Raw genomic sequence first — 72,089 nt, 5'->3', positions numbered from 1 at the left:
ATAATCTTACAGAGAACCGGGTCGCCGACTCGAAAGCTTCGCTTCTTTACTCTGGCATTGTAGTACCGAGCTACTTGCTGCTGGTAGGCCACTGTCCAGATGTGCGCGAGGTTTCTTACCTCGTCTAGTAGGTCGAGGTTGGTACGCAACTTGTCTCCATTTGTTTGATCGTCATATGCTTCTAGTCGCAGTGTAGGTATTTCGATTTTCGCTGGGATTACCGCTTCAGTGGCGTTGGTGAGGTCAAAGGGGGTCTCTCCCATGGCGGTTTTTTTCTGTAGTCCGGTGAGCCCATAAAACACTTGGTAGTTCGTCCACCCACAATCCCTTAGCTCGGTCTAGTCGTGCTTTTAGTCCGCGCAGGATGACTCTGTTCATTACTTCTATCTGAACGTTTGCCTGCGGGTGTGCGACCGATGTGAAGTTCTGACGAATTCCCATATTCTGACACCATTCTTGGAACTTGATATCCTCGAACTGTTTGTCGTTGTCGGAGATCAGTACCCGAGGTAGCCCAAATCAACATACTATGTTTTTCCAAAAAGAAGTTCTATATGTTTTATGCTGTAACTGTTGCTAGAGGTTCAACTTCTATCCATTTTGTGAACTAATATACTGCCACCACTAGGAACTTTCTCCCACCTGTTGCTGGCGGGAATGGCGCCACGAGGTCGATGCCCCATTGTGCGAAGGGCTATGGACCGGTGAGGTATTTGAGGTCGGAAGCAGGCTGATGGTGGATGTTGGCATGCTTCTGACACTTGTCACATTTTCTGATGAGCTCGACAGCTTCTGTCTTCATCGTTGGCCAGTAGTATCCTTGTCGAAGTGCCTTTTGGGTGAGGGCTCTGCCCCCCAGGTGTCCGCCGCACAGACCTTCATGAGTATCGCGGAGTACGAGCTCGGCTTCGGCAGGTCACAGGCAACGCAAGTAGGGGAGCGTGTAGGACCGTCAGTACAACCGTTCGTCTATCATGACGTATTTGGCTGCCTGGCGCTGCACCCTCTTGGCTGCATTGCGGTCCACAGGGAGGGTTCCATCTAGCAAGAAGCTCCCGAGTGGGTCGATCCAACTCGGCTCTGCTTCAAGGACGGGAGCGACCTCCTCTGCCCCACCGAGAATGCTAGGTCGGGGTAAGTCCTCTATGTACACTGTTCTCATGGTGTTCTGACTCATGCTGGCTAACCGGGACAGGGCGTCAGCCTCAGTGTTCTCTGACTTCGGGATTTGCCTGATGAAGTGTGACTGGAAGTTGAGCAGAGCTACTTTTACCTTCGCCAACTATGTGATCATAGAGAGCTCGCATGCTTCGTACTCGCCCGTAACCTGGTTGACCACGAGTTGAGAATCACTGCAGATGACTATGTGCTTTGCTCTTACCTTTTGCGCTAGGTTCAGCCCGGCTATCAGTGCCTCGTACTCTGCCTCGTTGTTGGATGCCGTGAACTCAAAGCGTAGTGTGTATTCCAATTTTGTGCCACCCGGGCCGCATAGGACTATTCCAGCCCTGCTGCCCTATTGGTTTGAGGAGCCATCTACGTGAAGGATCTAGGGCTCCTCATCCCAGTTCGTGCTTGGCCTAACCAGGAGAGATGCCACACTGGCTGCTACTTCACGGGGTTCAGACTCTATTGGCTTGGGAGCTCCAGGTTCATTCGAATTGGGGATCTCGGGCTCAACCGGCCCAGGGGCTTCGAGGCTGAATGTGCACTTGGCGATAAAATTGGCTAAGGCTTGGGCCTTAATGGCAGTCCGTGGCTTGTACTGGAGGTCGTACTCGCTAAGCTCGATGGCCCACTTCGTCAGCCGACCTGAAACCTCGGGCTTGAGTAAGACTTGTCTCAGAGGTTTGTCAGTCAAGATGATGACGGTGTGAGCCTGGAAATATGGGCGGAGTTTCTGAGCTGCAATTACTAGTGCGTACGCTAGCTTTTCTATATGCGGGTATCTTGCCTCTGCTCCCTACAGAATTTTACTAACATAATAGACGGGCCACTGGACCCGATCTACTTCTTTTATTAGTACTGAACTGACCACCTCGTCGCTCGCCGAGAGGTACAGTTCTAAGACCTTGCCCTCCTCGGTCCTGGCTAAGGTTGGCACAGTAGCGAGGTAGGTCTTTAGCTCGTCGAATGCGAGCTGGCAATCTTGGGTCCATTCGAACCCTTTGCCTTTGATTGCCTTAAAGAAAGGCAGACAGCGGTCTGCCGATTTGGACATGAAACGGCTCAGAGCAGCTATGTGACCGTTTAGCATATGAACCTCTTTTACTTTTCGGGGTGGTCTCATATCTAGGATGGCCTTTATCTTGTCTGGGTTGGCCTCAATACCGTGCCGGTTGACAATGTACTGTAGGAACTTACCCGAGGTGACACCGAAGACACACTTGTTTAAGTTTAGTCTCATGCTATATTGACGCAGAATTTGGAAGACAGAATCTAAGTCTTTTATTAATTCCTGCGAGAACTACATTTTGACGACCGTGTCGTCTACATAACATTCTATTTTCATGCCATATAAGGGCCGAAAAAGCTTATTTACAAGTCTTTGGAAGGTCACCCCAGCATTTTTTAGTCCGAATGGCATGACCTTGTAATAGTACAGGCCGAACTTGGTTATGAAGCTTGTTTTTTCCTCATCGGACTGGTCCATCTTGATTTGATTGTAGCCTGAGTAGGCATCCAAGAAGCTTAGCAGCTCATGTCCCGAGGTAGCGTCCATTAGGCAGACAATTCGGGGCAGGGGGAAGCAGTCTTTTGGGCTAGCTTGGTTCAAGTTGGTGTAGTCGATGCACATGCGCCACTTGCCGTTTTCTTTTTTCACCAGCACTAGGTTGGCTACCCAACTCGGGTAATGAACTTCCCTTATGAAGTCCGCTGCAAGGAGCTTTTCGACCTCTTCGTCGATCGCCCTCCAGCGCTCCAGGGCTAAGTTGCGTTTGTTCTGTTTAATGGGTCTGACTACAGGGTCAGTGTTAAGTTTGTGAGTTATAAGGCCAGGGTCAATACCGGGCATATCCGCCACGGACCATGCAAAAATATCTAAATTTTGAAGTAAGAAACTCATCAGTTCAGTTTGTAGAGGCTCTTTGACGGAAGCACCGATCTGTAGCGTTTGAGCCGGATCCGTAGTCGAGGTCGGGATCATGACCGTTTTCTCTGTGGACGAAGCTCGTTCCTCGCCCTGCTTCGTAGGTCACTCCAGTTTGAGGTCATCGACTGCCTTGGTTTTTCCCTTCAGGGCGGCAACATAACACTTGTGGGACTCAAGCTGGTTGCCCCGCGCTACCCCCACACCGAAGTCCGTGGGGAACTTCATTGCCAGATAGTAGATGGAGACCACTTCCCGTAGAATATGCGTAATTGGCCGCCCTATTATGGCATTGTATAGGGAGGGGGTCGCGACCACCAGGAATTCGTTGTTGAGTCTGACCGCGCAAGACCATGTCCCGACTTTCACAGGTACTGTTATCTTCCCGAGGGGCCTGACTTCGTCTCCACTGAAGCCCAACAGAGGAGTGTTTGCGGGCTTCAACTCGCTTCTCTGCAACTGTAGCTGGTTAAACGCCGATTTGAAGAGGATGTCCGCCGAACTACCTGAGTCCACAAGTACGTGTCGGACTTCGAAGTCGCTGGTCCTTAGTTTTATGACGAGCACGTCATCGTGGGGATAGTGGACACCTTGCGCGTCGTCTTCCGTGAAAAAGATCGATTCTTCCATTTTTGGCCTCTTTGGAGGGTTCTATTCTTCTCGGGCTGCCTTGCGAACTGACGTTCGTGCTGCTGCCGAAGTGCAACCTACTACCACCGAACCACCCACTATCACATGGATGGTTCCCTAAATTGGCATCTCTTTTGGAGGAGGTCGCTGCAAGGCTTCAGCCGGTCTGCTGCTGGACTAGGGGCGTCTTTTCCGTGCTCCCCTTGCCGACATGCCTTATTATTATCATTATGTTGTACAAAATTTCTCAAGCATCCGCGATGGATGAGTCCCTCTATCTCATCCCGGAGATTATTGCACTGTTCGGTACTGTGACCGTGATCCCTATGAAAACTACAATATAGATTTTTGTTTCTCTCGTTTGGATTACTCTTTAGGCGAGGTGGCCATTTTACGTATGGGGCATTCTTGATCGTCATCAAGATCTCGGTCCACCTTGTGTTTAATGGCGTGTAATTCGTCCGAACTACTAAGGGAGCTCGGGACGGCTAGCTTGGCTTTTCCTCCCGGGCCTGGTTTCTTCTGTCGCTTGGGTTGGAGGGCTCACCTTCTCTTTTTGTTTTCTCGACCCCGCCTTTGGTTCTTTGGTTGATTCCTTCCTCGGTTCTCATGAACTTTTCCGCGAGCTTGAGGAAATCGGCCACGGTTGCGGGCTGGCTGGCTACCATGTGCCATTTGAACTCCTGGTGCATTACCCCTCTCTTGGCCGTCGCGAGCTGTACTGCGGTGTCTAATCGCGGTATCTGCAAGCATGCTTCATTGAACCGCTTGATGTAGCCCCGGATGGATTCTCCTTCCCTCTGGACTACTCCAAAGATGATTTCCTTGGTCATGGGGCACCGCTTGCTAGTAACAAAGTGTGCAGTGAAGACCTGCACGAACTGGGTCCAACTTCTTATTGACCCGGGGGCTAGGTTTCGGTACCAGGTGAGGGCCACCCCCTGAAGGTGGTGGTGAAGGCCACGCACATGCATGACTCACTGGTCCTAGCGAGGTGCATTTGTGACTGGAAAGCGTCAACGTGGTTGTTGGGGTCAAAGGACCCATCATACTTGTCCAAAGATGGAAGCTTGAAGTCTCTAGGCATGGGGACTGCCAGAAATTCTGATGTGAGGGGGGAAGGAACTGAGAGGATCGGGGCAGCTTTTACCTCATTCGAGCTCGTCTCTTCCTTTCCTCTGAGCTCGGGCAGGACACGGGTGGCAGTTCGGCGACTTCGTCAGCGCCTTCTTTGAGCGGGCCTGTGCTGGCGTTGCTGGCCTCCGTGTTGCCGAGCTCGATGGGCCCAGAATGTTGGTCTGCTGCTAGGGCACTGAACCGGTTCTCCATGTGTGGAAACTCAGGTTTGGAGCATCGAGGTGCTGACTTTGTGGGTGAGGTTCCCAACCCACCTGCGAGCTGCGAGGCGGGGGTAATTTTTCTTTGCTTTCGGCCTGGGGATGAGGCCTAGCTATTAGGGGGGGTTTGGAGTTGGGAAGCTTCTCCTCGGTGAGGGCATCCACCTTGAGGGGAGGCCTTAACCAGCCTCGGAACAGGGTGCCGGGGGGAAGCAGTGACTGGTTTAGGGGTAACTGAGGGAACTGCTACTGATAATGGTGTTGGGAGAAGTGGTGTAGTACCTGGTGCTACTGGAGTTGATGCTGTAGGAATTGTTGCATTTGAGCTTGCATTGCCCTCATGCATTGCATTAGGTCGTCCAACTGGTTCTGACGGGTTGCCAGTCGGACAACAGTTGGTTCAGCGAAGGTTGCTTCGATAGGGAGTGGAAGAAGGACGTTCAAGGCAGGAAGGTTCAGGGGCGCCACTGAACCTTCAAGAAGAGGATATCTCAGCACCACTGAACCTTCACAAACAAAGGAGCAATCCATCAAGAAGGGTTCAAGAAAGGTTCAAGAATTCAAGAAACTTCAAGAAGAGGAGATCTCAGCACCATGGGCGAATTCAAGAGTTCTTTTTTCCTCTTTGTTTGTTTTAATTCTTCCATCATGAACTGATTTGTTTCTTGCTAGGGCTATGGAAAGCCTAACCATGTTAATGAATTATTGTGCTTAATGCTATTAAGAGCTTGGCCACCTCTTAATTGATTTGGGTTATGTGAATGAATTGAGAGAGGAATTCACATAATTGACAAAATAATTCATAATGATTCAGTGATCAAGTGATGCCCTTAGCTGGTCCGCCCCCTCCTTTATATAGATTGAAGGGGAGGGGGGTGGTCTCCTACTTCCTCTTGAGGTTTATCTTATAAGAATAGAAAGTCCTATCCTAATTCTAACCTTATCTCTTTATCTCTTGAACTCAATCCCTTTTTCACTCTAAAATTACATCAAGAATTTAGATCTAGAAGGATTCTTCTTAGTTTCTTGTTCTTGGATTCGTAATAGACCTCCTTTGCGAATTGGGCTTCAGCCAGGCTTTTCTACGAAATTGCCCTGACTTTGGGCCCAGATTAGACTTCGATGCAGGCCGAATCTGCGAAAGCCCAAAACATGAAAGTTGTGGGTTTTCTCTTATCTTTCCAGTGGATCTTGAATCAGCCCATTTGGAGTTCGGAGATGCGAGTTAGGCCCAGATCACTGAACAATGTCAAAACTATGAAAAATCATCTGATTTGTCTTTCTTTGCTCTTGATGCCTTGTTTCATACCCTGGACCAAAATACAAGAGATATGAGTCTAGTTAGATGCTAATTTAGTATAAAAGACAGAATAGTTGGGGATAAAAATATGATAAATTCTACTTTCATCATGAAGTGCGGCTGTCAAGCGTAAGATCCCAAGTCAGTCAGGTGCGCCGCCCCTAGATACGAACTTCCTCGGTGTCAGGCATGGTACGGTTTGTTCAGTTTGGCATCCTGGAGGTGAAGTGCTAGAGTGGTGAGCGAGGTGAAGTCTTGAGTTCGGAGGTATGTCCCAAACTGCCATAGGGCAGGCCAGTTCGGTGAGGTGTGCCCAGAACTATAAGGCAGGCCAGTTCAGAGGTGTGTTCCGAACTGGCATAGGGCAGGCAGTTCGGGTTTGGCTTGGGTCCTAAGGGAGTTCGGGTTCCCTGTAGTGAGTTCGGACTGCTGGTAGGTAGTTTGGACCGCTGGTTCCTTCACGCCTTAGGTGCGCTGTTGTGCCGAGCTGTTGCTTTTGCCACGTGTTGCATAATTACGAGGTCGAGCCAAATCTTCCTTCATCACAACCCATATTGAATGGGTATTAAATAGTGTTATTACCAAAAGTTAATAAATACCGTTATTAATTAACTCATCATGATTTTTTAAAGTATTTTGGGTAAATACTGTTATATTCATGTTAATTAACAACATTTTATAGAAATTGAAAACTCTTTTAAATAATTTCTATAAATTTAAAATTAGATTTAATAATTATCAAAAAGTATAAAATTTTAGTTATTGCTATTATTATAGTTAACAACCGAATGTAGATGGGGGAATAAAACATTATAATGTTGGAAAATAAAATTATTAATTAATTCATATTGGAAAATAAAAGATAAATTAGTCTAATTTTGTTAGAAAAATACTTAATAAAAATAAATATTTAATATAAATTTAAAATAAATTTCAATAAATCTCCATAATTACACAAATGTAATAAAATTTTCAAAATTTTTCATAAAACTACATTTTCGTAAAATAAAATTTTGGAAATTAAAAGATATAATATTATACTATTGGAAATTTTTTGAAAGTTTATTTAAAATGTATTAAATAGTTATTGAAAATTATTAGAATATTTTGAAAATTTTAGGAAAATTTATTACATTTGATTGATTTTGGAAAGCTATTGAAAAATTATGCATTTTTCATTGTAAAGTATTGAAAATTATTAAAGATAATTGAGTATGGGAAAGGGAAAATTGTAATTTGAACTAATAATTAAACAAATTATTAAGATAAATTAGTATAATAATGGAAAAAGGGAATTATTAATTAGTTTATATACGATAAACTAGTGTAACTCTACAAGTGAACCATTTAAAAAGAAATAAATTATTTGATAACAATTTAAAAATAAATTTAAATAAATTTTCAAAATTTCACAAATATAATAAATTTTCATAAAATTATACTTTTGAGAATTAAAGATAATTTAGTGTACTTTTAGAAATTTACCATGTGACTAATACTCAATATACCCTTTTGATTAATTTTGTCATCAAATTAAACATTGGATTGACGGGGACTGGATGGCTTGCCTTGAACTTGCCCAACACTAGGATGGGGTGGAAAAACTTCGAGGATTCCCAATCCTTGATGAGGAGTGAATGCCTTGCACTGAATACATCCGACACTAAGGACGAGGCAGGAAAATTCAAGGATTCCCCTTCCCTAACGAGGAGTGGGTGCCTTGCCCTGAACCTACCTAACACTAGGGACACAGTGGGGATGGAGTAGAGTGTCTTGACTACGGGGTGGGGATAGGGATGGGGTGCCCTGCCTCAAACCCGCCCCATTGTCATTCTTATATAATGGTTAATTATTAGTGAAATTAATAAAATTGTTAGATTTTGTAATTATTTTTATTTATTTAAAGTTAATCAAAATTTCATTTAAAAATATGAAAATAATAACAATTATTAAAAGTACTACAAATGATTAATAAAATTAAATTTATTAAAAAATATTTGTCCATATTAAATTAACAATAATTATTTTATACAAATCAACATTAAATGAAAATTACAATTATTAACATTTTAAATATTAACAATAAATTTGAAATTGTTAGTTAATTAACAACATATTTTGATTATTAATTTATCAATTAATTAATAGTAAATAAAATTAGTCAATCTTTTAGATTTCCTGTGCATCACACAGGTCCCCGCTAGTTAAAGATAAAATAAAAACAAAAATGTGAATTAATATCCATTTTCTCATGAAATTAGTTTTAATTATTGTAGATTTTATGAAACATAATATCAAACTCACTTAGAGTCTAAAAACTTAGAGGGTGTTCGTGAATGTTTTTGTTTTAATTTGTTTTTGAAATAATCACACCAGCAAAAGAGAAAACAAAAACACGTTTTTGAACTATGTCTTTGTTATGAGAAGCAAAAACAAGTTGGCTTTATTTTAACTAAAAAACAATTCATGTTTTTTGCCAAAAGAAATCATGTTTTTAAAACCATCAAAGTGATTGTTTTTAAAACAAAAACAAATGTTATAGCACAGATATTGTATGATTTATGAAAGACTATGAAATATATTGTATGATTTTAAAACAAACAAAAAAAAAAACATGTTTTCAAACCAGAAGTTCAAGAATACTTTTTTGGTAATCAGTTCTATTAAAAAAACCACATTTACAACCCAAAACAAGTTTTTTCCATGTTTTTGTTTTAAGGAATAATTTGTGTTTAGAACTCACAACAAGAAAAATAATTCAAATTAAAGAAACCCCTCTAAAAACTTAAAAACATTTTTCTGGTTCCTAAAAATAGAAAAACACCACACAACAAAAACTGTTTTCCCAGTGATTTTGTTTAAAGACAATTATGTTTTTAAAACCAACCATAGCCCAATTATCTTGAAATCACAACAAAGAAAATAACTCAGGTCGGAGAACAACCCCAAGATATTCAAAATTTTTACTTATGCTAAGGTACTAAAACATGGCTCTCAGTCGTGGTAGGGTTTAATAATGTGCAATCAGGTTGATTAGCTCTGTCATTTAAATTGGGCCTCCATGCGCTCAACCCATCCCACTTTTACTTGTTAGGTGGGGATGGGCCACGGGGAATAGTTTGTTCAATATTAAAAGGATATTATAGAAAAAAAAAATCAAGTCCAAATTGCAGAAGCACAGATTCTCTGGACCTTGAGAGCATATTGGTCATCCCACGGAGAGTAACACATATCTCAATTATTAAATAAGGTTATGGAAGGATTATACATAGTTGCTGAATTATTAAAATACCCAAATTATCAAAAAAATTATTAAAACGCCCTTCTTGTCTATATAGTTGTAAAATTAATTTATTTTAAGATATATCTCCTCCTTTGACCCAATGATAATGATTAGAGAGTAGTTACACCGGTTTAATAGAAAAGGAAACGAAAAATATTACAGGGTTTGGTATTTGGTCCATAGCTGAGCTTGGATTTTTATTTATGTTTTGGGTGGGGTGGAATTTAGTTCTGCTATTGTCCAATACATCAAAATTCAAATGAAAACCCTCTTTGGAATTTTAACTAGAAGAGATACGTGTGATGCACGGGCTGAAATTTTAACTAGAAGAGATACGTTTTGTTTACAGTTAAAAATGGAATTGGAATCAAAATCTTTTAGAATCTGAATTTGAATGATTTATTCTCATAGTTTATTTGTTTCAATCAGGAATTGGGATGGAGATTGGAATCAGTTGAAATGGGATTTCATTCTTAAGGGAGGGGGAGGAAATGTCCATTCCCTCAAACGGGGGAGTGCCATTTCACCAAAAATGGGAATGGAATTCTGATTATGCCCAACCAAACAGTTGGAACCGGAATAGACCATTCTGATTCTGATTCCAAACCCTTATTCCCGCGAACCAAGCAGGACCTCAGTTTCTTGATTGAATTGGTTATGGATAAACTTAATTAAAAAAAAAATAAAAAAAAGGGTTTGACTAGTTACTATGATCAACCAGTATCATAAAAGAGGTGATCAATCAGGTGATTCATCAAAATTCATGTGGGTGTTTTTATTGATCAAAGCTCTTCTGGTACCATGTATTCCTGGTATCATAGATTTTTCGATTATAAAACCACAAAGTTCTAAAGAGTTTGGGAAGAAATTTGAAGAATCTAATATGAATAACTGCATTTTAGGATATAGTATGAATACTTGGTGGAATTTACACTACTGATGCTCAGTTCACTTGGTTTAAGTTGTCTTATTTGACTTAAATGGCTGGGTATGGAAATATGTAGTTTTGGGTGTGTAAATGATTCATGAATCCTTCTTATGGTACCCTTGTTGGGACATAAGCCCTTTTTATGTGTGTTCTATTAAATTGAAATTTGAAACCCAGATAATTAAGACAAAAAGATAGTAATGGGGCCGATTGATAACAGCTGAATAAGCTGAACAGAAAAACTTATTCTTTTGTTCTTTAGTCAATAACATAATTCAAGGGTATAGAGATCCATCCAACCTCCTTAAAATCTTAATGACTAAAAGACAAAAAGCAATAAACTTCTCAGTTCAGCATATTCAGCTGTTATCTATCTGCCCCATTATATCTTCTTGTTTTTATATTTTGGGTGGGAGAAGGAGTGATAAGAGCAGAGAAAAATCACATGGCCAAGGCCTTAGTACAAGGAAGGATAAATGTTGATGCAGACTAGGGATTTGGGAGTGAAGAAATGGTCCTTCTCAAAGAGTCCCCCGTTGATGGAGGACTTCAGTTAGCCACATCAATCCTCCACTGTTGCATACGTGAGTGGGCCCTTCCTTTGGAAGGAGTCCAATGGGACCAATTGGGTTGGGTACTCTTTTTCAAAAAGGAAGCCTAAAGAGTTAAGGCTGGTCAATCGTCCACAGTATCTGGATTCATTAATATCCACCAACAAAATCTCCTTTTCGAGATGGTCTGGTCTGGACTTGGATTAGAAGTGGGCTTTGATTTTTTGGGTCACATTCAACTGCACGTTGGAAGCAATGGAGCATCCTTGTACTGGCCCACACTTCACATGGGCAAGCCATCGCAACTCGTAATCTCTCACATCTCACGTTACCCATCATGGGCCCACCTTATCTTAGGAAAGCATCTGTATTATATGGATATTCTTCAATAAAATACAGCCGTAATCATCATTAAGCAGCAATAATCATGTTTACATTCAAACCTAATTTTTCTTTTCATGGACCAGGACCGAACCTACCGCACCACCCATTGGTGGCAGCGAAGAGGATAATGAATACAAATTTGGCCATTAATTTCCCAGCCACCACTGACATTTGATCCGATTTGATCCGAGAGCAGCTCCAATGTAACTTGCCACCTGGCAATCATAGTCCATTGCCATATGTCCTCGGGTGGGCTCAACTCTCAAGTGGAAATTGCTTGGTTCATTTCCCTCTTTCAAGTTACCTCTCCGAGGTGGTCGTTGTGTCTATCTGGTATCTCTGTTTTGGACAACGATCAATGCTTTGATTCGAAAGATTTCGGAGCAGCTGAGTTGTGGAGACACGTGAGAAGCGACGGAATATTGATAGGGATGAAGTGATCACATCTTCGTGGACGACGCCGGTCTGTTCTCTTTGGACTGTTCGATTGCACAAGAGAGTTGAATCAGTCCGGAAGGGCATGAGCATGCCAACACAGAAGCATAGAGAGGCAGCGTCCGATGATGTAGAACCGGGTCTTCTGCTGCTTCGCCATCGCCAAACACTGCTTCCGAAAGCCGGCTCTCCGGCGCCTCTTCCGGCGAGATCGCGATACTGGAGCTAGATAAGAAACGCGCACGGCCATGTGTAGAGCTGCTGGGAGGGTAGATAAGCTGTTGAAGGCCTGAGCCTGGTTATATTTATAGGCTGGAGGTGCTTCGAAGAGGTGGTCCACTCGTGACTCGACAACTGATGTCACGTTTACGAAAACGACTGGTCATGAAATGACAAAATTACCCTTTTTCTTGCAATAAAAGAAAAGAGTAATAACTATTTGAAAATTATAAAGGCTATTTTGGTCATTACCAAAGAAACTTGTTTCTTATTGGGTCATTTACCATTTACTAAACACTCTTATAGTTTGAAGCATTTACTTAAAACCTATCCTCCAGTTTGTAATTGATTTACTTAATCAACCTTACCATTAGATGATAGTATAAAATAATAGTTTTGGCTCTAATATTTATTTGAATAAATTGCTAATTACGGTGAATTATTAATTTTCGAAAGCAAAGTAACTTCAATAAATTACTTTTCATAATGCTGGTAATTTAATGATTATAATTTTGGTAATTTAGGTAAATCTAATAATTAATGAATACAACATAGGAAATTCACTCTCATTACAACTTATTTGCAATTCAATCATTTAGACAAAATCTTGCTTCTCGTACTCTTGATAAGCAAAATTTGGGTAAAGAGAGTTTCATTTGATTAAAACTACTATTATTATTACTTTTGAAAATGACAAGAGACCTAGCATATCATCCATTTGGAATGTCATATGCATAGTTACTTCAATTTTTATTGACAATTCCTTGTGCATCACACATGACGCTAAGTTTCCGTGAGGTTATAAGAGGTGTTATAAGGGTTGTTTTAGTAAAACGAAAAATCGAGGGTAAGTTTCCGTGAGATTATAAGAGGTGTTATAGTAAGTGACATTTTTTTATATATCAACGATTACGTCATTTTGACTTCAATCTTTGTGACAAAGATGAGGAAGAGCCGTGTGCGGAAGGGAAACGAATACTAGATTCCGTTCTCTTTCCTCAACAGCGCCACGTGGCTATCTTATTTTACTATTCCACGTTTTAATTCACGCCCACACTCTGAGTCTCTGACTGATCGCGCCGTGAAATTTCTCGCCAAAAAGAGCTGAGGGTCGAGAGAGAGAGAGACGGTGAAACACAGCCAAATCTGTGCTGGCGTGGATGGCGGAATCGTGTGGATGGACTCGTCTCGCGAGGAGGTACTGCCGACTGTATCGCCCATTCACACTGGCAGTAGCATCCAATCATCTTATCTCGAAGATCGCTTTCCCCCTAATCGAAATCTGTCAATATCACTCAAACCTTGTCCAATCCAAGAAATTCTTTTAAAAGGGATATCGTCCTTGAACAGGACACCGCTGTCGTCTAACTCGAACCGAACCGGATGGTTGGACCATACGATCCAAAAACCGCAGCCAAAACGTTATTGTACCGTATAGTATATACCATTCCAGGTTTTGAGAGTTAATATGAAAACCCTTTACATTTTTATTTTTCAAATATTTTATTTGAAACAGTTGAGCAGTTTAACCGGATGACCGGACCGTTCAACCCATGATCCAGTGGCCAAGACGGTTTTACATCCGGTTCAAGACACGCCGCGCAAAGCAATAATTCTTTATCTTTCTCAGCTTCTGTTTCATTTTGCTTCTAGATGTTGCCCAAAGTCTTGTCTTCTAGTTTTCTTACTCATAATAGAAAATGACAGAATCGCCCCTCAAATAATTTGTAAATTTTGAAAAAAAAAAACCTATAGTCCACGTTTTACAGCTCATCACGACCTTTATAAAAGTGTAAATGATACTGCTTATAATCTCACCAAGCTTATATAAAAATAAAGAAGCTATACATCTAAAAATAAGAATTATAAAAACTAATTATATATTAAAATTTTAAATTGAATCGAACTTTTCACAAGTCGAACGCAAATAGATACTGAGAAACTCAATTTGTAATCCACTCCTACTACTGCCCACACAAATATTAATATCGCTTGTATTTAGTCAAAAAGGAAAAGAAAAAAAAGGAAATAATCGTCAATTACCTTAACTAATCTTATATATTTTATCTATTTTAATTGGTTGGCCATTTATAAAACAAACCGGGCCGATTCCATTTGTGGGCCGTCACTGTACATTCGAGCTTTGAGGCGATTTTTTCAAGGCCCAAGCAAGACATGAGATGAAAGATTATGGCCCACACGGGCGTTTGCCCGTGAAGGCATCTCTACCGTGTTTCATGCCGAAGCGCTTATACGCAAGAGTTGCTTATCGTGTGATTGGTTAGGCTGCGCACGCGTGACGCGACGCCTTGTGTGAGAATTTTTAATATATCAGATGATAATTTTAATTCTCTTTAATGGTTGATTACGTGGCGTGTTTGGCTTAAAAAGACGTTTTAACGCAAAACTTCCAAAATTCTTGACAAAAGATTAAATTCTAAATTGTTTCCATTCTGAGTCTGACTCGGTGCTTAACAGAAATTCTAATTAATTAAGTAATAAATTATGATCAGATTCCGATATTGGGGGGCCCAACTTCCCAAGTACGACGAATTGAAAGGAATCCTAATTAAAGCGTGATTAGGTCATCCGCTAGCTTCTTAGGTTTAGGTTTAGGGTTTATTAATCGGAGCTCTGCACTGAATCGCAAACCTTTATCTGTTTTGCCGCTGGGATCGATTCCAGTAGCCTGTAGCCATGCCAACTCCACACAGATATTCCCTGATTGTGGAACAAATGAAAAGAGAAAGGGAAGAAGGAATGAGGCAAATGGAAGAACGAACAGCCGAGAGTGACCAACTATTTGAGAATCTTAATGAACGGATGGCTCGACTCAAGGAACGAGTTGCCAGGCTCGAAGAAGCGATAGCTGCCTTGTATGGACCAATAATTTCTGGCAGACAACAGGCTGAGCTTCTACCTAATGGTGTGAATGAGGGCCGTGAAGCCAATCAAAAGTAAAGAGCAGGTAAATGAGTTCTCAAAATAAATGGGGATCACTTGGTAGATACATTGTTTCATTTATGATAGTTCCAGACTTCATCAGCAGTTTCATGGATATCTTTTTGATTTCATGGTTTTGATTGATTTGAAGTTTGGAGATTGGATTTGTTAATCATGCAATGATTCTATTTGTTTTTAATAATAACACTAGGATTTTGTTTAACACATGGTATTCAAAAACAAGAATTCGGCTGGTTCTAGTTCTTGTTTGTTTTGAAGTTTGAACTGATTATTTTATCTGAGATAATTTTATTTGATTAAAAGCGCATAATTTATTAACATATAAATAATTTATTATTTAATGTCATTTTTTATAGGATTATATTATAAAAAACCAAGTTTTAGGTTGTTATTTATTTAAATATTTATAGCTGTTAATAGTATTGGGTTTGAACCGATTATTCCTGATTATTAATTGGGATGGTTCTGGGTTTATGATTTTGCCCCGACAAACAATTGGGATGGGAGTGGTACAAGCTGTCTCTAACCAGACCCGGTACATCGATAGCCCTAATTTTGTGGGGGTATAATCAACTTCGCTTGTCTTTGTGCAATTATGGGTTAAGATTGATATTTGAATTCCTCATAGTATGGTCCAATCATTAAATTAGACACATATGACCAATATTGATTTTTAAATTTGTTAATATATTGGATATAAAGAATTAGCGACTGCTAGTAACTTTAAATAATAACAATATATATATATATATATATATATTAATGATTAAAAAGTGTTTGATACTGAACTTTTCAGTATTGAGTTGTTGTTGATACTTTGAACCATAGACCCAACTGGTATTTTGGCCAAAATTTGTTGCGGAGTTACGACAGTTGGAGATGGATCAAGTGCCCTTTGATGAATTGGATTTAGGCTTTGAAGTTTTGATCTCAGTCTTTGTTTTCAAGGGAATCACACTGTGCTCGTGGTTAATTCAGTTTTGTTCAGCAAGTTTAGACTAATATCTGATGTTTATTTTCTCTTCTCTTGTTGATAGTATGTTTTGGCTTGAAATATGACTGAATTTCACCTTTCAAGCTTCAATATACATATAACCTCTTTAATTACTACCCCTACATGTCAACATTCTGCTAATGGATTCATTTCAGGTTTTTTTTTTTCAATTAAGCTCTAGAAAAATCAACACCTAAAAAGAAGAAAGAAACGCAAGATTCGTTGATTCTTGGCTTCGTTAATGATTTAATATCCCAATCAAAGTGTGAATTGTTAAATAAAATAAGGTTGAAATGATGAAGAAAAGAACAGGGTCAAAAGTATTAGGTGAATTCTTTTATTTATTGGCATATCAAAAGAAGTCTTTTTATTTAATTAATTTTCTTTTCGTCACCAACCATGTAGATTATTGTATCCCCCAAACATTTTCACTCACAGAAACCTAAATTGTCTTAGAAATTTTACTCAACCTTTACCAAATCTTCCCCCTCCCCCCAAAAGGAAAGGGAAAGGGGAGAATAATTGATGAAAGCGAATTCAATTGTTGCTTATTATCATATGGAGATTACATCACATGTCAGCATGCATCAAGAACATCTTCCATATTTGTCATCGGAAGATCGGAAGATATTCTTAATACACAGTTGAGATGTGTATTTTATATATTTTATACAATAGATTATAAACAGTTTTCACTAATTAATTAGTAGTCAGTGAGACAGTAACCAAACTTGTCAAGAATTATATTGCTTTTTAAGTTTTCTTTTTCACCGTATAGCTGATTTGTAGTGATAAATTCATTCATCTTTATCTGTAGCTTCTCATTTCCTGTTTTTTTCTTAGCAATTCTATGTTTTGTTTTTCTATTTTTATTTTCATATTTGAATATCTTTGACACAAGCAAGTAGAGGTGTAAGCTGTACTGGGCTCGTGCAAAGTGTAATGTGCAAAGTGTGGATGGAGTCAGGATGTGTTTCTATCCCTTGAGACATATTGGGGAGTTGGTTTGGCACGGCATGATATGAGTCGGGCTGGTCTGCGGGCTGAGCATTGCACTAGGTTGGGCTGCAAACCGACGAGTCGCTTTTTAAAATTTTTGAAAAAATAATAAAAATATATACAAAAATAAAAATAAAAAATTTTAAAATTTTAACTTTTTATGAATTTTGATGTATATAATTGTTTATATATATATATATATATGTATACAATAATAAAATAAAATAATATAATAAAATTGAAAATAACCATGTTATGGGCTGGGCCGCACGACCTGTTCGGTCTTTCTGGATAACTTAAGTAACCTATAAGCTCAATGTCATGCCATGTTCATCATTCTTTTCTTAATTTGATTTGATGACTAATTAGCTTATTCACTTATTAATGTAGAAGTGATTATACTATCTCCCCGCCCCAACCCCAGTTGCAAATTCTATCCCACACTTGTTAAAATTAGGGTTCAACTACGCTGCCAGAAAGACATGATACCGAAAAAATTTATAACCCATCAACCATTGGTCAAAATCTATTCGGTATCATAGTCTTTTTGGCATTATATATTTTTCCTCAAACTAGGTTAATAGAAAAAAGGCTAAAAAAAAAACCTCTTCAATTTCTTGACAATCATAAAAACCTTCCTTATAGTTTCAATTTAGCAAATTTCTCCCCTAGATTTTTAAAGAATGCAACATAAACCTCCTTTTTGTTAATGATCAAGACTGAAAATGGTAAAGCGATGAATCAATTTTTTTCCCAATTACCTATTTTACCCTTTAGAAAAATAATTTACATCTATTTTCACTGAAATACCCCTATTGACATCTTATCCTCTCTCCCGCCGACCTCTCTACCCTCTTTTCCCATCCCAGTTTATCGAGTTTGAAGAGGAGGAACTCAACATGCAATCTCTCATCCATACTCTATTGATTCAAGGAGGGACACAACATGCACCTCTTAATCTCCACAACTGTCACTAGACCTCTGTCGACAACGACCAAAAGAATTTAAATTGAACCAGCAACTAAGACACTCACTCCTGTAACAAGAATGGTCGATCATGGAGTGACTACAAGCATCTTAGGTCTGTCAACCACCTCAGAAGGACATTCCCTCTGATGCAAACACGAAACACAATGATATAATTTCCCATGCAAACTTCGTCCCCTATTTTTTCGTAGCACTTGCTTGAAATTCAGCTCTCTTCCTTTGCATAGGCTGCAACATTGCCAGCCGTCCTGCCTCGCTGTGAAGAAGTTCTCCTCCCCAAAGAGATATCTTCCCTTTCCTATGCTAAACTCACCCAGACCTTCTTTTGTTTAATATGAATCTCCAAAACTTTGAGAAAAAAAACTTGTCTGAAGCCCCTCAACACTAACAATCTCACTGCATCCAACCTCTTCCAACTCAGATAGTCCTCATCAACAACCACAAAATCCCCCAACGCATCATTGTAATCTCTGTGAAACCCAGCTGAAACAACTTCCTCCTCTCATGCTTTCTTCGTTATTATTCATGGAGCAAGATTTTAGAATTATTAACCCATGCTTCATGCATGGTGCATTATCAAGCTTCAGAGGAAAAAAAACATGCCTTAGCTAAGCAGCAAAATACTTTTCTGGAAATTCCGATATAAAAAAGAGTTCTTCTATTGGCATGCATCAATGAATCCAGAAGAAATTAGGTGGTAGACATGATCAAGATAGTATAGAGCTAATCTATCATGGGAAGTTAACACATGGCATGTTCGACAAGTCCCCTTGTTTGATATATAGATTGACCATATCGATCACCTCTTTGAATCAAACAAGACAGACAACCACACATCGTATAGGATAACCCTTTGGGTTACGTTTCTGGATTAAATCTATAGATGACAACATAGGGTATCCATGAAAACTGCCCTTTTCATTCTTAAACCTGATTAAGCATTCTAAATCTCAAACCATTGCACCGGTTGATACTTCTCAAGCGACGTTGGAGACAAAGGCAACTCCGGTTAAGAGAGCACTAGGTTCTTCCAAACATAGATTTTTAACTGAATTGGTTTGTTGAGATTGACCGAAATGACTTGTACCAAAAATAACTGTTGTAGGACTAGCCGACTAGAAAAAAGCATTGGACAAGATGGAATAGCAAAGAACCCAGCCCACTTTTTTTGTTCTTTCGCATCACTTAGGTGGGAAGCGGGAGAAGAATAGAATAGAAGGAACTTTTTTTTTCTCTTTGAAGGAAAAAAGAAGGAAGAAGGTTGAAAGAAAGAGGGACAATGCCACATCGGGAAAGGGATGTTTTTGTCGCTCAATTAGGATAAAATCATTAAATGACGCTTGGGGGTAATTTTTAACTATTGACATTTTTTGTTTTGATTTTTGACAGAAGGGAGGTTTGGAGGCTTTTAGTAAAGTGAAACTATAAGGGACATTTTTCGTTTTGATTATTGACGGAAGGGAGGTTTTTATCGCATTCTTTAAAAATCTAGGGGAGGCTTTTAGTAAAGTGAAACTATAAGAGACATTTTTCGCATTGATTATTGATGGAAGGGAGGTTTTTATCACATTCTTTAAAAATCTAGGGGAGGCTTTTAGTAAAGTGAAACTATAAGGGAAGTTTTTATGATTGTTAAAAACTTTAAGGGAGAATTTTGTATTTTACCCCTAAAAAAATTGGATATTTAAATTTTACAGCGTGGGCATCAATTGGGTTCTCCCTACATGATCCTTTTGTGACTTAACAGTATCAATGCTGAATGCATTAGCGGGCAAACTAACATGGTACGCACTACGCAGGGAGAGCCCAGGTGACAGCCCAGGCTTTCAAAGATAGTCAGGTTTCAGGATTGATTAAGCCATATGAGCAACTTACAATATAGTTTTCTGGATTGAAAAAGCTCTACAATGTTTGTTATTTAGTTGTTTATCTTATACTTCTAACAACTGGTTTGGTTTTATCTATGCAACTCATAATTAGGCCTTCTTTGGTTTCAAGGAAAAGGTAGGGAAAAGAAGGAAAAGGTAAGGAAATTTTTATAAAACTTATATAAGTTTTCCTATCTTTTTCTACTTTTTCCCTCAAATCAAACATAGCCTAAGAAATGATAATTTGACTCATCCCCATGAGGATTTGTCCTGCCCTATATGGGCAGGTTTATTTGATCATTGACTTGGGTGGGTCTTGGGAAAATCTGAAACTTTGGGGACTGGGAGATGAATCTTGGTTTTAAATTTACCCCAATTATATTTAACTGTTAATGTATTATATTACACGGTATTGCATTATCTAATATAAAGGTAAATTACAAAGATGGGGTCAGTGAGAAAATCCCCTCCTGTACTTTTTTTTTTGTGACAGACGACCTGAAATTTAGTCGCTAGACAAAGACCCCTTAGCCGTTAAGCCAGATAAGAAAAAATGTTAAATTATCAAAATACCCCACTAAACATTTTTTATTTTCTTTTTCTTGCCCTTTTTCTCTCTCTTAATTCCCGTTTTGACCGCTTCCTCGGCCTTCAATCACCGAGCCATCGGCAATTGAATCTTTTCTCTCAACAACGCCGTGAAGTAGTCGGGAAGGGTAAGCCCGATGTCGAGCTCTTTCATGTAGAGGACCCCCCTGTCCTTCCTCATCAAGATGTAGTCGTGGCTAAGCGCAAGCATGAACCTAACAGCAGCGGCGTGCCCCGATACCGCTGCTATAGTGGGCATAGAGAGGGAGAGCAAGTCAACCATGATGGCCTTTAAGCCGTCGCCCATGTGCTGAAGCCGGTGGAGGAAGACGCTGGACCCGGCGGACTCGGCCCAAGCGAGATCGAAGCCATTGGAGAAGAACTTACCCAGTTCAGTGGTGACTATGACTGAACCATGCTTGGCCTGGGCACGGACTTGGCTTAGAGATGACTGAATCTCGCCAATGAGGTTGGGGTTCAACCGGTGCTCATCGTCGCCGACTAGAGTTAGAAGGCCCAGGCCTATGCCGTTTCCCACTCTCTCCGCCAAACTATTTATGGGTGGAAGTCGGAAAAGCTATGCTTTTTTCCTGTGGATTTCTCAATGATTGTAATTTAGATTTTGCGTTTTGAACAGAGAGAAAAATGATTCCGACCAACACAGTGAGGGAGTCCAGAAAGCCTATGATCAAATGATCAATCCTACGGCCTCTCAGTTCCTTAGAGTCGGCTCTAGTTCTCGTAAACGCTCCCCTCCCCTCTTTTGCTTTGCTTACTGAATTGAGCTCAGGTAATCCAAAGCCTCACACCTGTGACCTTCACAGAATTTAACCAGCACAACACATGTAGGTTCAACCCGTTGCAAACCCAAAAGATCGGATTGGGGATCCTTCCCGCTCTGTCCATCTCGCATGACAGCACAACACACCGCAGCAAAGAGATATTTGACACCCAACGTAAATTTATTATTTGCTTCCAAATAATATGGCAGGTAAATCAAGCAGCAATTACGCATATTCTAACGGTGAACACGATATTCACGTAGAGTAGACGATTAAGTGATGCACAACGAAACTTAAACTGATTCTAAGCAAATAACAGATCAATTTAATTGTAACTAACAAGAATCGGGAAATTTGAAACATGGGAAAGTGCATTTGGAGCAACAAAGCCTATAGTTCAAATGGCAAACAAACACATCGTGTGATCACTGGATTCGTTGCTGACAATGATTTTATAGAGGTCGGCTCAGCAGAGCTTCATCGCCGTCTCTATGGCTGATATCGAATGTTGTTCAGCAGGGGATGAGAAGAATACAAATAAGGTCGCGTTTGATAAATTTGAAAATTAATATCTAAAAAGTTAAAAAGATATTAAAAGTGTTGAAACCTAAAACGAGGCATAAATCATAAATTTGTTTGTGTTAGATCAACTTTTTACTATTCGAAATTACTGATTTTACTATTTTACTCTTAGAACATATTATTTATAAATGTTGAGTTCAATTTGCATTATCTCATAAAAAATAATTTTCAAGCTCAAAATAAAATTGAAACAATACAAATAAAAAATAATAAATTAATAATTACTAATTATTAAATGAAACGATTAAAATTAAAAAAATAATTATAAATATAAAAGTATTAAAATAATTAATAATTTACACAAATAAAAATAAAATAATTTTACACAAATAAAAATAAAATAATTTTTAAAAATTAATGAAATAATTAAAATTTATTATTTAATAAAAATAATTAATATTAGTAAATTTTAATAAATAATAATTATTAGATATTAATAATTAATACAAAATAAAAAATAATTAATGTTTAGTAATTAATAATTAATAAAACTAATTTATAATTAATAATAATATTATTATTTCTACTCACCGAAGCTGCAAGTTGCAATGGCGGTGGGGTGGCGAGAAGATAGGAGAGAGAGAGAGAGAGAGAGAGAGAGAGAAAGCAATGGAACTATCACCGCTACAAGTGGAAGTGGAGAGGAGAGAGAGAGAGAGAGAAAGTGAGAGAGTGGGAGTGAGTGAGAGCGAGAGAGAGCGGCGGGACTGCCAATGCTGCAACTTGTAGTGAGAGCGAGAGAGAAAGAACCGCTGTTGTAGTGACGGTGGCGGAAATACAGGAGAGAGAGAGTGTAGCGGCAGTGGTGGCGGACATGCGGTGGAGCTTCTTAAGTCACAGTGAAGGTTCAATTCAAGTTAAGTGAAGAACAAAAACATGTAATATTAAATTTTTTGAGGGCATTTATGTCTTTTATGGACCTCTCAATTACGTCTGAATGCATAAGTGCTAGGCTATTAACTTAAAATTTCATATCTGAAAAAAGATTCCAGATCGATTTTTAAACGCAATACCAAACGAGTTTGGTGTCTGAAAAACACCAAACCTCTGAAAAGTGTTATCAAACGAGGCCTAGTAAATAAACTAAAAAGGGGAAATCATAGAGGAGAAGAGATGTACTTGAAAAATGATGCTACAAGCATGGTTTTCAAAACTGGACTGAACTGGAAAAATCGGGAACCAATCAGGTGACCGGTTCCATTTTCCCCAAAAACTGGATTTCCCCCCAAAATCGTTGATTTTGGTCAGTGAACTACTGAATCGGGCGGTTAACTGTTTGAACGGTTTTGACTGTTTTTTCTTTTGTTTTTTGATTTTTTTGTTAGAAGGGGCCGAGCGTTTGGTTCGAACGGTTGGACCATTCGACTCGTTAACCGGACCCTTGATCGGTTCGGTCACCGGGTCAGTTTTAAAAACCATGGCTGCAAGAGACTTTTAATCCGATCCGGCCTGAGATTTTTAGTACTCTACTTGTTTCAACCATTAGGACACTCTGATCCAATCATGGCCCACCACCAATCCATCCATATTAGGGCCTATCAGTCACTTCCAGAGAACACCAGATGGGTCGCACAGGTCTTTGCCAGAATGGGACTGCTGAAGACTGCTATATTCTTTGGGAGTGAACTGAGAGGTCCAAAATGGCACAGGTGTTTGATGTTAGTTTTGAGGTTCAATGGAGAAGACAATGAACAGTATAAAAAGGGTAGTTTGGATATTTAAAAAATTTTAAACAGTTGGATAATTTTTTTTAAGTTGACTGACAGAACGTTAACGAAAGGGGGTCTTTGTCTAACGGCTAAAGTTCAGGGGACTCTATTGCAAAAAGAAATGTATAAGGAGATTTGTCACTGACCCCATAGTATAGGGGGTCTTTGTAATTTACCCCTAATATAATATATTTTTAGATAGCTTTAAAAAGCAAAAATAAATTTTCAAATAGGTATGACCAAAGTGTGATTGGACAAATTTTGAGATCTCCATTCCTTGCAAAGATGGAGTTGGTATTTCTAGCGCTGATGAGGTTTAAGTTGAAAATGGGGTGGGGTATTTGAGTTTGGGGTCGGGACAGGGCATATAAAACCCGGCCTCGCACCTTTTCAGTTATGATCTAGTGAGCTTTAATTGGGTTTTGGATTGTGTTTAGGTGTGTCAATTGGACTGGATTTGGTCCAATCCAATCCAGTCCAATGTGAGACCATTATAAATGGATCAGGTCCAATCCAATCCAATGAATGTTTAGGACCAATTTGGACCGATCCAATCTAATGTTTGGACCGTCCAATCTGTTCAAATTTATTTTGATTTAAATTGATTTCAACCCGAATTCGATCCATTGACACATATATTCTTATCTTATATCAGTGGATCAGATATTGGCTTAATCCAACCCAATCCAATGTAAATTTGTTATGGACGGACCAGGTCCAATCCAATCTAATAAATATTTTGGACCGGATTGGTCTAATCCAATATGTCTTGTTGGTCCATCCAATCCATCCAGATTGATTTTGGACTGGACGGGGTCCAATCCAAAACCGGTCCATTGAGACCCTTGGTTGTTTCAGATTGAAACCAACCTGTGGAAAACCTGACCTGTTGACATATGCTATTTGTGGTATGAGTCGGGTTGGGTTCAATTTCCGTATTATTTTATTCGGGTTGGGTTGTGATCTAAGGGGATGTTTGGAACCGTGGCCGTTTCTTAAAAAAATGGTGCCACGTTGGATCCACATAGGCGTTTCAACAAACGTCCTTGTATCTCATTGTTTGGTTTAGCCGGTTATTAAAAATCGGGACCCCACTGATGCATGAAACGCCAAATTTTTTGGTTCAACCGGTTATTAAAAATTTGGCATTTTATGCATCGGTGAACCATTTTCCCCAACGGTTCTGATATATATCCTATGTGGTGTTTACTTGTCAGCACATGAAAAACGGTGATGAAAATCACCTTACCAAACACCATAGAATTGCTCAGTGCCTACGTGGCATAAGCTTTTTCTTTTTTTTTTTGTGAAAAATGAGTCTTGGAAGCATAGGTGTTTTTTCTTGAAAATTGGTCCCAAAAAGCGCCCACACTTCCAAACTGATATATGATAAGAATGCCAAGAAGGAATGGGATCATGTGGGGAGCAAATTTCTTCTTTGTTATGCTTTGTCTAACGTCACTACTTCGCTTAACATTCTGTCTTTTATTCTCCCAAATTTTCATGGAATCTTAAGCCTATTGGCCTTTGTCACACTGTACATTTGATGTGGATAACAACATTAGTCAATGACCTTATCAAATTACAAACTAGTTGGTTGGGGTTGGGCCATGGTTTAAGGACTTGTTTGGGAGGGTAGAGCTGAAGCTTCAGCTAAGCTGGTTCAACTGCTCCAAATAAGCTATTTGAAGAGGTTTAGGTGTGATTCGGCAAGTCCTCTTAGAAAGATCATCCAACAGCCCAGATGAATGTGAGAGTTGAGATCAGTGATCATGACTTTAGCATTGTTTTATGTGTGAACTCCGACCATGGATTGTGGGTCTCATCTCATTCTATTTCTGTAATAATTGTAGTAATAAATTAATAATAAAAAGGGTAAAATATAAAAATTTCCCTGAGGTTTCTGACAATCATAAAAACCTCCCTTCAAGTTTCACTTTAATAAAGACCTCCCCTACAAGAAAAGATGAAGCACTCAACCACTATAGCTGGAAAGCAAATGAAACTTGGACGTTCATTGCTGCCTGCAAGGCACTTACAACAACTATTTTTACTAGGGAAAATCTATATTGTGGAAAAGATATGGTATTGAAATAGTTTTGACCAATCAAAATCCACCCATGAATTTTGATAAATAACACCTAATTGACCAACATGTTTATGATTCCAATTGACTAGTTAGGGGTTTTTCCGATATAATTTCTTTTCCATATCATAGTCGAACCCTTTTTACTATCGTGAACTCAGAAATGAAACCTGGATAACAAAAAGATCTTCTCACAACTGTGTTTATGTTATGCCGTTAATAAGAATCTAACTAACAAAAAGTAGATTGTGCCATAGTACTGAAGAAGTTCAACTTTTTTTACCCCCAAGGAATTGAAGTTCTAATCAAATTTAATAATCGATTCATACAAATTTTTTGAAAATTTCATTATCAAAATTTGGAAGTGAAGCGATTAGATTACCCCCAACCCAAGGAAAAAAATGTGAAAAAGAAAAACATCCAAAGAGAAAGAGAATGAAAATTAGTTAAAAGAGTTTGTTCTAAGGAATGCCATATACTAGAAGTAAATAGCAAACACTACATTTCGCTGAAAGTCACTTCGAAATGAACCAAAGAAAAAATAAGGCTACTTCAACTGAAGTTCAGAAGGGAAGAAGACTAACTTGCTACAATAAAACCTCTGTTCAACTCCATTCATGATAACTTTGGCAGTTTTAGAGTGAGCCTCGAAAACTTTGTGCATCTTGTGGTAGTCCTTTTAGGAAATGAGATCCATTTCACCATGAACTTGGGAAAAGGGAATATGAGAATTCAAATTCATCATGCGAGATCTTTTTGTGGGTATAGCTGACCTCATTTTGCATAGAAACGAATATTATTTGGAAGATTCACTATTCTGTGCATCATTGTGGTCAGGCGGCTCCTCTTCTCTGAATAATGCTTTCAGAGTAACCACACAAGAAGGAGAAGCCTCTATTTCAGCTTTAGTCCTACTTCCCAAAAGACCAACCAATTTGGTTGTCAGGAAGTGGCTTCTTGGTGGCTGCAAAGAAACCCAATTCCATGAATCTCTGGTTCTTGATGGCTGCTTGACTCTTCTAAGCTAGAATGGTGCTTTCATAAGTATAGGGGGTTCAAGTCCCAATACTTTTCTGCTTCTTGCAAGAGTGTCAAGGTCACTGCAATTTCCCTTATTCTTGATGGCCGCACTACTTTACAGTGGCTGAATGCTTCATTTTTTTTTATACGATGGAGTTTCTGGGGTAGGAGATGGAAAGACCGAAAGAGGAGAAGAGAGAAATGAGTTATTCAAGTTAAAATTTCTTTTTAGTAAAGTTCTATATGAAATGTGAAATCATATAAAAGGGTAAAATAGATACTTTGAAAAAATAATACATTACTCAAACGATTTCGGTTTAAGTCAGTGACTGAAGGGTAGGGGTGGCAACAAGCTGAGCTTTTCACGAGCTACTCGAGCCCAATTCAGTGGCTCGACCTACTAGAGCTCGGTTCGTGAGGCTTGCGAGCCAGGTCGATATATATATATATATAATAAAATTATACAAAATAATATATATTAAAAATATTTTAATTATTAATTTTTTAAATATAAAATAAAAAAATTATATATAATTTTTATTTTGTAAAATATTTTTTCTCAAAATTGAGCTATTGCTTGTAATTGCTTATTTTTGAATTTACCAATGAACCTAATGTTTGCTTAACACTCTAAGGCTCTAATTAACTTGTCTCTGTTAGTGATGTTTGCAAAGATGATCTCCTTTCAGCTTTGCTTCAACCACTTTATTACATATTATACATTACAAGGGGATTAAGGGGTGGGGACAGAGTAGGATACACATAAGGTCCACTGACCTTACCACAGAGAGACTGCAGTTATGAGGATTTGATCTCACTTGAGCGGCGCCGAGTGACCATCTCAGCTACTGGGTCATCTGAACTAAAACTACCTAGAATCTTGCAATGAAAACCAAATTACAGAGCACAGAACAGAAAAATATTATAACTACACCATTTAACAGCAAATTGCCATAACCTTATCAAACTATTAGGATCTGTATTGCTCGATACCATGAATTATCAAATATGCTCATCCTCTCTTGCCAATTGATGTAGAATTACTATTGTTGACATTAAGCATATAGTAAAGTCAGCATTGGCTACCAGTACGAAGTGCCATCCTCATGCCAATTTTTTATTTATCTAATTCTCCATTGGATGTATGATTTATTCAAATGGTAACTTAACTCCACGTGCTGTTATATACAGAAGAAACTACAAAAAGATTGGAAGAATTTGATCTTGGAATCACACGTTCAGTTCTTCAACTTCAGGGTCCAATGGCTCAAACAGAGCATCCACTTCCCTTGTAACCACATCCTCCAATCTTGATGGATTCCACTTTGGGTTCTGTGAAAACATTTGAAGGAAATCATTCTCATTTGGTAGATTTAGGAAATGAAGGAGAAATTTAATGAGACAGACAACACCAATGCAAGAAAGATGGAAAACATAGAAGAAAAATGAAAAATTGCAGCTTCTCGTTAATATATGGAAGCCTTCAATCAATGTCATAGGATGTCCATCTCGGATCAAGTTCATAATTCTATGATCATTGTACGGATCTTCTGTTCATAAAAATTAACAAACCAGAAGAAAAATGGTCATGGATGCATGGACCAATATAAACTAGAGGTTGTAACTTTTTGTATCTTCTTTACATGTTGTAGGTCTTTGGTTAATGGCCTAATGCTACCCTTACCCTCCCCCACCCCAATATCCCACATTAAACCTGAACAAAAAATAGTCTACTCGCTGGTATTTTTATACTACCATGGATTGAACTCTTTCATATTTTTATACTCCTTTACCTGTTGCTGATAAAGTCAGATATATATATATATAGAGAGAGAGAGAGAGAGAGAGAGAGAGAGAGAGAGATGCAAAAATGAATCCAATCCATGATTAATTGATTACTATAACATCTTGATGAAAAATTGAACATCAGACATGAAAGGGACTAGAGACAGGATTATTGAACAAGGATAGGTCCCTCAGTCCGGTATTTAAAAAAAAAAGGGAAAGAACCGCATGTCAGAAACCAAGGACCTGGAAATAACATGGACAGATAAAAAAAATGTATAAAAGGTATACTTTTCATAAGGAGCATTGTACATGTTAGGAACTACAATCATGGGTACTAATTACCCATAGATTGAACTGAAAATATTGATGATATGGAAATTCATATATTGAATTTTTTTTTGAAAAAAAAACAAATTGTGAATTTTTTGAAAGATATGGAAAAATACATGAATATAGGAAATGTTTGTGTAAATTTTGGAAGCAAGAACAAAAAAACATGGAAAAAAGTTTTATAAAGAAACGTAATTGTTGAAGGCATTTCATTAATCCAAATAACATTTAATAATTTAATAACCCAAATAAGTGGGTTAGCTAGTCTGCTAGCCAAACTATCAAAACTATAAAAAAGTATCCCGTATGAGAGTTCCCTCTCTTTAAGTGGGAGGGACAGGTGCCCCTCATCTAGGAGGACGAGGAAGTTACATAACTACCCCACTCCCTATTTAAGCTCCATACAGAGAAGCACAAACAGACACTCTTCGGAGAAAATTGTCACAAGAGATTCTTAAGAAAAGCAAAGATAAAGAGAGAAGAAAAGAGAAGTGCTCAAGGGAAGGCAGGGAAGGAAAAGTCACTAATACAGGTAGAAAAAGGAAAGTCCTCTCTATGAATACTTCCTATATATGCTATGTATCCTTCTTTCTCTCTCATTTATTTTCACTTTTGAGAAAGGAAATAGAGGGAAATAAACTGTTAAAGTGAGCCGAATAAGGGTAGATTAGTCTTTTCATTCTGTTTAAGTTATATGCTTATGTGGCAATTCTAATTAGCAATGGCAATTGGGTGGGTTGGGTTTGGGTTGATGTTGTGGATGCATTCGTGGGAAGAATTACCACCGCCGGCAGCAGCAGTGAAGGGGGGCCACACAACAGCTTATCTTGCCACGTCAGCTCTTCTTGCCAGCTCGCCAATAGTTTACTTATTCCAGTTTTGTTCTTACTTATCTATTAGAGATAGGAACTGAGTTCTGTTAGAAGTCTATTAGAAGTAGGAGTCCTGTTCTTACTCATCTAGTTCTGTTCTTACTTATCTATTAGAGATAGGAACTGAGTTCTGTTAGAAGTCTGTTAGAAGTAAGAGTTTGATTTAAAGTTGGATTGTCCTAGCTTAGTCGAATGGAGTAAGGAGTCTCCTCTTGTAATCTCCTATTTAAGGAGCTGTGATTTGGGAATAAAGTATTCAGTTTCCAATCAAGAGAAGAGTGAGGAGAGTTCGGGTGGTCTATTGGACAAATCACCCATTCGGTTTTCCACAATAGGGTCTGCACGCAAGGGAAGGCGCAAGGGAAAGCAAGAGGTTCTCCTCGTGGACCGACCCGTGACGAGATCCTACGCCTGGGCCAATAACAGTTGAGCTTCAACCCAACCCATCTAACCTGCCAACCCATTAATAACCCAGTTATATAAAATTAAATGGGTTGGGTTCAAGCCAAACCCGCTTTAACCCAATCCAACCCGCCCAAACCATTAATCTTATATTTATGGACTTAAAAAACAAACTCTCTCTCTCTTAACAAATAAGTTGGTCATAGCTTGGTGGTAATTGTAGTCACTATTTACACAAGTGGTGAAGGTTCAAATCACATTACATGCATGCTATTTTTACACAAGCGGCGAAGCCATTTGACTATGTTCGGATTTCGGGTTTGACCGAACCACTTAAGTTCAAACCAGTCAAATCAACTTGAACTATCTAATATTTTCGAGCTAATCACATCAAGGGTGGATTGACTTGGACCGGACCATATCAGGTTTGTGCACGGGTTTGGGACCAAACCAACTGATCCAAAGCGGGTCAACGTAAGTAAATCGGGTTGGGTGTGTGTGGATATTGGTTGGTCGGATGGTCCAGACCAGGTAAAGCATGCAGACACCGAATCATCCCGCCCAAAACCGTTTCGGATTCGGGTTGACCCAGACCGGCTTGCACCGGGTCGGGCTGCGTGAATGCTAGTTGGACCGGACGACCCAAACCGGGCTGAGCAAGCGGTACCGAACCATCCCGCAAGGGTCTATTTCGGATTCGGGTCAACCCATATCAGTATATGCTGAATCAAGTCAAACCGTGTTGAACTGGTTCTGACTCGGGTCAAATTGATTTGGATTTATGTTGGGTGAAGTGTGTTGATTCAAGACAAAACTAAATTAGTCAATAATTAATAGAAGATTAATGCATTAATTATAAATTATTTAATTCAAATGAAGAAAATTAAAAAAAAAGGCTAAGGAATTAATACTTATGTTTGTAATGGTTAACCCAATGGTTATCCCCAACCCAACCCATTTAAATGGGTGGGTTGGGTGATAGGTTGATCACACAACCCGCCAAGTAAATGGGCGGATTGGGTGCGTTAGATACTAGGTGGGTTGGGTGAAAAATTGCCACCCTTAGTTCTAATATTACTTCTGTAGAGATCCTGTCCCATACTTAAGTGGGGCAGTTTAGCCATTGTGCACTAATTAGAACCCCTAATCCATATTATGGTCGACTGGTAGGGTTTAGGCTACCAAGTTCGACTACTTCTTCTTCTTCTTCTTCTCTTTCACTCTCTACTGGTTCGAACTGCTGAAGCTACTGAAATAACATGGTATCAGAGCACTAAACGAAGGAGAAGAAGGCTGTGGCACCAAGGTTCACATTCTGCGATTTCTCCTTCTTCTGGGTTCTCTTTCTCTGGGCTGCAAAATCTGAGGTACTCAATTTAGTTACTGCAGCAAGTTTTATTTTTTTAGGACTGTTGCAGTCCCTATTTCAAGTGTTATGAAGGTGCAGCAGTCCTAGGCTATCAGTTCCATATTGTTGTCATCACCATGTGTGACAGCTTTGGTCGTGTGGTGGTGTTTGTGATGTTCACCCTCTATTGAGCAGTTTTAAGAGGGTTTGTGTGTGGTTGGTTGAGTTGCTGAGTGACTGTCATTGTGATTTATATTTCTGAGTAATCAGTAGTGGTGTGAACAAGAACAAAAGTCTTTTTTTTTTGTGCTGAAAGGAGTGGCCGAATATAGTCTACATCAATATTCTGACTTGTCGTTTCTGTCTGTTTACAATTTTTTAATCTGAATCTTAGATACAGCTAAGGACATATGGGAACATGCCAAGAAGCTTTATTCTAGACAGGATAATACTACAAGGGTATATCAGCTCTATCAGGAGTATTTCGATCTACAGCAAGGAAATAAAACCCTAGAAGAGTACTATGCCAGTATGAAAAACCTAAAAAATGAGCTCAATGTCTATCATCCCCTAACTCCAGATGTTAAGGTTCAACACCAACAGAGAGAGCAACTGGATGTCACTAGGTTTTTAGTGGGGCTGAAATCAGAGTACGAACCAGTTAGAACTCAAATATTGGGAGGCTCTACTCTTCCTACACTTGAGGAGGTATTTGCACGGCTTCACAGGATTTGTGGTAGCTAGAGGAGGTGGACGTGGTACTAGAGGGGGAGGACATGCATCTCGAGGAGGTCGTGGTGGTTCCATATTTGGTCGTGGCGGTGGTCATGACTCAGGGGGTAGCCGTGGTAAAGGAAAAGGTACTTCTACTAGGAAGTGTACCCACTGCGGCAAGGAAGGACATTTAGTGAATTTTTGCTATGATCTCCATGGCCCACCTTCTACATGGGCTAATCATGCAGTAGCTGGTGGGGTTGATGTCAATGATAACCAACAGACAGATCTAACACCTTCCACATTTACATCTGTTTCTGGGAAGGAGATGATGAGTGTACTGCGATATGAGTATGAGAGGTTCCTTCAGGCTACTTCACAACATATTACAGCAACCCTTGCACACTCAAGTATAGCTTGTCTGGAATCCAAACCCTCTCCCTGGATTATTGACTCTGGAGCCTTTGATCACATGACCAGGACTCCAGGTGTGTTCTCTTCCCTCTCTGAAACTTCCACATCTCAAACTGTTACCCTTGCCAACGGTTCCTCTTCTCCCATCTGTGGTGTTGGTAATGTTGATACAACTTCTCTTTCTTTATCATTTGTTCTATATGTACCTAAATTTTCATTCAATCTTATGTCTGTTAGTAAATTAAGTACGACCCTTAATTGCTCTATTACATTTTCCCTTCATTTTGTGTTTTTCAGGATCTCAAGATGGGGAAGATGATTGGTGGAGGACATGAGGCCGGTGGATTGTATTATCTTGATGGCATCATTCATCAAACTTCATGTGCATCCACCCCTCAACAAAATGGGATGGCTAAACAAAAGAACCGTCATCTCCTTGAAACTACTCGGTCTATTCTTCATCATATGAGTGTTCTTAACGATTTTAGAGTGATGCTGTACTTACTGCTTGTTTCTTTATTAATCGGATGCCTTCCTTCGTCCTTCATGGTCGGTCTCCCTTTTCTATTTTGTTCCCCACTTTGTCTCCCTTTCCATTAACACCCCGGGTCTTTGGCTGTGTGTGCTTCGTTCACAATCTGAGTCATAGTTTAGACAAGCTGGATGCACGCTCTATTAAGTGTATCTTTCTTGGCTACTCTCGGACCCAGAAAGGGTATAAGTTTTACAATCCCATTACTCGGAAGTTCTATGTCTGTCCTGATGTCACTTTTTTTTAGCCCGTCCCATTCTTCTAGGGACCTAAAGTATCATTATCTCCACCTTTGCTTCACCTCCCTCTTCCAGTCTGTGATCCCGTTCCGGTTGTTCTAGTTGGGACTGAATCTTCACCTCCTCAAGTGCAGATTCCTATTGAATGACCACCGATCTGGCACGTGTATACTCATGAACAGACACCATCACCTCCTCCGGCTTCTACCTTGCCTACGGATCCTATTGTTGCTCCTATCCCAAAACCTTCAGAGCTTGATCTTCCCATTGCTTTACGAAAAGGTAAACGTAGTTGTACCCTACACCCATTTCCAACTTTGTTTCAGTTTCTCACATTTCCGCTTCACATTGCCAGTTTGTTTTTCTATTGTCATCTATATCTATACCTAAGGATGTCCAGGAGGCCCTTACTTCACCCGGGTGGCGTCAAGCAATGGAGGAGGAACTCTTTGCTCTTTAGCATACTCACACGTGGGAGCTCACTACTCTTCCTCCAAGTAAGCATGTTATGGGTTGTAAATGGGTGTATACTGTTAAATACTTTCCGGATGGCAATGTAGAGCGTTTGAAGGCCTAACTTGTTGCTAAAGGTTATTCTCGGTTGTATGGGGTGGACTATATGGAGACCTTCTCTCCAATGGCAAAGATTGGCTCGGTACGTGTCTTAATTTCTTTGGTAGTTATGTATGATTGGCCCTTTTTTCAACTTGACATTAAAAATGCCTTCCTCCATGGTGACCTTAAGGAGGAGGTATATATGGAGCAACCACCTGGGTTTGTTGCTCAAGGGGAGGATGGTAAAGTGTGTAGACTGAAAAAGGCAATTTATGGATTGAAACAATCTTCTCGTGCTTGGTTTGGGAAGTTTAGTGAAGTGGTGAAGAATTTTGGAATGAAACAATGTCAGGTTGACCACTCAGTGTTCAGCTATGATTCTGAAGCCGGAAAGATTTTATTAGTAGTCTATGTGGATGATATTGTCATAACTGGCAGTGATAGATTGAGGATTGATAGTAAAGGCCTTTATGCAAGACCATTTTCAAAAAAAAAGACCTTGGGAATTTGAAGTATTTCTTGGGTATAGAAGTTGCCAGATCAAAACAAGGTGTGAACCTGTGCCAAAGAAAATATGTCCTTGATCTGCTGGATGAAATAGGATTGTTAGGTGTGAAACTAGTTGAAACTCCCATGAAACCAAATGCTCAGTTGAACAGTGATATAGGTAAAATATTTGATGATCCTAGAAGATACAAACGATTAGTGGGGAAGTTGAACTATCTGACTATCACAAGACTGGACATCTCCTTTGTTATCAGTGTGGTGAGTCAATTTCTGCAGAATCCCCAGATACCTTGTTGGGATGCAGTTCTTAGAATTGTAAGGTACCTGAAGGGAGCTCTAGGCCGTAGGTTATTGTACAAACCAAGAGAAAGATTTGAGATAGTTGGGTATATAGATGCAGATTGGGCAAGCTCAGTGTCGGATAGAAGATCTACTACAGGTTACTACACATTCCTTGGAGGAAATATGGTAACATGGAAGAGTAAGAAGCAGACCTTTGTGGTGAGTAGTGCTGAAGCCAAATACAAAGCCATGGCACACACTACATGTGAATTAGTATGGCTAAGAAACCTCCTACAAGGAATTGGATTCTCAATTGACAGACCTATGGGATTGTACTGTGATAATCAAGCTACAATTCACATCTCATCTAATCCTGTGTTTCATGAGAGAACAAAGCACATAGAGATTGATTGCCACTTTGTGAGGGAGAAAGTCCTTACTGAAGATATAAGCACAGAACATGTGGGTTCAAGTGATCAGTGGGCAGATTTGTTTACAAAAGCTTTGAGCTCAAGGAGAGTGAACTATATATGTAACAAGCTGGGATTATATGACATATGTTCTCCAGGGTGAGCTGAATAAGGGTAGATTAGTCTTTTCATTCTGTTTAAGTTATATGCTTATGTGGCAGTTCTAATATTACTTCTGTAGACATCTTGTCCCATACTTAAGTGGGGGCAGTTTAGTCATTGTGCACGAATTAGAACCCCTAATCCAAATTATGGTCGACTGGTAGGGTTTAGGCTACCAAGTTCGACTAGTTTCTTCTTCTTCTTCTCTTTCTCTTTCTCTTTCTCTTTCACTCTCTACTGGTTCGAACTGTTGAAGCTACTAAAATAACATAAACCATCTACAACCAAGTGCCTCTACTTGATTGATAATGGTCCTTCTTTCAAGACAAAGTTAGGGATTAAACCATCTACAATCTAATTCTAAAAGGCTAATTATGGTTCCCTTCAAATGAAAGTGAAGAACAGAGGGATGAAAATCGTCTACAATCAAATATTGATTAACTACGGTTCCCTTTTTGTATGCTAAAATCCAAGGATTAAGGTTGTCTACAATCAGAATTTCATCTGATTGACTACAAATTATTGTGAAGAAAGGAGTGAGAAGGAAATTTTCTTAGTATCAAAAAGAAAAGAGAAATGCATTGTTGTATAGTTTCTCAATTGTATTTTCTTTTTCTTTGTTCTCATTCTTGTACACTTGATGTAAAATAAAAGCAAATGAAAAGTTCTTTTTGAGTACTACATTGCCCTTTTTCTTTTGTTCTATGCATTCATTTCTCCAAGTCAGAATCAAAAGGTGTTCTCTACTTTCTTGTGGAGATGTAATTAAGGGGAACAATCCGTATGATTCCCTAAATGGGCCTTACCCAAAATAATAAAAACTCAATCACTTGATTGAGTGAATTATGTTGCATGAGAATTTATTAAAATTTTCACACCAACAGTAATACAGAAAAAAAAAAGATCAATCAAATACATATTCTTGTTTAATATATTCTTATTTAAAATGTTTGAAGTAAAAAATTCAACAATTTTATATGTAAATATTTGTATGATATTAAATATATGCATCTCTAAAAATATAAAAAAATAAATATATATAATTAAAAGTTCCAGACTTTTTTGGTCCTGCATTTTTCAAATTCCAAATTATTTGTGTACTGTACATTTTTTCCAAACTACTCATGTACACTCGAATTTTCTAATTATGATAGTTACAAGCTTTGAGGATGGAGCTTGCATCAAAAAGGAAAGCAGGGGGTTGCCTGTGGCTGTTCCATCTATGATACACTGACAATGCCTTCTCAGAGATAAATAGCTTATCAAAGACAATTGTTTTTGAAATATTAAAGTCATGCAACAGAGACATGGTAATAAGAGATAAATTTGCAATGGAACCAAAGTATGAAACAATCTCCAAAAAAAAAAAACAAGATGAGAAATTCTATATGATGAAGAATAGGATCATTACACTGGAAACCCTTATAAATGGGACTCCACCCTACAAAATCACACATGGCTACCTAAGATGATAGCTTCATGTGCTCATGAGGAAGATATATACAAAACAAAGACATCCAAACACATGTAACATAGAATAGTTAAAGGAGCAATGCTAAAGAGAATAGAATGGTGAAAAATGGCTGAGGATTGAAGAAGGAAATCAAATAATCAAATAGACAGCAATTTATGTAACTTCTACCAAGTATAAATAAGGGGCTTGAGACTCTTTTAGTAAGGTAAAAACAATTCTACGTCTGTTATATGTTCAGCCATCCTGTTTTGTTGTGGTGTGGATGGATATGATATAAACAGTTTGATGTGTACAGAATAAAATAAAATAATAGAAAACATTTCAGAATAAGATAAGATAGTGCTAAAAGTTCCTAGTACCTGAACTGTTCAAAATTTGGAAACAGATACAGGAACAGGTTTGCAGCCATATTAGGTCAAGTCAATGAATTAGTGACTTTCAAAATTTTTTTAATGTGTAACATAAGAGATACTATAGGATTAGGAAGGAAAGACTGATAGAAAACCTGGTCCTTGTCCACCAACACTGCACGTACACCTTCAGCAAAATCATTTCGAAGCGAAGACCTTATAGCGATGCGATATTCAGCTTTCATTACGCCACTTAACTAAATACAACCAATTATTGGAGCAATAGAACACATTTTTAAAATGTATAATCCTTGACAATGGAACATAAAAAATTGCAATAAAGTTGAAACGGTAAGAGAGAAACTTACTTTGCATAAAGCATTGTCATTTTTTCCATGTGCAGAGGCAACTCTAGAAAAATGATTTTGTGTTAAACAAAGGGAAAAAGGAGCACCTTTTCTGATCCCTGCAAGTGCATCAGTAGCCCATTCTGCCACTGTGGACAAATAAAAGATAATATGAATTATAATATGCATATCAATAACAGAAACCCGCATATTGTATGTGTCATACACTCCAATGAGAAATTATTGTATTTCCCCTACTTATCAAGGGCAATCTTGTAGTTTTGTCTTTATATCCCAAGGAAATTGGTCTCATGGAAAGAGAATCAACTTGCTAAGTCCTTTTTAAAAATGACCAACTTGTATCCTGAACTGCATTTCTTAATTTTATGCATTTTACAAGCTCTACTTGGTATATGATCAGGGAGCCGATCTCATGAGGACCCATTGGCTGCTATTGGATTTTTGTCTTTTTGCCCCTTATCAATTGGATAACAGAAAAACTGATCTAAGTTGGAAAATTGTTACTTTTCAGCGTTTGTTGTGAAGTTTCCAGAAATTTTATGGGTTATTGGGAATCTTGTGACTGACACAAGAAAAATGAGGAAATCATACAAATTTCAGATCTGGAGATTATGGCTTCCCCTTTAACTAAGATGGATTTAAAGGTTGCCCTTGCTCCTGGTACATGATATGTTGAACTGTTAATACTATCTGAGGGTGTTAGTACCATAGACTATCATTTTAGAAAAAGGTGTTGGTATTGCTTGCTAAAGCTTTTTTTTTGTCATATTTTTTTGGATCACCCCAATAAAGTTTCCTAAGATTTGGTCAAGAATTAAGCTGGTGGTACCTCATTTTCTTCCCCACTCTTACTGTCCAGACTACAGATATGCCTCCTAAAATACATTAGACAGAGTTTGCACTTTGTACAACTATGTTTTAGTGGTTCAGATAAGTCCTGTTCAAAGAGAAAGAGAAACCCTCCAAGTCGACCATAATCTCTATTATATTAAAATAAGGATACAAAGTCAAATATACCCCCACTTAAGTATGAGACAAGAAAAATAAAAAAACAAAACAGAATTGCCACATCACTACACTACTTAAACTATAATGAAAAGTCTAAGTAACCCTTACTCGACCAACTCTAACAAACTAAATAAGGTTTTGGAATGTGTAACAGAAGCAACTTAGCTTCAAGCAACCGTTTAATTTAAGGTGAGTCTCACATACCTGTAGTTTCTGAACTTAATTGATACTTCTCAAGTTCTTCCACTGTCTTGATGACAGACTTGTCTTTTCCAAAGGCTGAAACTATTTGTGGTAAAAGTAACTTCAGTTGGGCCTCTACCTCAGGCTCCTTACTATACTTAGCCAATAACATTTTGACATCCATATGTGGGTCATCAGAGCTGCATACAGAACAGATATGCAAATAAAAGAAATCATACACTATGAATTTCATAACACATAATCAACTATCCATTTGACAAAAAAAGGCTAGTATCCAATTTTGTCCCAGCTATAGTCTTTGGAGGGGTAGACGAGATAGAGGCACAAGGATAAAAAGAAAAAGGAATCAGAGCAATCACGGCTGTAACAATACAGCCTCCCAATATACCCAACATGAAAAATAATTTCTACTCTGGTGATACAGGTACCCAATACAACTCCCCCCCCCCCCTCTCATCAATGAACACCTCTGGCCAAAGAACGAGAAGAGAGAATCAATCCAAAATGTTTTTTTGTGTAGAAATATAACCCTACATCTTTCAGAATGATGAAACAAAAACTGTAAAAAGTAAAAACAATGAACTTCACAGGATTGGTTGTGTTGTCAGTTGTTTATGTATTCAGATTTAGTACCATAAGGATACTGTTGTAATTTCTCCTATGTTTATATTGTTCGACTGTACTAGAATAAATAATAAAATCTTTCGCCCCCTAAGTTCTAGAGGACTTTCAGTCACTCGACTCATCTCTCTTCTCCTCTCCTCTCTTCACTTGCTCTTGCTCAACATGGTATCAGAGCAAGTCGTCCAGGCCTGAAGGGTGGTGTCAAGCTAACTACTGTTGCATCCAGTGCTGTCTCCAATCGAATTCCTGATCTGGTGAAGTCAGTTCGACCCAGAAGTTACAGAGTCTTTTCGACTTCCAGCCCAGAAATTGCTCCTCCTGTCTGCTCGACTGTAGAGAGACTATTGTTTGCAGTTCGTAGAGGGTGTTCTGTCTTCAGAAATTGCTCATCTTCTGTTCGGCTGCCTATTGTTTGAGGATTCGTAGAAGGAGCTCTGGTTTACAATCAAGGAGTTCTGGTTTACCATAAGGGAGACTATCATCTGAAACTAAAAGAGGTACTATCATCCTTGTCTGTTCGGATGCCTATTGTTTGCTGAACTGTTTGATGACTGTTCGGCTACCCTACTGTTGTTTGTTCGACTGATGAACTGATGAACTGTTTGATGCCTACTGTTTGATGCCTATTGTTTGTGGACTATCATCCTTGTCTGTTCGGATGCCTATTGTTTGCTGAACTGTTTGATGACTGTTCGGCTACCCTACTGTTGTCTGTTTGACTGATGAACTGTTCGGCTGCCCTACTGTTAAGCGACTGTATTCCTTAACACAGTAACTGTATTCAAACTTTTTTGTTGGTATTGTAGACTGTTGATGGTCTGTTTTTAGCCAACTAATTGTCTGCTCAACATCAATCTTATTAAGCCCTACTAAGTAGGTCATTCAGACCTGTTCTTGTACTGCAACAGCAGTGTGCAGACTTGTTTCAGTGAAACCGTAGGTCAGAAGGACCTGTTTCAGTACTGCAACAGCAGTGCTCAGTTTGTTATTTGTTCTCAGTGAAGCTGTAGGTCAGAAGGACCTGTTCTTGTACTGCAACAGCAGTGTGCAGACTTGTTTCAGTGAAACCGTAGGTCAGAAGGACCTATTTCAGTACTGCAACAGCAGTGTTCAGTTTGTTATTTGTTCTCAGTGAAACCGGTGGTCAGAAGGACCTATCTCTGAAATAGTCTTGTACGGCTGTGCCTTTTCTGGTTGTTGTTTCAACTTTTTATTCAGATATCATGGGCAGTGAAGATTCAGCCACATCTAAAGTTTCCTCAATGCTGAATGGAATGGGTGGGGGTGACCTATCATTTCCCATGGTTGTTGTCCCTCTTGATGGTTTAAATTACCTGGAGTGGTAAAGAGGGATCAAATTATACATCACTGCAAGGGGGAAGATAGGCTATATTAATGGGAGGATAAAAGAACCATCCTTCGGGAGTGTTGAATATGATAGATGGAATCAAGAGAACAGTATTGTTATGTCCTGGCTCTTGGTGTCCATGCAACCTCAAATCAGGAAGAATTTCATGTGGGCTGAAACAGCGAATGAAATCTGGGAACAAGCAAAGTCTACATATTCAGAATTGCGACACTATGCTAAAATTTATCAACTGCAGGCAGCATCTTCTACTTGTAGACAGGGGGAGAGGTGTTTATCGGTCTATTACTCTGACTTAACATCTGTCTAGATGGAGTTGGATCACTACTAAAGTGTGGATTGGAAGTGTGATGAGGATGCTAAGAAGTACAAACAGCTTGTCTCCCAGCAAAGGGTGTTTGCATTCTTACATGGTCTGAATCCTATGAATGAATCTATCAGGGTTCAGATTCTCAGCCCTGGTGGGGATGTTGTTGTGTTAGTTGCAAAAGGAGGTGTATCTAATGGTGTGGGATCTTCTTCCCGGAAAGGAGATCTCTAGAAAAAAACAGAAGATAAGGAAAAATTGTGGTGCACTCATTTCCAGAAACCCCGACACACCAAAGATACCTGTTGGGATCTTAATGGAAAACCAAAATGGGCTCAAGATCTGACTAAGAAGATCCCACACCATTAGATACACCTCCCAGCAAAGGGTGTTTGCATTCTTACAAGGATCTCCCTTGTGTTAGTTGCAAAAGGAGGTGTATCTAATGGTGTGGGATCTTCTTCCCGGAAAGGAGATCTCTAGAAAAAAACAGAAGATAAGGAAAAATTGTGGTGCACTCATTTCCAGAAACTCCGACACACCAAAGATACCTGTTGGGATCTTAATGGGAAACCAAAATGGGCTCAAGATCTGACTAAGAAGCAAGGTTCAGAGGTGAATAAGAAGTACGGACAGCAAAGTACAAAGAAACATCACATGGCCAACATGGCTACTCGGGAGAATCAGCCCCCCATTTCTACTGTGACTCAGACACATCTCACTGGACCTGACCCGAGGGAGGACATTATGAATCCTTTCGTGACCATTTAGAGCTCTATGGTAGAGCAATTCGTCAGATGGATACTCCTCCCTCAACCTCATTTGCATCTACCTCAGGTAACCCTGTCACTGCTTTCCATGTTGCTTCTCACACCCCTGACTCTCCATGGATCATTGATTCTGGAGCATCAAAACATATGACTGGTACGTCCTCTTACTTTCAAACCTATCACCCTCTTTCTGGAAGAGACAAGGTGAGACTAGCCGATGGATCATACTCTTCCATAACTGGTCAAGGAACTCTCTCTCTTCCTCTTGGCCTTACCCTTTCTGATGTTCTTCATGTTCCAAATTTTCCCATTAATTTGTTCTCTGTTAGTAGTGTTACTAATTCCTTGAATTGCTCAGTGACCTTTTTCCCTTCTCATTGTGTGATTCAGGATCTGGCCTCGGGGAGGACGATTGGTAGGGGTCGTATGGCTGATGGACTTTACATGCTAGAGAATAAGGCTGGTCTTCATGTTACAGAGTCTATGAGTCAGTCCTATAAGAAAAAAGTCTATTTATGGCATTGTCATCTTGGTCATTTGTCTTTTGAGTCTTTGAAAGTTGTATTCCCAAAACTGTTTAAGTCAATGTTTGTTTCTGATTTTTCTTGTCAAACGTGTCAGTTGAGTAAGCATTGTAGAACTCATTTTCTTCAAAGAAATAGTAAATCTGAATCTCCGTTTCACATTGTTCATTCTGATGTGTGGGGCCATGTTACTTTACCATCTGAGAGTGGCTATAAGTATTTCATTACCCTCATTGATGATTATTCTAGATATACTTGGGTATACCCGATGCGAACCAGAGAAGAAGTACAAAAAATCATTCAAGATTTCCAACGGATGGTCTTCACTCAATTTCAAACTGAAATCCAAATTTTCCAATCTGACAATGCAAAAGAATTTTTTCATAGTGACCTCATGGAATTTTTTGCTTCGCATGGTTCCCTTCACCGTAGCTCTTGTGCCCGCACACCACAACAAAATGGTGTGGCCGAACGGAAGAACCAACATCTCCTTGAAGTGGCTCGAGGTTGACTACTAAATATGAATGTTCCCAAACAGTTTTGGCTTGAAGTTGTTCTTTGTTCCACTTACCTTATAAACCGTATGCCCTCTCGTCGGTTAGAGTACAAAGCCCCACATCAACTTCTCTTTCCTAAGGCTTCCCTTCTTTCTATTCCTCCTCGTGCCTTTGGTTGTCGGTGTTTTGTCCAAAATCCGTCTCCCACCCGTGGGAAATTGGATTCTCGTGCTATCCCTTGCATATTTCTTGGTTACTCCTTCACTCAAAAGGGATATCGTTGTTTTGATCATGCTTCTCGTAAATTCTATGTCTCCATGGATGTTTCTTTCTTTGAAGATGAGCATTTCTATTTTCTCCTCAGGGGGAGTGTAGGCATGAGGAGAAATTGGTTCAGCTTCCCTCTCTCCCTGACCTTCCACCTTTTCGTGTTTTTTCTCGTCGTCGCAAAGGCCAACCAAATTCAAGAGCTGTATAGAATCCGGAAGCTGTACCTCCAGTGCCACCAGACTCCTCGGGGGAGGATCATGCTCACTCAGGTATTTTGGCTCCCAATGATGTCCTTGAATCTATTGAAAATGATTCCTCTACTGCTAATGATTTTGACCGTCCTATTGCTCACAGGAAGGGTGTTAGATTGTGCACCACTAAACATCCCATTTCCAACTTTCTCTCCTATGAGAACATTTCATCCTCATTCCATGCCTTCCTTACCTCTATTGACAGTGTCCCTATCCCTAAGAATGTGGCAGAAGCTCTTTCAGTTCCTGAATGGACAAATGCCATGAGGGAAGAAATTAATGCTCTTCACAAAAATGGCACATGGGAACTTGTTGATCTTCATAAGGAAAAGGTTCTAGTTGGATATAAATGGGTGTTCACAGTCAAGCATAAGGCTGATGGAACAGTGGAAAGGTATAAAGCTCGCTTAGTGGCAAAGGGATTTGCTCAAGTGTATGGAGTTGATTATGTAGAAACTTTTGCCCCCGTTGCCAAGATGAATTCCATTAGAGTCATTTTCTCTCTTGTGGCTAATCTGGATTGGGTTTTACACCAGCTAGACAATGAACAGAAAGTGTGCAAGTTGAAGAAGTCCTTATACGGGCTGAAACAATCACCAAGAGCTTGGTTCAGCAGATTCCATGTGGCAGTTCAGCAGAAAGGATATAGGCAATGTCAATCAGATCACACACTGTTTGTGAAAAAAGGAGAAGGTAAAATTGTTGCTCTAATTGTATATGTGGATGACATAATTGTTACTGGTGATTTGGAGGATGAAATTCAGAAATTGAAACTTTTTCTTGCCACTCAGTTTGAAGTGAAGGATCTAGGACCTGCCAGATACTTCCTTGGAATTGAAGTTGCCCGATCAAAAGAAGGGTATCTTCATTTCTCAAAGGAAATACGTCCTAGATTTACTTCAGGACACTGGAAAGATGGGGGTGAAGCCAGTTGACTCTCCCATTGACCCCAACCATAAATTAGGTGACAACTGTGGTGAATCGCTCAAGGATGTGAAACAGTTTCAGAGACTTGTAGGGAGATTGTTATACCTTTCTATGACTCACCCAGACATTGCATATGTTGTTGGTGTCCTCAGTCAGTTCATGCATGCTCCTAGGTCTTCTCATCTTGAAGCAGCAGAGAGAATCCTCCGATATCTAAAGAAGTATCCGGGTACTGGTTTGTTGTTTCAAAAGCACGGACATTTGAAAGTTGAAGTTTATACAGATGCAGATTCGGCTGGATCCCAAAGTGACAGAAAGTCTACCAGTGGCTACTACACCTTTATAGGAGGGAACCTTGTTACATGGAGGAGTAAAAAGCAAAATGTGGTAGTTAGATCCAGTGTTGAAGCTGAATATCGTGCTATGGCCCACGGGGTTGCTGAAGGCATGTGGATAAAGAATTTGTTGGGGGAGTTAGGTTCCCCAGTGACCAAACCTATAACTCTATTTTGTGATAACAAAGCAGCTATAAGCATTGTTTCCAATCCAGTGCTACATGATAGAACAAAGCACATCGAAGTTGACAAGCATTTTATCAGAGAGAAAGTTATCACCAGCTTGTAGACATCTTTACAAAGGGTTTAAACCTTTCCAGACATCATGATCTTTGTGACAAGTTGGGCATGATTGATATCTATGCTCCAACTTGAGGGGGAGTGTTGTCAATTGCTTATGTATTCAGATTTAGTACCATAAGGGTACTGTTGTAATTTCTCCTTTGTTTATATTGTTCGATTGTACTAGTATAAATAATAAAATCATTCTTTCGCCCCCTAAGTTGTGGAGGGATTTCAGTCACTCGACTCATCTCTCTTCTCTCTTCTCCTCTCCTCTCTTCACTTGCTCTTGCTCAACAGGTTGTAACACTGCAAATCTATAACAACACAAGTACATGACTGTGCCACTTTACAGAATAAATCATTTATAATGAATTCAACAGGACAGATTTGGATATCTGTGACATGATTGTATTGGATTTTATTGTTCATCTCTTTTTTTTTTTTTTTTTTTTTTTTGCTTTTCATGTGTAAAAATGTATCCTTTTTTAAGGGCATATATTCCTCCTTGTACATTTTTTATAAATTAAGTTACAGACACAGTTACTGTTGGAATAATGTTAGAATAACTTAGTTGCAGTTGTTAGGGCCTGTTTGTCTAATTAAAGTGTTTTTTTATTTCGTTTTTTATTTCTGTTATGTCTGTTATTGTACTCAGGGGCACAAGGGTCTTTTCCCTTGTTATTTTTGTCGCCCTATATATATTAAATAAACACTGGCGCCGCCAGTATTGTTGCATTGCAAACTCTCTCTTTTCTTTTCTTTTCTCTTCTCTTCTCTTCTCTTCTCTTCTCTCCTCTTCCACCTATCTCTGGCCGGCTACACTGCCAAGATGGTATCAGAGCAGGAATACTGATTAAAAGAGAGTAGACCGATCAAACCTACTGTCAAGAGAAGATCGATCAACCCTACTGATTAGTGGAACATGCTAGCAGAAAGGAAATCTGATTCTGGACTACAGGATAGCTACGACTAGTACAGTTCTTCCTCTATTTTTTCTCCTCTTTACTCTCCTTGATCATGGGCCGAGTGAAAACCCTATGAATCTGGGGCGGCTGAATGCTATCGAACCTGTGTAACCCTAGTTGTCTTGGATCGTGTGATCCTGTTGATGTGTTAAGACAACTGTAGGTCAATGCTGACCTGTCCTCTCAATGGTTTGAGTTGACTATAAGCAAGAAGGATCTCTCCTGCTGATTAGTGGCTGTTAGCCATTCTAGAATTCTGATAGGCAGGTCTGAAACTGCCAAATATTACCTCAGTTTTGTCCAGAATTTGGTACGGTTTGTGCACAATCTGGTTGGTAAACCCTAGTGTGTGGGTGTGAACTGAGTGGAGCATTGCTTTGTGGAGTAAGGAGGGGTCCTAAATCCGGTGTGTGAGACTGAGTAACTACTTGACCATGTCGACTGAGAAATCTGCTACATCAGAAATCTCAGGGAGCCACAATGGAGTGAGTGGGGGAATGGATATGAGCTTTCCCATGGTTGTCATTCCCTTTGATGGTCTAAATTACCTTGAGTGGTCTAGGGGGATAAAACTCTACATCACTGCTAGGGGGCGAATAGGATACATCAATGGGAGAGTAAAGGAACCGAAGTACGGAAGTGCTGAGCATGATAGGTGGGACCAAGAGAACAGTATGGTGATGTCTTGGCTCTTGGTTTCAATGCTGCCACAAGGAAGACCTTTATGTGGGCTGAAACTGCTTGTGAGATATGGGAACAAGCGAAATCCACTTATTCAGAACAGAGACACTATGCCAAGATATATCAACTACAAGCATAATCTTCTACTTGCAAGCAGGGGGAGAGGAGTCTCTCGATGTACTATTCTGATTTGACATCAATATGGAAAGAACTTGATCACTATCAGAATGTGAATTGGAAGTGTGATGAAGATGCAAAAGCCTATAAGTCACTTGTATCACAGCAACGCGTGTTTGCCTTTCTCCTAGGGCTGAATCAGTCATATGAGTCCATCAGGGTACAAATCTTGGGTAGTAAAGACTTGCCATTAGTCCAGGAGGTGTATGCCTTGGTGCAGTCAGAAGAAAGCAGAAGAAGTGTGATGAATGGTGTAGAAGGGGAGTCAGTTGCCCTAGCGGTCCGGGGAAATTCAGATACAAATGTCGGAGGTGGTTTTAAAAGGGGTGACACTCAGAAAAAAAACATAAGATAAAAGCAAGCTTTGGTGCACTCACTGCTAGAAGACACGACACACTAAAGATACATGCTGGTATCTCCATGGAAAACCTAAATGGGCACAGGATTTGGGTAAGAAGTCAGCACCGGATCAGGGCAAGAAACCAGGCCAACAGAATCAAAGAAGGTATAACTCAGCTAATCTGGCATCGACAAAGACTAGTCCTTCCGTAACTCAGGAGAGACATCCCGGTTCTGACCCTAAGGAAGATATTATCAATTCCTTCCGTGAACATTTGGAATTGTATGGTAGGACTCTCCGCCAGGTGGATTCTAGGCTTACTCCTACCTCATTTGCGTCTACATCAGGTAATGCCACAGCCTTCCATGTGTCATCTCATACTACTGATTCACCTTGGATTATTGACTCCGGAGCCTCAAATCACATGACCGGTAAGTCAAATTTGTTCCAGACATATAACCTTCTCTCTGGGAGAGATAAGGTAAGACTGGCTGATGGCTCTTTTTCTATCATAGCTGGTCGAGGCACCATATCTCTCCCACTTGGCCTTACTCTTCCAAATGTCCTGCATGTTCCGAAATTACCTATTAATTTGTTGTCTATTAGTAGTATTACTCACTCTTTGAACTGCTCAATCACTTTTTTTCCGTCTTCATGTGTGTTTCAGGATTTGACCTCGGGGAAGACGATTGGTAGAGGAAGCATGGTGGATAGTCTCTACGTGTTGGAGAATAATGCTGGTCTAGTGGCGACTGAGTCCACAAGTTCGGCGAGTGAGAGTCAGGCCTATTTATGGCATAGTCGTTTAGGTCATCTTTCCTTTGAGTCGTTAAAAGTTATGTTCCCAAAGATTTTTGAGTCATTGTCAGTGAGTCAGTTATAGTGTCAAACTTGTCAGTTGAGTAAGCATTGTAGAAGCTCTTTACCTTTAAGAAATAAAAGATCTGAATTTCCATTTCATATTGTTTATTCTGATGTTTGGGGCCCTGTTACTCTACCTACTGCGGCTGGTTATAACTATTTTGTTACGTTGATTGATGATTATTCTCGATACACTTGGGTTTATCCTATGCGATCTCGAGATGAAGTGCCACAAATTGTGAAAGATTTCCAACGCATGGTGTTCACTCAGTTCCAAACGGAAATTCATATTTTCCAGTCGGACAATGCAAAGGAATATTTCCATAGTGATCTCACGAAGTTCTTTGCTTCGAGTGGGTCACTTCAGCGAAGCTCTTGTGCCAGGACACCCCAACAAAATGGTGTGGCTGAACGAAAAAATCGTCATCTACTCGAAGTTGCTCGTGGCTTGCTGATTCATATGAATGTGTCGAAACAGTTCTGGATGGATGCAGTATTGTGTGCGACATATATCATCAATCGCATGCCCTCTCGGCTACTAGAGTATAAGGCCCCACATCATCTCTTGTTCCCTACAGCCCCGCTATCCACCATTCCGATGCGTGTCTTTGGGTGTCGTTGTTTTGTCCACAACCTATCACCTACTCGTGGTAAACTTGACCCCCGGGCTATTCCTTGTGTTTTTCTTGGTTACCCCTCATCTCAAAAGGGGTATCGTTGCTATGATCCCATTGCCCGTAAGTACTATGTTTCCATTGATGTCTCATTCTTTGAGAGTCAACCGTTCTTCTCGGTTTCTCCTCAGGGGGAGAGTAGGGTTGAGGAGAAACAGGCGACGACTTAGATTTAACTACCTCCTTTACCCGATCCTCCTCTGTTCCGGGTTTTCCATCGTCGTCATAAGAGCCAACAGAGTTCAAGAGCCGTGGAGTCGGTTACTATGCAACCAACATCATCGGATTCACCCGAGGCAGATCCGTCTCATCAGCCAGGTACACTTGCTCCCATTGCTCCTTTACATGTTGATTCACATGTCCCCAATGATCTTAATATTCCTATTGCTAAGAGAAAGGGTGTTAGATCTTGTACCACTAATCATCCTATCTCTAACTTTGTGTCCTATGAGCATGTTTCACCCTTGTACCGTGCCTTCCTCTCCTCTGTGGACAGTGTTCCCATCCCTAAGACCGTGGTAGAAGCTTTGTCAAAACCCGAATGGACAGATGCAATACAGGAAGAAATTGATGCCGTACATAAAAATGGTACGTGGGAGTTGGTAGATCTTCCTGAGGGGAAGGACCAGTGGGGTGCAAGTGGGTGTTCATAGTGAAACACAAAGCTGATGGAACTATTGAAAGGTACAAGGCTAGACTGGTAGCAAGAGGCTTCACACAGGTATATGGAGTAGACTATGCAGACTTTTGCCCCTGTAGTGAAGATGAACTCCATCTGGATTCTCCTTTCCTTGGCAGCAAATCTTGACTGGGATCTTCACCAATTGGACATCAAGAATGCCTTCTTGAATGGTGACTTGGAAGAGGAGGTGTACATGACCCAACCCCCAGGGTTCTGTGCCAGAGGCAGTGAACAAAAGGTGTGCAGGTTGAAAAAGTCCCTATATGGATTGAAACAATCACCTCGGGCTTGGTTTAGTAAGTTCCATGTAGCAGTCCAACAAATGGGATTCAAACAATGCCAATCAGATCATACCTTGTTTGTAAAAAGAGGTGAAGGTAAAATTGCAGCACTTATTGTGTATGTGGATGACATAGTGATCACAGGAGATTGGGAGGCTGAAATCCAGAGACTAAAAAAATTCTTAGCCACTAAATTTGAGGTGAAGGATCTAGGCCCCTTACGATACTTCCTTGGAATTGAAGTTGCCCGCTCTCACAAGGGCATCTTTATTTCCCAACAGAAGTATGTACTAGATCTACTATAAGATACAGGCAAGTTGGGGGTAAAACCATCTGACTCACCTATTGAACCTAATCACCATCTGAGAGACAGTCAAGGAGAGTTTTTGAAAGATGTAAAGATGTTCCAGAGACTGGTGGGGAGACTTCTGTATTTGTCTATGACCAGGTCTGATATTGCCTATGCAGTGGGTGTCCTTAGTCAATTCATGCACAGCCCGATGACAACTCACTTTGAAGCTGCAGAGAGGATCTTGAGATATCTCAAGAAGTTTCCTGGGGCTGGTTTGTTGTTCCAGAAACACAGTCACTTAAAAGTGGAAGTATATACTGATGTAGATTGGGCAGGAGCAGTCAATGACCGAAAGTCCACCAGTGGTTATTGTGCCTTTGTAGGGGGAAACTTTGTCACATGGAGAAGCAAAAAACAAAGTGTGGTGGCTAGATCCAGTGCTGAAGCAGAATATAGAGCGATGGCTCATGGGGTTGCGGAAATCATGTGGATAAGAAATCTGTTAGGTGAACTGGGTTTTGCAGTAAACAATCCTACTTCACTCTACTGTGACAATAAAGCAGCCATCAATATTGTTGCTAATCCAGTTCTGCATGATAGGACAAAACACATTGAAGTAGACAAACATTTTATCAGAGAGAAACTTGAAAGTGGAGAAGTGTGCACGCCATATGTCAACTCGGAAGAGCAACTTGTAGATATCTTCACCAAAGGTCTTCATCATGTGCGGCACAAAGATTTGTGTGACAAGTTGGGCATGATTGACATCTATGCTCCAACTTGAGGGGGAGTGTTGGAATAATGTTAGAATAACTTAGTTGCAGTTGTTAGGGCCTGTTTGTCTAATTAAAGTGTTTTTTTATTTCATTTTTTATTTCTGTTATGTCTGTTATTGTACTCAGGGGCACAAGGGTTTTTTCCCTTGTTATTTTTGTCACCCTATATATATTAAATAAACATTGGCGCCGCCAGTACTGTTGCATTGCAAACTCTCTCTTTTCTTTTCTCTTCTCTCCTCTTCCACCTATCTCTGGTCGGCTACACTGCCAAGAGTTACCAATCAAAAAGATAAGGACAATGCCACCAAGGAAAAACCCAGAAAGCTACCAAAGTAATTAATGGTCCAAAAGGGAGGCCCTATGGTTGCTGATGAATGAACAGTCCCATCATTTACCCAACTAAAAGATACTAACGCTCAGTTTGGAAGAGTACAAATACAAATATGTACAGTGCAAATACATACAAAATACAAGTTTTGCACTCTATGTATTTGTATTTGTACTTGTTGAAGTCCGACCTGCCCTAGAATTTTGTCTTGTTCGTTGACTGTAAAGTAAAGTGAACAGCAAGAAGTAGAAGTAGGAGAGGAAAGAAGAAGAGAAAAAAGAGAGGTCTGGTTCGAATTAGAGGAAAAAGTTATCCCTAGATTCGGCCAGACCTGTTATTATATTATTAACTTATTGGAAAAGATTTAAGTGCCCTTATTTAAGTAAGAGGCACTCGAACTAACATAACAGTACACATCAACATTCTCAACAAGTGCAAAGACCAAAATACCCCTTCACTAACACCACTAACACTCCCCCTCAAGCTGGTGAGTATATATCATATAATCCCAGCTTGTTACATATGTAGTCCACTCTCCCCCGACTCAAACCTTTTGTAAACAAGTCTGCCCACTGGTTTCCCGTACTAACATATGCAATTTCTATCACTCCATTCAGCACCTTCTCTCTCACAAAATGACAGTCAACTTCGATGTGCTTGGTTCTTTCATGAAACACCGGATTGGAAGAGATATGAATCGCTGCCTAATTGTCACAATAGAGCTTCATTGGAGTACTGATGTCATATCCTATCTCCTGTAGAAGGTTCCTTAGCCACACTAATTCACAAGCAGTATGTGCCATGGCCCTATATTTTGCTTCTGCACTGCTTCTTTCCACAACTGTTTGCTTCTTACTTTTCCACGTTACCAGGTTACCCCCCAAAAAGGTGCAATAGCCTGTGGTAGATCGTCTATCAGACATAGAACCTGCCCAATCAGCATCAGTGTACCCTTCTACTACCAGTTTTCCACCACTCTTGTACAGCAAAGCACAACCAGGAGCTCCTTTCAGATACCTCACAATCCTTTGGCAACCAGTCGCGCCTTCAGGCGCTCGACACGACCATCTGGCAAGTACTTAACACTATACACCCACTTACAACCGACAACCTGCTTCCCAGGAGGAAGAGCGGTGAAGTCCCAAGTGTGATTATGATGCAGAGCAGAGAGCTCTTCTTCCATAGCACGGCACCACTCTGGAGAGGTAAGGGCTTCCTGGACATCCTTAGGAACAACCACGAAGGATAACAAAGAGATGAACTGGCAATGGGAGGCGGAGAGGTGAGTAAGGTGTAGGTACGTTTACCTTTCCGAAAGGCAATAGGAAGATCTAGGTCGGAAGCTGGTGTTGGAGCTGGAGCTAGATCTGTCGACGGTGATGAAGTCGGAGGAGCTACAGCCGGTACACGCGGGCGATGTGTATACACGTGACGGATGGGTGGACAGTCAACAGACGGTGGCACCGGAGGCAAGGACGTAGGCATGATTGGAACCAGAGGAGGTGGATCAGCCACAGGAAGAGGAAGAGGAGGTGGTGATGTGGAGGAAGCAGCATCACCAGACCCCATGAAGAGTGGGGTAGACTCGAAGAATGTAACATCAGCACATATCAAGGAACGACGAGAACTGGGATGATAACACTTGTACCCTTTCTGAGTTCGGGAATATCCAAAGAAGATACACTTCAGGGAACGTGCATCTAACTTATCGGTCCCGGGACCCAGATTATGAACGAAGCAGACCCACCCAAATACCCGAGGAGGAAGCGGAAACGGAGACATGTTGGGGAATAAGACATTAAAAGGAGAACGACCATCAAGAATAGACGTGGGCATCCGATTAATTAAGAAACAAGAGGTGAGCATTGCATCGCTCCAAAAGGTTTTGGGAACATTCATGTGGTGCATGAGGGAGCGTGCCGTTTCTACAAGATGTCGGTTCTTTCTCTCAGCAACCCCATTATGTTGCGGAGTGTAGGCACAGGAAGTTTGGTGTATAATGCCATGTTGGTCCAAGTATTCTTGAAAAGATGAAGACAAGTATTCATGACCATTATCAGAACGGAAAATTTTGATGTGAACGCCAAATTGATTGCGGATCTCAGCATAAATTTCTGGAAGATGGCAAATAATTCACTTCTTTTTTTCATTAAATAGAGTCACATCATTCTTGAACAGTCATCAACAAAAATAACAATATCTGTATCCATTATATGACATCTCTTTATAAGGACCCCAAACATCTGAATGAATTAAAGAAAAAAGACTCGACACACAGTTATCGACCCTAGAACGAAAGGGAACACGATGGTGTTTCCCAAATTGACATGACTCACAATCTAAAACAGAAAGTCGACTCAATGAAAGGACTAAGGATTGCAACATTTTCAACGAAGGATGACCAAATCTACAATGCCACTAGAGAGGAGAAATGGATGACTGAAGGGCCGTTGACGTTCTTCCACCACCATCAAGATAATACGGTCCATCGGCTTCATGCCCTCCACCAATCTTCATCCCCATCTTGAGATCCTGAAAAACACACATAGAGGGGTAAAATGTGATGGAGCACTTAAGGGACTTGGTCAGCTTACTAACAGACATAAGATTAAATGGAAGCTTAAGTACAAATAAAACAGAGGATAGGGATACAGGGTCTAGGTCAACATTACCAACACCACAGATAGATGATGTGAAGCCATTAGCAAGGGTAACAGATTGTGATGTTGAGCAATGGGTGAGAGATGAAAACACACCTGGAGTTCCTGTCATGTGATCGGAGGCTCTAGAGTCAATAATCCAGGGGTTGGGTGTGGATGCCAAACAAGCCATACCTGAGTGTGCAAAGGTAGTTGTGTTCTGCTGCGACTTGGATTGAACAAACCTTTCATACTCATCCCGAGGAACACTCACCATCTCTTTGCCTGGACCATCTGAGGGAGTAGAAGGCATCGGATCAGCTGCCCAGTTCTCCTGTCTAGAACTGAAACTGGTGTCACTAGTCATGGCATGGTTGGCCCACGTCGAGGGAGGACCATGTAAGTCATAGCAGTAGTTAATAGTATGTCCATCCAAACCACAATGAGCAGACTTCCGTGGACCCGAGCCACATCCTCTACCACGAGCTCCCCCTGGATCTCTGCCTCCAGTACGACCACCACCACAGATATGTGTAGGTCCACCACTACCACTCCTGCCAGGCTGGGCTCCTCGAGCCCCACTTCTGCCACCTCGACCTCTCGATACTACAAATGCTGATTTATTTAAGACATTAGAATCCATAGATCCAATGGAAACCCTCCGAAGACGAGCAAACACCTCCTCTAAAGATGGAAGAGCAGATCCCCCTAGTATCTGGGCTCATACTGGTTCATACTTAGACTTCAGCCCCACCAGAAACCATGTCACATCAAGCTGCTCTCGCTATTGCTGTTGAACTTTGATATTAGAAGTGAGAGGATGATAGACGTTTAACTCATTACGGATATTTCTCACACTGGCGTAGTACTCCTCAAGGCTCTGATTTCCCTGTTGCAGATTGAAGTATTCCTGATACAGTTGATATACCCTAGTGGTATTATCCTGACCTGAATACAGTTTCTTAGCATGATCCTACACCTCTTTGGCTGTGTCAAGAAACATGAAGTTCACACTGATTCTGGGTTCCATACTGTTCCACAACCATGTGATGATCTATGCATTTTCCTGTTCTCAGTCTTCATACTCCTGAGAATTAGCGGGGGGTTTCTCCTCTCTTATGTGCTTCACTTTCTTCTTCGCCTTCAGAAAAACCTCTACAGACTTGGCCCAAGGGACATAGTTCTCTCCATTCAGTTTAATGGAGGTCATTTGGACATTCAGGTAGTCAGTAGATATCATGACACTAGGTTTACTATCACTGTTATTTACCATTGCCGAACTCCCTTATCACTGAATTCTGAGCACTACACACTGCACACTACACACAAACACTTCACCGAAATCTGCACACTGATTTCAACAGTAATAAATGCTGAGAACTGCAACACCACAAACCCTACTCACCAAAATCTGCACCCTGATTTCAGCAATATTAAATGCTGAAAACTGCAACACCACAAACCCTACTCACCAAAGTCTGCACACTAATTTCAGCAATATTAAATGCTGAAAACCACACTTGTAACACCACAAACCCTAATCCACAGCTACCGAAAGTTTCACCATTAAGTAGACACTATTGCCCTTCAAATCACACACAAACCAAAATAAACCCTAGCATACTGCAATCTGAAAACCAATCATACGAACTGTACTACACCCCTCGTGTATTCCATAACAGAAAATATGCATAAAAAGAAACTTTACCTCATCACCTGAAGGCCAACCACACGAAGGAATGAGTAACCACTGCACCACACGTACCAGCCCTAATTAGGGCTTAGAAACCACAGCAACCAATCACCAACGACACAATCGGAGGCAATAGAAACCTCCAAGGGAAGAGGGCGATCACTCCTTTTCAGCCCTTTTCCCAGTCTCCAACTCACAGCTGAGAAACCCAAGAGAAACCCTAGTTCAAATGCGCAGAAGACAGAATTCTAACAAGTCTGATTTGTTCAATGTGGCTCTGATACCATGTTGAAGTTCGACCTGCCCTCAAATTCTGTCTTGTTCGTTGACTATAAAGTAAAGTGAACAGCAAGAAGTAGAAGTAGGAGAGGAAAGAAGAAGAGAGAAAAGAGAGAAGGTCTGGTTCGAATTAGAGGAAAAAGTTATCCCTAGATTCGGCCAGACCTGTTATTATATTATTAACTTATTGGAAAAGACTTAAGTGCCCTTATTTAAGTAAGAGGCACTCGAACTAATATAACAGTACACATCAACATTTTCAACAAGTGCAAAGACCAAAATACCCCTTCACTAACACCACTAACAGTACTCCTTCCCAACTAAGCCTAAGCAATGCCATCAGGAGCAAAACTAAAATCACAATGATTGATCTACTAATCGAACTGTTTTCAGATAGCTTCAAGGTTATGGTTTCCTTGTTAGAAAACAGTGCAACTGTATCACAATGCAAACCACTTGAAAAATGATTTAGGTATTCCATCAATCTATTATTGGTATTGAAATATGAAGCAAGAGGTTATTTAGGAGATACAAGGTCGACGCAAGAAGGGCCTCCTTCAGTGAACCCAAGTTTCCAGATGGCACATAATGAGTCCCAAGTCCTACATATAATGCATCAGAAGGAGAAGAAATCCTTTTTCCAGTCATTCCAAGATAAGCACCTGCAACGCAGAAAGCACTGCCTCAAGCAAATAGCATGAAGAAGGATATAAAAGCCACACAAACAAAATACCCTGAAGAGCACAAGTGATAAAACAGAAGTAAACAAATAAAACCTTGTTTAGAGGTAACCTCTATGAAATTCCCATCAATTAGATAAGATAAATAGATAATCTATGGGTAGAAGGAAAATTAACCCCCCCCCCCCAATTGCAGGCCCTGCCAAGATTGGATTAGACTTGGGCCATTCATACCAAGGACAGCTTAGACCTGGTTCTGAAAAATAGTGAGGCCATTACCCAATTTTGGTCCCAGCTACCTGGGGTCTTGGGAGGAGTGGACTGGATAGGGTCCTAACCTTTGACATCTTTTTGCACAAAAATGTCTGCTCTCAGACTCAAACCCACATTCTTACACTTGACAGCCTGAGATTTTACCATTACACCAAGTAATGGTCCTTTTTGAAAAATAACGAGAAACTTGAAAAAAGAAACTCATTAATGAAAAATGTTCTTAACCATTCTGATGACAAGCAACATACTCAAGCTGACATTCTTACACTTGAAAGCATGAGGTTTTACCATTGCACCAAGTAATGGCCCCTTTTGAAAAATAACAAGAAATTGAAAAAAGAAACTCATTAATGAAAAATGTTTTTAACCATTCTGATGACAAGCAACATACATATAAGATATGAGTGGGTTAACATAGAATATTTCTTCAGTAGGTCAACCAATTCTGCAGTGTCTTTCTTTTTTTTTTTTTTTTTTGATCAATAATTCTGCAGTGTCTTTCAAACAACATATTTTCAATAAATAGAATTATATGCATGGACATTCAAACACCTATGATTTTAGATTTCCACATTAATCCTAATTGCATGATCCAAATGAATCATCAAGTCAAAGCAAGTATCAGCATATCAGATGGGATAACCACATCTATATCTGTTTCCCAGATTTCAAGAAATGAAGTCATTAAGCCATTTCCCATATCCATGTCCAAATACTTGCTAATATCTAGACATCTTAGACAGAAAAGGGAGTTTATTAATAATGAAATGTTCACCAGGTTTCTATCAGAATTTCAATGTTATTGACACCATCTCTTGTGCTTAAAAAGCAAAATATTGGACGTGGGAGGAACTGCCTCAATGAATAAAGAGGTTTACTTGCAAAGTTACAATTTGTAAATTAAAATATGTTTCTAGTAAGGTCATGCATCATAACATACAATGTCCAGATCTAGTACCACACAAATAAAGTGCAAGTAAAAATGAAGAAGAAGAATAGTTTATATGTGGAAAGTGAAAGACATACCAACTGAACCTCCTCCTGGACTACGTGCTGCAATGTAAGAAAATCCAACATCTGGAAACAAGCCAATTCCATTTTCTGGCATGGCAAGGACAGTTCTCTGAAGTGAACACCCAAAAGATAGAATGTCAAAATTCTATCAAAATTGAAGTCAGAAGACAATTCTAAATCATAACTATACCATCTACATCAAATAATACCTCAGTAATAATTCGATATTGACCATGACCAGAGAGGCCAATCCCAAAACCCATTGTTATGCCATCCATGAAGGAAATATAAGGCTTATTGTAGTCAAAAATTTTGCATATCAGAGAATACTCTGCAGTAAATACCTGTCAAAAATTTTGTTCAATCAACAGGAAGTCATGCATAGTGTAAATTATATAGGAACTAGGAAGGCAACAAATTGCAAAGTGCAAACACATAAAGCAGCTAAGTTGACCAAGCCAAACTTTGTATAAACCATAAATAGCAACTAGGCATATTTTTTTAACTCATAAAAAATTACCACAACATAAATACAAATCATAAGCATCATCTCCTCAATTGTTTCTTGGCAATGTAAATGACAAGGCGCCAAGAATAAAGCTCCCAAGATTGCCTGAGTCTGCACTGCAAGCTACAAGTGGTCTACATACGGCATGAAACCAGCACAAGAGAACCACAACCGTATCTTAAAACAGGTTGAAGCATCCAAGAGGTTAACTAGCTTTAACATGGATAGCTGAATGTGTCACTAAAATAAAATCAGCAAATAAGAAAAAAGAATACCACAACTGCATCTTAAACATAATTTACAAGTTTTGATATTTACAGAAAGGCCCTTAATTGGGCAATTAACTTAATTAAGCATAACAAAAAAAAGGCCCATTAACAACATAAACAAATAAAAGCATCCTATCATTCAGCCCATTCTCTCTACGCTCCCCATCAAGCTGAGGTTAGATGTCAATCACGCCCAGCTTGCCAGTGTCATGTTGTAGTTTGGCCTTGAAGATTCCCTTGGTAAGAATGTCAGGTAACTATTCTTCAGATGTAATGAATGGTAGACAAACTTCTCCAGAAGCCACTCTTTCTCTAATAAAATGCATGTCAACTTCAATGTGTTTAGTCCTATCATGTTGCACCGGATTGTGAGCAATGTTGATGGTGGCCTGATTGTCACAATATAGCATCAATTGCTTATCATACTCAACACCTAGTTCCTCCATCAAGGATCGAAGCCAAAGTAACTCAGAAACTCCATGAGCCATAGCTCTATACTCGGCCTCAGCTGAAGATTTGGCAACAATTGATTGTTTCTTGCTTCTCCAATAAACAATATTACCTACCACCATGCTACAATATCCAGAAGTCAACCTCCTATCATCAATGTTTCCCGCCCAGTCAGCATCTGTGTAAGCCTCCAATTTCATATGACCATGCTTAGCAAAAAGAATTCCCTTCCCAAGAGTACTCTTCAAATAACATAAAATTCATTCTACTACTGCCATACGAGTGTCCCTGGGAGCATGCATGAACTGGCTAATGCAACTGACAACATATGCAATGTCAGGCCAAGTCATGCAAAAATATAGCAGTTTCTCAAGTAACCTTTGAAACACTCCCTTATCCTTCAACAGTTCTCCATCAGAGGCAAAAAGTTTGTGACTCATATCAATAGGAGTAGCCACTGGTCTTGCACCCATCTTGCTTGTTTCAGTGAGCAAGTCTAGCACATACTTTCATTGAGAGATAAAAATTCCATCCTTAAATTAAGCCACTTCTATGCCAAGGAAATACCTCAACTCCCCTAGATCTTTGATCTCAAACTCTATATAAAGGAAGGATTTAAGATCATCAATCCCCGTGACATCAGTACCAGTCACTACTATATCATCAACATAGACTATAAGATATACCACCAATGAATCTCTCCTCTTCACAAAGAGGGTATGATCGGACTGAGCCTATAAGTAACCAAAGTTAACAAGGGCAGCCCTAAACCTTTCAAACAATTCCCTAAGTGATTGTTTAAGTCCACAAAGAGACTTCTTCAACTTGCACATTTTTCCCTCCATATCTATGCCATACATCCCTGGTGGGAGAGACATATAGACTTCCTCATGTAATTCTCCATTCAAGAATGCATTTTTCACATCAAACTGATAGAGTGGCCAATCTAAACGAGATGCCAAAGATAGTAGAAGCCGTACAGATGTCATTTTTGCAACAGGAGAAAAGGTCTCCAGATAGTCAATCCCATAGGTTTGTGTATAGCCTTTTGCAACCAACCTAGCTTTGTACTCTCAATGGAGCCATCAGCACGGTATTTAATGGTGTAAACCCACTTATAGCCCATTGGCTCCTTCCCTTCAGGCAAATCAACCACTTTCCATGTGTCGTTCTTATGCAGAGCATTTATTTCAATTTTCATAACATCCCTCCATTCTAGAAAAGTAAGACGTTCTGGTACAGACCTAGGTATAGGGTTAGAAGCAACAGAAGAAAGAAAGGCATAATATGAAGGAGAAAGTAGACCATATAAAAGATGTTTAGAAATGCAATGTGCAGTACACTTCCATTTACCTTTCCTGATAGCAATAGGGACATCAAGATCTGGGAAGGGTAGCTGCAAAGGGATAGTATCAGTACATGTTGTCTCTTCAGTAACTGGAAGTGCATGAGAATCATGTGATATAGAGTCTACAATCTGCTCACTTCTGGTTCTTTGCGTTGGTACCACCTGGGATTAAAGAGGAGACAAGGAGGTAATGAAGGAGGAATAGGAATAGGAATATTGAAAGGAACATGAGATGATTATTCCTCCCTTGACTCATTAAGAATAGAAGAATGCTCAAGAGGAGACTCAACAGGGACAGGAAGGGGGTGTACAAACAACTGTGACAAATTCTCCCCCTTTGAACAATGCTTCCCCAGAGAAAAATCATAGAAAGGAATGAACTCATTAAAGGTAACATCCATTGAAACATAACGAGTTCTGGTGTTTGGATCAAAACATCAATAACCCTTCTATATAGAGGCATAACCAAGGAATATGCACTTGTGGGCCTTTGGTTCAAATTTATGTCTTTGGGCACTCGGAATGTATATATAACAAGTACAGCCAAAGAAACGAAGGGGAATAGGAAAAAGGTCCTTACCCAGATGAAGGAGGCTAAAAGAAGACTTAAAACCCAACACTCTGGATGGCATACGGTTAATTAAGTAGGTTGCAGTGAGAACAACATCCCCCCAAAATCTTGTAGGGATATGTGAGGCAAACAGGATACTTCTTGCAACTTCAACTATGTGACAGTTTTTCCTCTCAGCAATTCCATTTTGGTCTGGAGTACGAACATAGGAATTCTGGTGAATAACCCCAAAATCAGTGAGATAAGGGGTTAGGTTTTTCTCAAAGTATTCATTTGCATCGTCATATCTGAATATTTTGATTCTAGTACCAAACTGGATAAGAACAAATTCATGGAACTACCTCACAAGTTTGGGAACTTCATCTCGAGATCTCATAAAAAATAACCAAGTATGACGTGATAAATCGTCAATGAACAAGATAAAATATCTATAGCCTCCTATAGAGGGTAAGTGATATGGCCCCCACACATCAGAGTGCATAATATGGAATAGAGAAGATGATCATTTATTACTCAAAGGATAATTGTTTGTACAATGTTTTGACAACTCACAAGACTCATAATGAAGACTAGACAAGTTAATTCCTTTAAACAGTTCTAGGAATAGATGACTCAAAGCAAAAAAAAAAAGATAAGTGACCCAAACGAAAATGGCATAACATGACACTACTAAAGGAATCTAAAGAGATAGATCCAAAAGCAACTTTCCCAGGTTGTCCTTGACTTTGTCCAGGAATATCCAGCAGGTATATTTCATTCGCCTCATGGCCACTCCCAATCACTTTTTGAGACTTCAGGTCTTGAAAAACACAATAAGAAGGAAATAAGGTTACACTTCAGTTCAAGGATTTAGTTAGACTACTCACAGATAATAAATTAGTATTCTATTTAGGGACATGAACAACAAATGGAAGAGAAAGGGAGTCTATATGCTTGATGGTTCCCTTGCCAGAGATAGGAGCAAGTGAGCCACCAGCTAGGGTAATCTTATCACGGCCAGGAAGCAAATCATAAGAAATAAATAAAGTGGAAAGGCCTGGTCATATGATCAGAAGCACCAAAATCAATAATCCAAGGGATCCTACGATTACCTGAGATGGTTGCATGATTGGCGATAGCACGTATACCTGAATGTGCAAATGTAGAAGTAGTTGAATTGCCCAGAGGGTTGGAGGAGGAGGCTGCACTCTCTAGGCGACTAATCATCCACCCATACTTCTCATATTCTGCCTTCATAACTGCTAACTATTCGCTAGTAGTCCTCTCATCAGTTAAGCACCTGTCATTATCTGGAACAGTGGCTATGTTGGCACTTCCTACCTTCACATTATCAGCCTTCTTTTCAAAACAAGGTGGAAGGAGTTCCGGGTGCAGTTTCCAACATTTATCTTTTGTATGTTTTGGTTTCTTTCAGTACTCACACACAACTTCCCTTTTTCCTAAACCACCTGAACTGCCTGTAGTCACCTCCGGGTGCAAAATGGTCACTTGGGATGGTCCCTTGAACCTGGACCAGCCTCCTGCTCTCTTCACTACTTAGTATGGCATAGGCCTAAGACAATGATACATTATCCTTGGCTAAGATATTATGTCTGGTGATGTCAAACTCGGGATTCAACCCTGTCAAGAATTCAAATATTCTATTTCTCTCAACTAATTTCCTGTAAGTTTCAGCATCATTAGTACTTTCCCAAACAACAGTTTCCATTAGGTCTATCTCTTGCCACGGGGATTTCAGCATTGAGAAGTAAACGGCTAAAGGTCTCTCCCCCTGCCTTAAATTAAAGTATTCACATCACTCCTTAACTTATATGCCCTGGCCACATTCAGTTTTTGTGAAAATGTTTCAGCCACACTATCCCATATTTCCTTGTTTGAATTCATCCATAAATAATGTTGACTGATTGTGGTTGCATTGAGTTCACTAACCATCAAATGCTGGTATAATTCTCTTGCATCCATTTTTCATAAGATGGCTCATCCTCCGGAGGAGCTTTCTTGCTCTCGGACATATACCCCCACTTGCCTCTACTGCAAACATGAATTTTTATTGACTATGTAACCATGCAAGATAGTTGGTTCCATCCAGCTTGGCCGTGGTCACAACCAACAGAGAGTCAACGGAAGCTCCTAGAACCTGTCTGGATTCAGCCCCACACTTGTTTTCAACTCCCGAGATATCCATCTTCCTCAAACAACTCCAACAGAACTTCAAACAGAAAAAATAGATACCAAGTACCAACCTCTATGAAGTTGAATCTACCAGTTGCGTCTCACCCGGAACCCGGGAGAAATCAAAAAACAGCAGCCGCTCCCTATAGGCTTTACAGAACACCACAAGACTTGAATCGATCTTCAAGAAAAAGAGAAAGGATCCCTTCAATCATCGAGTGCCAAGGTGAAGCTCCCTGTGGGGCCCGCAAACAAAATTCTCCAGTTGATCAAGGTTTTGGGCAAAAAAACTCCAAGGATTGTTAGAATGAGGGCCAAGACAGCATCCTTTTCTCCAAAAATTTTTAACAACTGGGCTAGAAATTTTCTTCAATCACTCATTCGATTCATCTCTCCATACACATTGTGTATGGGAAAAAAAGAGAGACAAAAAAAAAAGGAAAAGAGGGCTCGCTCTGATACCAAGAAGAAAAACAGTCCTAAGGAATGAAAGGAGTGATTTAAAAGATGTTAGATATCAGCCGAAAAGAGAAAAGGAGAGGAGAGAAGAAGAAGAAGTTGGCGGCAAATAGGGTTTAGAGAGAAGACTGGCAAATATTTTCTCTCTTCCCTAATCCTTTTCATTAAAACATAATTTACAAGTTTTGATATTTATAGAGAGGCCCTTAATTGGGCAATTAACTTAATTAAGCATAAGTGCATAACATAAAAAAGGCCCATTAACAACATAAACAAATAAAAGCATCCTATGGGCCATTCGGCCCATTCTCTCTACAAGGTATTTACTCTCATCCCCTCTCATTAAATCCTATATTTACTGTTGTTAATTCCCATTCTGTCTCCTTAGATCATTTATTTTAGGTTTTTTTTTTCTCACCAATAAATTCTACTAATTAAATATATACCCAACATGAAAATTAAACTGTTTGTTAGCCCATGTGGTAGGTTCGTAGTTCAACTATCTAGGTCAAATGGGTCACCAATGGTCTCATAGTTAAACAATAAAGGTTTAAAAAAATAAAAATGTAAAAATTACAAAAAAAATAGGCACATCTCTAAAATTATATATTTATCATGTTAAAATTTAAAAATGGCCTAAAAGTGAAACCATTTTCCTATTCAAGCGATGGGGCAATGGTTTAATCTTTTAGGTGAAATCAATCACCCACATTGTCATAATTAAATAAAAAATTATTAAAATATAAACATAGAAAATTATTAAAAAATACAAAAAAAAATTGTAGTAAACATTTGAGTACATCTCTAGTATTATGTATGTCATCATATTAAACAAAAATAAGAGTTACTTTTATTAGTGATGGAAATAAAAGAAAATTTTAAACAAACACAAAAAGGAAAGTATTTTTCCATCTAATTGGTGGTCAATGACCCATACGAGTGCAAATTGGGTAGGCTCAATATGAGCCTAGACCAACCCAGCTTGAAATTTTAGACAATCTAGCTTGGATTTTTTGTCCTTGGGTTGGGCTTAGGCCCACACCCAAAAGTTTGGGCTTCTATTTTTCAAGCTGCACCCAAGCCTAGCTTGGATTTATGTAGCTGACCCCATATAGTTGGGATAAGGCATGGATGATGATGATGATGACCCAAACCTAGCTTTAGGTAGCTTGAGCCTTGCCTAACTACATACATATTTGCATACATGGATACATGCACACATACATTTATGTCAAATTTTAGCATAGGGATGATATATCAATTCAAGCATGAGCCCAACCTGAGTTCATCAAATTTCACTGGGCCCAAGTTGGACAGATCAAGCTTGACCTTGGGCTCAAGCCTTAGGCCTAATGCATAGGGTTGGGGGCCTAGGTTAAGCACAAACTCAGCCCAACCTGCACAACTTGCACCCTAATGTTCCAATCATTTGGGTAAAATGGGTCAACCAATGATATCATAATTAAATAATAAAAAATATAAAATAGATAGAATTACAAAAACAAAAATATAGAAAATTTTTGACATATCTCAAATACTATAAATGTGTCATATTAAACAAAGATAAGTGTGATAAATAAGAATTTTTTTTACAATTAATTGTGGAAATGGAATAGAAAATATAAAATTTCCCAAAAGTGAGATTGTTTTCTCTTTCAAGTCAAATAGGTGAACACATGATGTCATAATTATATAATAAAAACTCATAAATAGTAGAAATAAAAAAATTATAGAAAATACAGAATATTGTAAAAAAATTGCACACTTCTCAAATATTATATGTTTATCATATTAAACAAAATTAAACATGATAAATAAGAAATATTTTTATTAACAATTGAAAAAAAATACAAGATTTAAATCTACCAGCACACCATGCTTTAATTACTTATCTTTTTTAATGGGTTCTGATAAGGATATTGAAATTATTATTGTTATCTGAAATTGTCACATGCAACACACGTGCACATTTACTAGTAGGCTTACAAATAGATAAACCATATATAAGAAAGAACTATACATCCAGGGCAATCAATAGAACCCAAAAGACCCTGTACACCCACCCGACATTTACATCTAAAATAAATCAAAAGAAAATGATGTTGAAAAGAAATAGAGGGGTCTGACAAAAGAGCCAAAGCCCAACAAAAAACTGTTGCTGAAACAACCCTGAGAATTTTATCATCTTGGGAAAATTTCTGGTCAAAGAGCCTCCTATTTCTCTCCTTTCAGATTCTACAAAGCACTGCAGCAGAAATGAGCTTCCATATTTTCCTTCCTCTGCCGCTTAGGCCATTAACCATGCAGTCTTCAAGCAACTCAGATAAAGACTGAGGGCACACAGCCCACATTTAAAAGGTTCAAGAAAAAAAAAATTCCACTCTCCAGATTGGCTGGCAATGGACAAAGAGATGGCTGTTGTTCTCCTCCTTCTCAAAGCAGAAAACACACCTCAAGTCACCAACGGAAATTTCTCTTATCCCCAAATTCTCCCTTGTGAGACACTTTCCTGACACTGCTGTCCACCAGGCCACCTTTGAAGGTACACTACTGACCCAAACAAAGTTGTGAGGGAACTGCAAATTAGAGCCTTGACACAACATTTCACCAAGAATAAACCAGACTTCTCCCCTTTCCAGTTTCCGATGTCCTGACTTCTAAGGTTGGGTAAAAGATTCTGTAGCAAAGCAAGTAAACTCTCCACCACCAGCTTCCAATCAGCATTAGAGAGCACATAATAGTCTGAGACTTTGCAACACTTATCTTCAGCCACTGAAAACAAGTTTGGAAGGAAAAGGCACTGCAATGGTCTTTCATTTGCCCAAGGCTCCAACCAGAATCAAATATTGGACCCACAACCCAGCTTGAATTTTATACCCACCATAAATAACTCCCAGCTCCTCTATTCCTTTCCAAATAGACCAGGATCCCATGTCCCTTGTCTAAGGCCAAATTTTGACAGCCAAACAAGATCTCCACCAACTATTTTCCTCATCACAGAAGTACAGAACCTCCAGAACCAATTGGGAAGCAAGGCTTTACTCATCACGCTGACCTTCCTTAACCCCAGGGCGCTTCAAACTTCAAGGAGCACACCAAGTCCCACCCACCAAATGAATTTTTTCCTGATCCTTCCTCCCCATTCTAGTCACTTCACTAGGAGGTTAGCCAACACACTCTTGATAAAGTAACCTTCCCCCTTTAAATAAGTACTCAGATTTCCATGTGATCAATTTCTTTTCTAACCTTTCAACAACAGGGTCCCGAATTGACTTTACACTACATTTAGCCCCCAAGGGCTAAGCCGAGATATATGACTGGGAGGGAAGCCACCTCACAGCCCAAAATAATCACCAGTTGGTTGATGTTATCCACCTTACCACGGGGATGACAGAGCTCTCTCTCAAATTTATGCTCAGTGTAGAAATAACTTCAAACAGTGGGGCAACCCCAACAAATACAGAACCTGATCTGGGTTGAAAACTTGACATTAAAGAAAAACAGAGCTTCATCATTGAATATTAAATACATTAAGTACTAAACGAAGACATAATTTGAACAACATTTTCCAACAATATTGTCATTGACCATGAAGTCCCAAATTGCACAACAGAATTACCCACTTGACATGCATGTTGCATGTAAAATCCAAGAGAGAGTGAGTGATTGATAATACCCGGGGTGGTGTAGAGACAATACAATACAACATTTATTGCATTATATTACATATATAGAGTATAAGATATATTATATGTCATATCGTATTATATAAAAAGTCTAATATCTTTTGCATAGTATAATATATAATGTCTATTATATTATATATTGCCTATACTACTAAGATATATTATAGTATGATATATTATATAAGATAAAATATTATATGATAATGTGTTTATAGTTGTCCATTCTTCTGACTTCTAAAAAATCCTCTTAAATTCGTAGAGGTGATCTCCCCTTTAAGTACATTAAGTACCAAATAAAGAGGTCATTGGAGGGGTTTTCAAAATTCTCACTAATTCACTATGAAACTATGAAACCAATCAACAGTGACAAACTTTTAAAAGCAACTGATATTGTTTGATAGAAATTCATATTATAAAGGCGTTGGTCAACTCTCCTTTGCAATGCTAATGTGCTCCCAAAAGTAGCTAATAACTTAATAGGTCAAAATGAAAAAAAAAATGTGATTAACAACCAAAAAATGTATTGATAAATCTACTAATTAATTGCTATTTCTAAGCATATTCATCAATGCAGAGATCAATTGTGGTTCTGCCCAGCATTCTCTTTCCCTACTCATGAAGTATATTAAGGGCATTGTCTAGTATTTCTTTGACTTTTTTTGGATAAGTAGTATTCCTTTGACTTTTTAGTAATGATTATATGGTGTTTGATATGTCAACATAGTATAAAAAGACACAAGACCTCAATCATGTCTGATTTGTTATCTCTAGCCATTATCTGCTTCACATCGCCACCTGCAGATCTGACTAATGTATGGGTTATCAAATGGGCAAGCATAACGAGTCACTTATTAAGAACAACTATAATCTAATATGCAAACATGCAATGGGCACTTGATAACTATCACAATCAAATACTCAACAGTGGAACAGGCATTTGTAAGGCATGCTTTCTGAGAAAACCTTCTGCACAAGAGGTGTGGCTTTGTCCTTTTGAATTTCAGCAACAACCCCCTTAATATCCATTCCTGCATTTTCCATGAATGATCGCCCTCAAATCTTACCCAGCACCCAAAATGACAAAATCATATGAAATTTTTTAAAAGGGTAAAATACAGAGAGCTACTTGTACTTTCAGATTTCAACATTCTGCCCCCACCATTAGCATTCTGTCAGTTTTGAACTTTAATGAGACCATTTTTTCCTCTCCTTGATTGCGTTTGCAAAACCCAAGTTTTGAACTTTTCCTATCTTCTTTCCTTTTTGTTCTTTTCATTTGTTTAAGAAAGAGACAGGGAGAGTTGAAAGATAGGAAATGTTCAAATTTTCGGTTTTGGAGATGCAATAAAGGAGAGGGAGAAATTGTCTCATAAACGTTCAAAACTGACATTATGCTAATGGTGGCAGCAGAGTGTTGGAATCTGAAAGTACATGATAGCTCTCTGTCTCAAGTGAAAGTTCGGGGACCTAAGTGTCACTACCCCCAAAGTACAGGGTAGTTCTCTGTATTTTACCCTTATTAAAATGTAACTCAAAACTAAAATTACACACCTAGAGGAAGCACTAACTGCAACAGAAAGAACACCTTGTTTCTTTTTCTTCTTTACTTTTATTTTTTTGCGTGGGGAGGGGGTTTACCTGCTGAGAAGGCACGAGGTGAACTGCTTTCTACCAGAACGCATTTGACTCTCGGATCTGTTTCCCATTCATCAAGATAATTTTTGTATTTTGTGTCCGTATCTGCATTACAAATCAGCTACATGTTAATAACAACTACAACTCAATTTCCAAACAAAAGCAATTCATATACGATAACGTTCTAACACCATAGTTCCACCAAAATCCTGGTGGCAGTAGCTACTCCATCACAAACAAGAGCGAAAGAGAGAGAGAGCTAACTACTAAGGAAGAATCTAGTTTTCCGTTAATTCATCTAAACAATTAAGGAATTTATTCAACCTGGACTCTGAAAATAATAACACCGAACTATATCTCTGAACTCCACGACGAACTAAACAACAATATTTCCTCTCAGAGTACTCATAAGTCAATTTTCACGAAGCAAAATATTAACTAAGAAGTTAATTTCTTTATGCTCATGCACAAAATTAACACAGATTAAGCATTTCAATGTCTGACCCAAGTACCTAACCGAACTTAACAAAATTCATCCCTGAGTACACTTCCATGGACAATCCAATTACATCCACGATAAGTCGATGAGTCAATTAATACTTAATAGATTTCAGGTAAAGAAGGGATGCAAAGATAGACAGAAAAACAAGTACCAAGATTCATGGCATTGAGAGCTCTGGGGCGGTCGAGGGTGATAACAGCGACTCCATTGGGGAATACATTTCCCTTCACAAAATCTTCGTTTCCAGCCATGATCGCAAGGGTTCGTCCAGACCAAAAGGTTTGAAATCTTCCGCAGGGACTCAAACGGCGGAAATTGACAATTCTCGAGGTGGGGTTTCGATTGGATAAAGGATTGGCAGACCAAACAGAAGATGCGTGGAATAGCCGAGCGTAAGAGAGTATAGTACGCATAGTCGCATTTGCATAGAGCCTGGCGAGTGGTGGTCTTCAACGAACGTACAAATCAAATGAGTCATTTGCTCGGTTTTTTTCATTTTTACCATTTTAACCCCCAAAAGTTAACGACAATAAATTACATTCATAAGTGCTTTTTTTTTTTTGAAGGCCACTTCATGAGTGCTTCACTGCTTTGTATCATGCTTGTTTTACATTTTGCCCCAGCTTATTTTGCAAATTGCAATACAAATTCATTTGCACCGGTGAAAAAACATTGAATGCAAATTCTGATTTAGTTTTGATTTAAATTTTTCTTTCATTTGTTTGTTTGCAATTTAGGTTTTGCACTCTATAGCTTTACATATTTGTCTTTGTGCTATTTCTAAACTGAGAAAATAGAACAAAAGAAAATCTTAAACAATGTAACAACGTAAGATAAACATTAAGCAAAAAAAAAACAGAATTTATCCAGAAATGGCTAAATAAAATACAAGTCATTAAATTGGTACCACTACCATTCCCTTAGAAGGGGTACAAATACAATTATGTAGAGTGCAAAACTTGGTATTTTGTATTATTTTGTGTATTTGTACTTTTCCAATTTGATCCCTAGAAACATTTTCTCGGAAGTCCATGCAACAATAGATTATTTTCTCAAAAACGGTTATGTATTTTGTTTGACAATGTTGTTGCCACTTAAGCAATATACATTTGCTTTACTAGTAAGCATGCACATAGCAAATTATAGATGATGATAATGATATTAATAATGAATCAAACAATTTCTATAAATATGTTTTTTTTAATCATTGAAAGTTTCAAATCTGATTACATAAACACTTCATCCAAATATGTGATCATCGGATCAAGTTGTTAAGTTTCAATTATCATTGAAAAGCCTACCTGCTTGGCTAGATTCTTCTTTTTATAATGTTTTATCTTTTTGGTGTATCTTTTTTTTTTTGTTTATTTGTCAAAAAAAATGTAGGATTTAAATAGAGGAAATTGAATGGGGTGAAAAGTGGTAGTTCAATTTACAATTTAAACTTCACAATTAAACAGGAACTAAATTAAAAAATGAATATTTTAGTCAGAATAAAGTTTTACAATCTTATTCATATTTTTAATGGTATTGTAAATAAAAAGTTGTAGATGTGTTCAATTTTTCCATATTTATGTGTGTAAAATAATTTTAATATGTCACACTTACTTTCTATTTAATATGATAATTATATGATATTCTACATGTGCTTGAATTTTTTTTGCAAAACTTTTATTTTTATATTTTATTAGTTTATTATTTATTTATGACATTAATATTAGCACATTTGACCCAAAAGTTGAACTATTGATCTTTGTCAAATAGTAAAATAGTTTCATTTTTTATCAGTTTTAAATTATGTATTTCATTTTCATTATCAATAAAAATAATTATTATTACACTTTTTATTTTGATTACAAATATCATATACCTGTTTAATTTTTTCTACATTTTTGTAATTTTCATATACTAATTTCTATTTTAAAAAAGTTATTACCTAAATATAACTTCATAGGTTGATCAATTTGGTTCGGATGGTTTAATTGCTTAGCCACCACTTAGATAAAGAATCATATTGTTTTTGAGACAGTTTTAAAATGTACAGGTTTATATTATTAAATTGACATATATCTAATTAGTAAAAAATAACTTAACTATCTGATTTAATAAGAGAATATGGGAGTTAATACCTTAAGTGTAAGACTTAATGGGAGGGGATCAAACGAGGTTCAAGTGTTCAACCCTTACAACAATAGACAAATATTGACATTTTAGTAGCCATTAAGTAGGCATTAAAGTTGTAATAAAATAACTTTCATACACTTTCTCAAACAAGGAAATAAAAGGTAATTTTAGCCCAGAATAAAGCTTCCACTATACATCCACACTTTTATATATAGTATAGATTTAGTAAGATGTTTTTTTTATTATTGTTTTTCAAAAACATCATACCATTGTTGTCATGTGGACACCATGCCATCCAAACATTGTCATAGCAAGAAATGTCATGAAAGACATTTCACTAAAAGTTGAGCTCTAGTTTTATGCATTTATTACCATTTTGGGGGGGAAATATCTAGCCAACTTGAAAATGGCACAATTTATGGAAAAAAACATCAATGGTACCAAACATTCCCTAAGTTTATACATTGTAGTGCCATCATATATTTTAGGGCTGCAATCAAATCAAACTCTAATAGAATAGTTTGGGTTTGAGTTCAATTAGGTTCGGTTCGAGCTTGATTTTGATTGAGTTTGAATATCAAGGTAAGCTCAATTAGTTATTTGAACTCGATCTCAATCAATAAAAAGGTTCGACTCAAATGCTTGCAAACCTAGCTTGCTTAACACATAATTACATACATATATATTATATAATATAAAATTATAGTTTCATAATATATATTATGAAAATCTATTTTTATATTATATATAATACAATAATATACTAATATTATAAAAAGCGTATCATATGTGAACATATTCATTTTTGAGCTTTTGAGTTGAACTTGAACTTATCGAATATTTAATTGAACTGAGCTCAAACTATGAAATAAACT

At 39.0% G+C, this 72,089-nt stretch overlaps 1 protein-coding gene, 1 long non-coding RNA gene and 1 pseudogene across 2 annotated transcripts; 1 reads left to right on the top strand and 2 right to left on the bottom strand.

Moving 5' to 3' along the window:
* Window positions 1-14,760: 14,760 nt before the first annotated feature.
* On the top strand, window positions 14,761-16,232 carry LOC148869239 (uncharacterized). The gene is made up of 2 exons (XR_016106574.1): window positions 14,761-15,126; window positions 15,919-16,232. It is a non-coding gene; the product is annotated as an uncharacterized LOC148869239 (long non-coding RNA).
* A 4,097-nt stretch (window positions 16,233-20,329) lies between these two features.
* LOC148869238 (enoyl-CoA delta isomerase 2, peroxisomal pseudogene) lies at window positions 20,330-21,471 on the bottom strand (annotated as a pseudogene).
* A 6,265-nt stretch (window positions 21,472-27,736) lies between these two features.
* On the bottom strand, window positions 27,737-69,572 carry LOC148869237 (3-hydroxyisobutyryl-CoA hydrolase-like protein 3, mitochondrial). The gene is made up of 10 exons (XM_088968055.1): window positions 69,242-69,572; window positions 68,592-68,693; window positions 67,917-67,981; window positions 57,700-57,834; window positions 57,503-57,599; window positions 56,056-56,185; window positions 38,697-38,875; window positions 37,485-37,612; window positions 37,272-37,373; window positions 27,737-28,069 (listed from the first exon to the last, which is right to left on the bottom strand). The coding sequence occupies exons 1-10, from the start codon at window positions 69,501-69,503 to the stop codon at window positions 27,968-27,970; spliced, it is 1,302 nt and encodes a 433-aa protein (XP_088824181.1). The 5' UTR covers window positions 69,504-69,572; the 3' UTR covers window positions 27,737-27,967.
* Between the last annotated feature and the right edge of the window lie 2,517 nt (window positions 69,573-72,089).

The sequence above is a fragment of the Nelumbo lutea genome, chromosome 2, assembly GCF_056320005.1.
Source record: "Nelumbo lutea isolate HS-2025 chromosome 2, American lotus-T2T, whole genome shotgun sequence".
Taxonomy (NCBI): domain Eukaryota; kingdom Viridiplantae; phylum Streptophyta; class Magnoliopsida; order Proteales; family Nelumbonaceae; genus Nelumbo; species Nelumbo lutea.
This window is presented reverse-complemented; position numbering and strand designations above follow the sequence as displayed.

Bases quoted from the DNA above. Each gene is read 5' to 3' on its own strand.
- LOC148869237 (XM_088968055.1), bottom strand. From the start codon at position 69,503: ATGCGTACTATACTCTCTTACGCTCGGCTATTCCACGCATCTTCTGTT. The intron at 57,835-67,916 runs GTTTTCTCAGAA...AATTTTTGACAG, and splicing joins CCACACCTCTTGTGCAGAAG to GTATTTACTGCAGAGTATTC. The intron at 28,070-37,271 runs GTTTTCTATCAG...ATGTTTTCACAG, and splicing joins TGTTGGTGGACAAGGACCAG to AACCCAAAGTGGAATCCATC.